Source organism: Brachyistius frenatus, unplaced genomic scaffold, assembly GCF_029030835.1.
Source record: "Brachyistius frenatus isolate BFR_SWC_R1_liver_20210118 unplaced genomic scaffold, ASM2903083v1 Contig_27, whole genome shotgun sequence".
Classification (NCBI taxonomy): Eukaryota; Metazoa; Chordata; class Actinopteri; family Embiotocidae; genus Brachyistius; species Brachyistius frenatus.
This window is the reverse complement of record NW_027210626.1, coordinates 2551085-2622211: the sequence shown is the minus strand read 5'-3', so window position 1 is coordinate 2622211 and position 71127 is coordinate 2551085. Positions and strand designations below refer to the sequence as shown.

Here is a 71127-nt window from a genome sequence, read left to right as displayed (position 1 = left end):
GTAAATTAGGGGGCCGTTCAGCAGACATAAGGTAATCTCTCCAAATAGGTGCTTTTCATAGTTATATAATACCTATTTGGTGTGTCTACATTGCAGGAACTATGAACAATTGTGCTTATTAGAAAGCCGTTTGAGGGACTACTTTAGCCCCTACTTCAGGGTAGGTACTCTAACAGCACAAGAAGAACATAGTGTGACGTAAGTGTAGTTTGATTGGTCAAACACAAGCAAATGAAGCCACTGCCATTAAATAACTTGTGCAAAACGGTAGCTGTGGAAACAATAGATCTTTATTAGCCTTAGGAAGTGGAAGAAAAGACGGACAAAAACATGTCACACAGAAGTGACTTTGTCACCCAAAATCTGACTTGCTTAGCGTCAGTGTTCCTATTGGCAGTGAAAAGGCAAACAGAAATAAAAATCTTGAAGGTACATAGTTCACAGGGAGCTCCCAGCGGTTAGTTCCTCCACCAACAACTGTTGGCTTCATATGGGTATAATGTAAATTGCAGACTAAAATGCTTACTTTTAGAAACATTATAATAATGTTAGGGTTTTTTGTTGGACATGGGCCCATTTAACTGTAAATAGAACCAGCTTCGTACTAATATAACAGAGATTTATTTTAAAGTCCGGTTTAACTAAATGTAATCATCAGAATCTAATGCCGAGTCTGTGTTGGGCTGCCAAAATAATTTTGTGACGATAGGAAAAAAAACAAGACAACCACACTAGACTGTGGAGGAAACCCACATTTTAAGAAGCAGAATATACAATATCCAAAAACTAGGAACCAGGCCAGGCATTTGTAGTATTAGACCTCTTTTTGCCCGGAGGCTAACAGACAGTGTTATTGTTCCTTTTAATATATAAAAAACATTCAACACACATATTTGTTGAACATTTTAAGTTTGTTATTCACTGAACAACATAAATACCTTGGTATTTTCCAAGTTCATCAGTCCAAAGGCTCTCAGTCCCATAGCTTCTCTCATCATGAATGAAAACCACTTCTGTGGCTTGAGCATCATCTGCATTTTGAATCAGCTCCTGTTGACAAATCAACAAAATGACCATTAACAGAGCCTAGCAGCACCCACCCAGTTCTGCACAGACATGAAGGAAGCCACCGACCCATCCTCACGGCAGACATACCACCCCCTTTATCGTTTTATTGGCAGCAAGAAAAAAAAGCACATATCTAACCTTTTAATCAAAACATTAATAAAAAAAAAAGAAAGAAAGGAAAACAACACTTTTTTTTTGTTACAATAATTCAAGAAAAAAGTCAACATGTTATTAACCATGCTGGCGATACCATAAAAACAGATAAGCAAGAGCTGAAGAATAATTCTATCAGGGATGTGTATGATTAAAATAAATATACATATATTACATAAGGTAATTGTCAAAACTAGTATTTGACAGCATTATACCAACCTTCAAAATTTGTCCACCATCTGGATATCGACGCAGAATATCTTTCAGATAATCAATGAAGGGCGGTGCTGTGGCCCCGAAGGACGTCCTACACCAAGAAACAGGATTAAAGAGTTAGAAACCAGAACTAAGATTCAAATCATCACAGTGCTTAACAATTCAGAAAAATTGCCAGTGGGTAAAGTAATGCAAGAAATGCAAAGACATAATGACAGAGGGAGAAGATAAATCTGTTGAAACATCAACATTTTCTGAGAATAAGAAAATATTAAATTACAAAAAAAAAACTATATATGCCTAAAATTACAATATCTTAGCTTAACATCCAATTAAAATTGAACCTCTGTAGCCTCTGACATTTCTGTAAACGTCAGCAAACACATCAAAACTCGTGAACTCTGAGCATACTGAAAACTGAAAAGTTTTTACATGAATACCACAAGAGGGCAGCGTTCATTTTCTTTTTCTTTTTTATTTAGAATTTATTTGCAGAGATGGGTACTTAGAGACCATTAAAAATTGTCTGTAAAGATGCTTGAAAATAGTTATGAAATGATCATTATTATTACATATTCATAATAATCAGTTGCACAGTAAGTTCATTAAGTCACATAACAGCTAAATATTGCTACGCCAACACAGCAATATATGAGATCAAGTCTTATTAGTTACAATAAAGGTTTTAATTCCATATTCATTATTATTCATTTGCATGTGCAACTGAGTTATTCAATGGCATAGATAGAGTATAAACCTGTCAAGTTATTTATCATGTGGTTTCGATCTGTTGTACTCACAAGACAGACTTAACTTATGTTAGGTAGTTACTTTATTAATCCCCGAAGGGACATTTTTTTTCGCTACAGCAGCATATAGGAAGCAATGGATAATAATAAAATAATAGAAAGCAATAAAATAGCAGTAAAATAGCAGTACAAATATTAAATATAAAATGCACAGTATATACATTACAGTATATATCTATATATATTATATACAAACAATCAAGAACACAGACAACTTGCACATCGCCGCCATGACAACATGATGACAATGCAGATTTTGGCTTTAGATTGTAGAGTCGGCAGAGAGTCAGTATGTGTCATAACTCACCGAGCTTTTTTCTTTGTCTTCTGACTCATCTCTCCTGGGTTGGTTGCTGTAAGAGAGTCAAAGGTGTAAAAGGCTTTTGCAGAGTAGTGCTGGAAAGTAACTAAGTACATTTCCTCAACTACTATTCTTAGGTACAGTTTTTAAATACTTTATAGTGTTTCCCATTTTATTTTACTTGATACCTCCACTCCACCACATTTGCGGAAATATTGTTCTTTCTACTCCACTACATTTATCTGACACATTTTAAAAGAAGCTTTAACACAATGGATGATAGAACAAACTTTTTAAATAAAACATACCCGGTAATCAGCATAATCCCTATACAGTGCTTACTAACAGATATTTTACATAGCCTGTAATATAACACATCAGTCAGAACCAAACCAACACTTTTACTTTTATACATTTTGCTGCTGAAATTCTGTACTTTTACTTCAGTAGGGTTTTTCATGCAGGACTTTTACTTGTAATGGAGTATTTTTTTTTTTTTTTACATTGCTGTATTAGTACTGTAGTGTGTTGGGATAGGTAATGGAGTTTTCCCAGAATGTCCTGAATTAATGTGTTAATGTTTCGTATTCGGCCCTCTTGTGTGCGTTTTTGGGTTGTGTGTAAATGTTCAGGGATTGTTCTGCAGCCAAACAGCAGGTCCAAGGGTTAGGATCTGCGTGGAAATAAAGTTCATCTCTCTGGCTGATCTTTTATCGTTAAGAATCTCTGACGCATTACAGTACTGTCACATAAATAAATAATTATTTTACTTCTTCCACCACAAAGCAGGGAATACACATAAATACAGGAATAAATAAGCACAAGAATAAACATTTGTAAAGACATACAAAGATGCAGAAGAAAATGTAAGAAACTAAATCAAAATAAAATGAGTCTAAGCCTTCAACTTTTCTCATCCTATAATCCATTTTCCCTAAAAACACGCTGTGACTTAAATTACTCCGACATTCTACATAAGATGTAAGTGCCACATTACCTCTGTCATGTTAGTGAAGAGTTGTGAAGTTTCCACTGAGACTGGCGTTGTTACACCAGCCTGCGGTTTATAAAGGCTGTGGATATCCAATCCCACTAACACACGTCGCTTCCTTTTACAGCTTATGTTTCGTTTTCCACCAAAATCAAGTTTCCGCAAAAATGAAACAAGAGAAATTAACAGATGCTGATTCATTGATTCAATTCTCGTGATATCCTCGATGAAACGAAACTTTCTGAGCATGAACAAGTGACCTCGGCTGATGCCAACATTCTTTTTTTTCTTTTTTTTTAATTTGTTTTTAATGTTTGCTTCTTCCCTGCTGTGACCACTTGCAGGACAGTTGTTCCGCCGCTCGCTAGATGATGCTGCAGCTGCGTTTTATTGGTAAACCGGGCAGATCCGTGGAGGGAGTCGCAGGCGATGAAACGCCACCAAATACCGTCCCTCGTTATTATTTCACTCTCTTGTTACGGCGTTTCACTGCACTTACAAGACTATTACCTAAATACATGCACATCTTAGGAGGAATGAACACGGTATGTACAGTCTCCGCAATACTCGCTTCCGCTAACAGCCTCCGCTTTGTTCAGGACGACGCGAGGCCTGCAGTACAGTTTGATAGGCTGCTAAGTGGGCTAGTGTAGTTCTGGTTTTCAGATTTGTATGTGTCTGGTTCGGCTCTCGAAGCACGTAATCAGAGGATATGTCTTACGAGCACGACTGATACGATACGGCGCCAGACACCAGGAAGCAAAGAGGAGATAACGCGTGACTTCGCCTTTATTTTAAAAGGGATAAAGCTGGTATGCAACAGTCGAAGAGATGTGCGTATATGTTTGGGTATTTTGCATGTCGACCCTAAAGGCTTAACAATACTTTGTGTTTGCTTCCGTCAGATCGTCTATCACACAATGAAAACTCCTCCCCTGCTGCTGCGGTTGTAGCGGGCACCATGCTGGATGACACCGGTGACGAGGTGCAGCAGTCTGGGCACTGCTCCGACTGTGGATGCAGTTTCAGCCTCCCACAGCCCGACTCTGACCCTGATTTCTCCAACACCCCTCCTAAAGAGCAGGGCACAGGCGGTCCCACTAAATGTCCCTCCTGTCAGGCAGCCGGCAGCAGCCCCCCGAACTGCCGACGGCAACACCGGCGCGTCCGCCTGGACCCTCACAGCTGCGGCCTGTGCAACAAAACCTTCATCTCCTCCGCCCACCTCACCCTTCATGTTGCCTCTCATAACAAGGAGAGGAAATTCAGATGTAGCACCTGCGGCAAGTTCTTCCATCAGTCCTCCCACCTGATGGCCCACAAGATCATCCACAGCGGAGACAGGCCATTTAAATGCCCGGATTGCGGTAAGACCTTCGGCCGCGCCTCGCACCTCAAGACTCACCGTCGGCTCCACACGGGCGAGAAGCCTTTCAAGTGCACCCACTGTGACAAGTCGTTCACCCAGAAGGCCGGGCTGCTGGCGCACGTTCGCCTGCACACCGGTGAGAGGCCGTACAAGTGTGAGCAGTGCGGTGAGGGGTTTCGCTCCTTGTCTCTCCTGCTCTCGCACAAGGCTCAAGAGGCAACCGGACGGGCCAAACCAGCAGCGGCACCACCGCCCAGCCAGCCTCAGAAGACGCAAAGCAGCAGCACGGAGGATCTGAATTGTGGGGTCTGCTGCCGCACCTTCGTACGCTCGTCATACATCCGGCTGCACATACGCCTCAACAAAGGGCAGCGACCTTATCACTGCAAAGTGTGCAACAAGACCTTTGTCAAGCTGGATACGTTCGTGAGCCACTGTGACAAACACTTGAGGCAGAAAAAGGATAAAAGCAAGGAGGTCCAAGACAAAGTGGTTAAACCTCCACTGTTTGTTCCAATCTCCAAGCCTGCGTCTCCTGAGCCCACTCAGTCTTTATCCTCCGAAGTCAACACGCGCTCCAAAGCAAAAGCAAAGAGTAAAACAGATCCGTAACCAGGAGGAGATAGTCTTAAACTAAGAAATGTGTCACAGCAGTCCTGCGACAGCACACAGTACCAGGACCGTCGAACATTCAAACATCACCTCACCTCTTATCAACAGATCAGATGTAAAGTTTGATGTTTACAAAAGAGAGTTGGTCAAAGAAAAGGAAAAAGAGCACATTTGTAGTCAAAGTACTCCCAACATATCGTAATTTAATTTGCATCAACAAGAGTTTACTAATTGTACAGTTATTTTATTCAGAATAATTAATTTAATTGTGAACAGTTCATTATCTGTGTAAGTGCTACAGTGTTGTGTTTTAATGCATGTTTTAGCACAAAAAGGCAAATGAATTAACATTTGTAATATTTCAGTGGGACATTGTTCATTCTCATCTCCAACCCTTGTTATTCATGGTTAATTTGTACTTTTCTTTAATCCACACAAGTCCGCTGGCATGTTTGTACAAATTACAAACAATGTAAATGAAATGCTTATTGTAGAGCAATATGCATATTGAGTGAAATAAACATAAAAACATAGCGTGGTCGCGCTAACCTTTTCTTTTGTTGCACTTCAAGACTGAAAATATCTGAAAAACAAATTGATGTTACAGTTCAACTTAGCATTGCCTTACACTGATCCCAATGAGTATTCCCCCACAGTTCATTCTAAGAGGTCAAGTTCTTCTTTGTGAAGCTCCAAGCTCCAAGGTTGTCCCAACCTAAGGAGATGAAATAATAATAAAAAAAAAAAAAGTGAATAAAACAATCCACCGCAGTCTTTTCACATCCCTCAGATAAAGAGAAGACGTTGCCTGGCAGCGGTCTGGATCCTCTGTGCTGCTGTTAATGTTCCAGTGCAGGGTCACGGTCATGTGGCGTCTCCAGACGGGGTCCCTGTGCAGGGCGATGGTTCCACTGATGGAGTCTCCAGCCTCGACACGGACCGGCATGTCCAGCATGAACGGAGTCTGCTTCCAGTGTGTTGGCCTGAAGACAAACATGTCTGATTAATATTCAAATATATTACAAATTAATAGTGTTAAAGCTGTTTTTGTTTTTCTTTAACTCAGCGTTAGGTCTGGTGTTCCGCTCCACTGTGGCACCTCCTGCCTCCAGGACCTCAAAATGAACAGTGAACCAGGTGGTGAATCCATGGAAAACACCAGATTTTTCCACGCAAAAATTAAACTGACCCTTCATTTCCTGAGAAACCAAAGAGCGTCCGATTAGTTCACAAGGTACTACTTGTTGGAAGTGCAGCAGCTTCTGATAAAAGGAAGCCACACGGTACCTCCAGGTCTGCCACTTTGCAGAGTGTACATGTCCAGGCAAATGACGTCACAGGAAGCAGCGAAGAGGTCATCCGGCTCAACCAGGTGACTGAACTTGGGCTTGGTGAAGAACTCCTGCTGTGCCAAAGGCCTGCAGGGATGGAACATGACTCAGCACCAAAGAGAAGCAAGTTTTCTCCTGCAAACAATTTCTAGTATGACTCAACAGGGGAAGGAGAACAAATAGAATTTATAACTTGAAATACGAGGGGGTTCTGTGAGTGTCTGTGAAAATAATTACAAAATGATGGTATGTGATGTACTCTGTAATGGAATAGAAAAACTGGTAAACAGTATAGATTGTCAACCTGTTCATGCATTTAATCATAATTATTACAGTTGGTCACATCTGTCTACCTAAATATGGATTATAAAACTACATGCTGAGGTAATAAAATAAAAGCAACATCTTGTGAAACTCTTGTCTTGAACAGTCTCATTCTTTTTAGAGGTCAGAGCTGACATGACTCACTGATAAATGCTGAGGCAACAATTTGCATCTAATATTCATGTATTAATATCCTTTAATCACCCTTCCTCTGGGTTGTTTTATGACTGCTGTTCCATTTTATTGGAAAATTATTCTGTGTTTAAGTATATGTAATCTTGCTTTTCAAGCAATTAATTATCTCTGTTTGTTTAACGACTAATTAAAAAAGCAAATTTCTCGTCTCTTTTAACCTGCGAGCCACGATATTTCATACACACATTAAGCATAAATGCTCAAATCCCTGGTTTACTAATATAAAATGAACTTTTATGACTGATACGTGCAGTTGAGTTTTGTGAAAAGAAATAGTTTTTCTATCAAATTCATTTTTATATTCTCGATGTGTTTATTTTATTGAAAGTGACCACATTATTTTTAATAACCACAATGTGTTCATTTCAAATGAAAGAAAACCTTATTGTGTTATGGTTGAAAAGCAGTAGCTGCGTTCGGAGGTCATTCTGCTGTGATAATCACTCCGATTCCTCCCGTTTTACAGAAGTCTGTATTAACAAAGAGAGTCATTGGGAACGAAAGGACGGGGCTTTCTCTCATCAAACAGAAAGTGACCGCCTTGTTTTAAACATTCAGGAACATGAGGTGTAGCGTGATGGATTTAAAAAATAATGTCAGAAGAAATGTTTTTGCCTCAGATTTCAGATTTGCACTGAACCTCTCTGCAGTCTGAAGAATGAAGTACCTTGTTTTTTGTGTGAAGTAGAGTTTTGATCTTTGTCTCAGTGTTTGGTTCCTTACACGCCTGATAGTTGCTCAACGTTATTGACTGCTGACTAAAGGCAGAAAGAAACAGTTTTAACAGTTTGTTGCTCACAGTGAATGTGACACATGGCCAGTTTGACTTGAACTTGAAGTTAAATGTTTGTTTCAATAACGTGGTAGCCACATCTGTATCTTTTTCTCTGATGATGTGTGTCATCCCAGCAAATGTGAAATGGCCTACAAAAGCAGCATCTTATTACACTAAATGTACCAACCTAATCTTTAGTTTCCTGAAAAAGGAGTGAGTATAAAAGAATATAAGCTGACTAATGGCTCTTACTGAAGAGGGGTGAAGTCTAGGCCATAGGGCCGTTCCCAGAAGGACATTTTTTCTGTGTAATAGCTGTCGGCCTGACATGGCACCAGGGCGAGGGCCGCGGAGGAGGGCCACATCACGCCGCCGTCTCTGAGCCAGCGGTCCCTGGCCTGCAGCACTGACTCCAACATGAACTCAAACTAGACCCGGAGGGAAGGGGACAAAAAAACCAACATAACATGCTCTATTAAAACTTGACTGGGGTTGAGAGTGTGAAGAGTTTGACCCAATAGAGTCATAATGCTGAAATAAAACCTTCACACAATAATTTAGATTTTAAGTACGAGGATTAAAAGTTACATCGTTACCAAGAGGCAGTTACCCATCCACTCAAGACACCAGGACGTCCACCTGCTGCGGCAGCTCCACCGCCTCAGCTCGCCCCCGCAGCACCGTGACCACCTCCTCACAGCCGTCCTGCTTCACCAGCTGCCTGGTGTACTCTGCCATGGAGCTCGCCTCCACCGCCTACAACACCACAGACACACTGCGTTTATACCGTTTCATCATGTAGCACCACTCCTCATCCAGCAGATGGGAGTGTAAGTACACTAATGTTCAATATACAGTATCTGAGGAGTTGTGGATATTAAACAGGGATTCTGTTCCACTGAGTAACTACATTTCTTTGGATTCCTACAAAGTTTATTTGGTTTGTTTTGACTACTTGTAGATAATTTTTTTGTTGTTGTTGTCAGAAACTGATTGAGTTATGTAAATGTTGATGATACTTGTCAGTTCCTCACCTGCTTACAGACTGAATTGTACCAAACCAGCACCCTGTGTGTTACAGAGTCATGTGTTTTAGTAACTTTTCCATCAGTCACGCTGTTAACATCACCAGTGAGGGTTGAGCCAGCTGAGCTCAGAACAGGCTGATGATGCCGTTCCCACAGCCGACGTCCATCACCACTTTGTTCTTTAGGGAAGAGCTGTTGCAGAGAATAACCTGCCGGTACGTCTCGGTGCGCCTCCTGTCTTGACAACATCTCCAGGTGAAGCCGGTAGTAGTAGGTAGGAGACACAATCAAATAAAATACAAGTCATATGATTTAGGGAGTTGAACAAATGACAGTAAAACACTACAACAGGTGGATACATGTAATCAGAGAATACTGGCAATTGTGATTCTTGTTTTATACCATAGATTTTTTTTTTTTTAAATATATATTTTTTATTAATGAGAGATAAATGCAGACAAAATATGCAACCATGACATAATAAATTATTCCAAAATAGTTTTATTCAGTCCAATGCACAAATCAGTTCTATAACTCTGACCTGTTTGTTTTGACTGACGAAGACAGTGATGAAGAGGCAGAACAATACAAATAAAATGGTAACTGTGAGAAATGACAAAACAGACAGACAAAAAAATAATTTCCTCACTAAACTATATTTAACTCTTGGTCTCCACAGTCTTTCCATAATATTTCAGTTTTATTTTTTTGGACCCACATTCAGAAGCTGTTGCCGAGGCAACAACTAACAGAGTCAACGGGGGACTTTTAGTAGTTTGGTGTAAAGAAACGATAAAAGGTTTGTTTTATTTTCCTCCTCCTTTTACTACCATTGTCAGTTTCCTTTGTGTTCTCTACCTCACTACAGTGAAATTTGAAGCTTATTTCAAAGCACTAGACACCTAAATACAGCACTGGGCTGCAAAAAAAACAACAACAACAACAAAAAAGTGGGTAAGTACTTGTATATCCCAGAAGATTAATTGTACCCTTGAATGTGGATTTGGATATGGACTCAGATTTCTGGAATGGCATGTGTTTTGTCACTGTTCAACTTTACTACCATCTACTGGATTTTAAGATGTATGGTGTTTAGCAGGCCAAATGTTCTCGTAGTTAATAGATATGAAAATTAACTTGTGGATCTGTCCTGTGATTCAGATCTGCTCCAAAATGAAATGGATTCTTTCTTGGCTCATGTTACACCCTTTCACCAAGTTTCATGAAAGTAGAGCAGAGTTTTTCAGTGATTCTGCTGACAAACAAGACACCCAACGAAAAGCACATAATCTCCTTGACTGAGGTAATGTGCACGTATAAGAACGAGTGCTGCTTTTTCTTTACAATCAAATTAATTTGTCATTAGATATTAAAATACTACTGTGTACCTAAATTATTAAACTATAATACACATTTGTGATATAGTCATCAGTTTAGTGCCCCCCCCCCCCACCACCCTCTCATCAAAAAGCAGAGGAAATGTTGAGGATTCTTACACTTATACAACTATTTCTTTCCGTTGTTTTTAATGTCCCCATGTCTCTTTAAATGAGTGCAGTTTTTTTTTGGACTCACTGGTTGTTTTTACTGAGAATAAAATAACCATAAATATTATTTTTTTTTATTAGAAAACAAAGGTAACAATGGACACGTAACATCACTCTATAACTTGAAAAGTAAAAAAAAACATCGGAGTGCAGTTTCAACAGTTCGCATCATAAATCCTTATAACACCCCTCGCAATTCGAGAATCCGAGTGTGCGTTTCCATGCTGTTGCACATGAAAAATTTGATAGAAATCTTTTCAGAAGCACGTCACACGTTCTTGGTTCGACGTCTCAGCCGTCTTTCGACTTTGACTTGAGAAAGGGTTTGTGGAGCACGTCAAAGAGTCGTCTCGCCTGTAAGCACAAAATGTCAACATGGTAATTCAGCAGATGTTACATCTATGCTCTGTACTGTATATTAACATTCTGCACATGCAGTTGTCCTCACTTTCTGTGGTCCGAGTCCTGGGCAGAGAACCAAGTCTTCCTTTGAGGCACTGATGATTCCCTCTACAGACTGTAAAAAAAAGTACAACTATAGCATATCTGTATATCGACTGGATCACTCCTTCTGAGAACATCACGAAATGAAACTAACAAAGCAGAGGCTGACTCAGATTGCACAATCAGCGTGGGTGCATTTACACCAGTTATTGTATAGAACCGATCTGAGGATGGATATTTGCTGCACAGAGCAGCTAATGGAGTGAAAACACTGTTGTTCTTCAGTGATACTCACCGAGAAGGTGGATAGCAAGGTGATGGCATCAGTTTTGTTGACAGACTTCACTGTGGTCAGGCAATCTGTAACCTGAAAGCAAAGAATCCAGAAATCCAATCAGCATTGCATTATTCAAACGCTGCAAGACTTTGGCAAATGCTGTGAGTGCATATCTAAATTTGAAAATAGAAAAGGATGAAGCCACACACCTTCGACAGATAGTTTTTTTCCACTTGCTCCTTCAGGAGGTCGGCTGGTTTCTTTTCATACGCCTTGTATGTTTCAAGGTAACGTCCTGCCTCCTCTGGACTGACATGTCAACATGAAGAAAATAGAGAACAAAAAGGAGGAAATATGTTAAAGTGTTCTTCCAAGGCTTAAATCTATCTCTGCATCTAAGCCAGAGAAAGAAAAGCAGAATAAAACAACTTATTTCAGGGTTGTTAGAATAAAATGGTTTAACTATCAACCACGTGTACTCATTGCAAACACAAAGATATATTATGCAACACATTCCAAAAACTGAAATGTCTGACTTCATCCTCTGATCAAACAATGTTTTACATTGTGAGACCAGGATCACGGACACATCGTCAAGGAGTTCAAACAGTTTCCCAGTAAACTCTCGTGTTGTGTGTTGTCTGTTGCAGGTTTTACCTCCAAGCCAAGATGAGAGTGCAGTCAGCCATGATGCAGATGCGTGCCAGCTCCTTTAATGCATGATGAGGATCTTTCTGTGACCAAAAAACCCCCCAAAAACCCTATATTAATTGTTCTGGTTTTATGAATGATTTTGTAGGTTTGTTGCAAATACTGATGTCCTGAAATGTTTAGTTTGAACCAGACTTTTCCACAGTTTCTAGTATTAGTCACCTCTGAAATCTACGTTTTCCTCCACACAGTGCCTAAAATAGTCTCCAGCTGCCAACTGCACACTTCAGTTACACAACAGTTAGTGAAACTGATTCAGCTGAGGCCACATGCGCTTCACAAATCACTAGATCTGCATGGATAGCTGACATTACAGCTCTCCTTCAATAGTTTAGTGTTCCGTGAAGGTCATGCTGACATTACCTACCTTAGAGCTCGTATGGTTAACTAGCTAGCACACGAATGTTTCTATTATTAACCAGGTGTGTTCAAGGTTTTTTTTTTTTTTTTTTTTTACATCTCTAAACAGTGAGCTGTTCAGATGAAACAATAGTAATTAATAAGACTCGCTGTAGCAGGAAGCTGTGGGCAGATGTTGGAACAGCCCCTATTGATTCCCGGTGTGAACACAATAAAGAAGTTTAAATGTAATTTTTGGGGTATTAAATATCAGAATAATTTAAACAAAATTCACAGTAAGTGTGGAAGTGGGAGATAAATTTGAAACACATCTACCTCATAATATTCTTAAAATGTAATTAAATACCTCAATATACCAACATTTATTTGTGGTTCTGAGAGTTGTCAGAAGTAGAGTGGGAGGCACAGCCTTCAGCATTCAGGCCTCTATTCTGGGCTACCAGCTCCCTGTTTCGTTACAGAGGCAGACCCCGCCCTAGTTTTAAAGAATATACTTAAAACTCTCCTTTTTTTTAAATTTTTTTAATGAAGCTTATAATAAGGGTTGGCTAAAATGACCCTGAACAATCCCTTTGCTATGCTCTCTTTTTGATATTTTAACACTGATAATGTGATGTGGTTGTGTATTCTTTTCTATTGACTGTAATGGTAATACATGTGTAACTGAATGGATACTCTGCCTTTATGCAGTTGTATAGCAGTACTACATTTTTTTTAACATGACACAGATATTTTAATGAGGTTGTCTTTTAGTAAATTCACTGCAATTGTAAAGCATATTGGGACCATGTTGCTTTGTGATGTTACATTGTAAATAAAATTGAATAGTTAAATTGAAGATTTTAAACATAGACATCAATTACAATATGAGCTTTGGCTCTGATAATGACTGGATACGGTATTCCCTGCTTGTTTGATACCTAGTAATCAGAACGGTACGGAGTCACGTAACTCAGCTGTGCAAATGTCGACTGAATTGATTTAAATTGGCGGTGTGAGTTTGTTACTTACCACATCGACTTGAACCAGCAGCACTCGCAGGATGAACGTCTGTCCGAGCTGTTTCAAACGGTCATGGATATAGTTTGGGTTGAGGTTGTAATACCTCAGACTTTAAGCCACGTCCAGAGCCAAAATTCAAACAAAACACAAAAGAGGATAAAAGTCAAGAAATAGTTCATAACCACTTGTCACATTTGAATATACAAGTCTGTGCTCTTCTAGAATAATTCACTCTGTATGAGAATGGGCTGTTAGGACAGGAAAAAAAAAATGCATGCAACAAAGTATACACTGTTTTTGCTCCTGTAAGTACACAAACACCTTTTTAGATGTGTCTCTCTCACACTCACACTCACACTCTCTCTCTCTCTCTCACACACACACACACACACACACACACACACACACACACACACACACACACACACACACACACACACACAGAGTTTGTGATACAGGAACACCCACCTGAGGAAGAGAGCACAAGTTGTCTGTCCCAAGACGTAGTCTGGCACAACATCTCCAAATTCCCACGGGACGCTCCTCACAAACTTTAGAATGGGATTTCCTCTCTGAAAAGGTCAAAACAAACATGTGATGTGTTGTTTACCATCCTGCACGCCTGAAAACTCTTTATTTCAAGCTAATCAAGAATAATAACTGGAATGTTTTGCATGAATATGGGATCATTTTTGCATTTTCCTGTAAAAACCCAACACCTGTTGTTGCTTGAGGCAACACATTTCGATGCATACCTGTCGTGGACTGACTACAATGCTGCTCCCAGAGCCCACTGGTTTAGGACCCTGGTGGAGACTTGGATCTGACCTTTGACAGCTCCCCTCTTTTAGGTCTGTGCCAGCCAGCTGAGTCTCCTCACTCTTTTCAACCATGTCAGATTGAACCTCGGTCCTTTTAGAAAAGTCCTGAACTGTCTCAGATCCTCCTGCTGCGGAGGACAGCGACTCTGGCTGTCTTTGGCTCACACCGGTACCCGCAGGACCTCCAGTCCTGAGTAGTTTGGAGGGACCGCCTCTCTGCGGAGCAGCGGCCACATCGTTTTTACTCTGGACAATATATTGTGCATAGGACAAGGGCTGCTGGTCCACTGACTCAGGGACAGGCTTTGCAGTTGAGGAAGATGTGTTTCGTCCTGTGGTTGAAGGCTGAAACTGCGGCTTTGGCTGGAACACAATCACATTAAATTCACAATTACGGACCGTGAATTACAGAATAAAAAACAAAAACAAAAAAAAAACACACTTGCAATGTTAGCCCGGTACCCTGAGCAAAAGTTTGCATCTCTAAATTGGTAAGCTAAAAAAAAAAAATATATTTTAAAATAAACGAGCTGCAGCCAGCTAGCACATAGCCGCACACAAAGCACAGACCGGTGTCCTTTCTTTGGTGAAAGCAGAATCGTCCAGGTTTATGTTGAACCTCTTCTTCATGTTTTTCGACTGACGGAGACCTTTTAAGGAAACACATGCCCCAGAATCACTGGCTTAGTTTAACTTCTAGTTACGGTATTTATTTATTGACAAATGCCAGACGAGGAAGAATGGCTGAGATACTTCCGGCTCAAATCTACCACAATAAAAGCTCAGACGCCCCGAAACTTAAATTCGGAATAAAACTGCCTGTTAATTATTAATGTTAGTTCATAAAATAAATAAATTCATAGAATTTCTCACACGCGAATCAACATTCAATTTGGAAGGTTTTCAAAGTTACTTTTAATGATAATGAATTGTAACTATTACGATCCTGATATTTCAACAAAAACAATGCTGAAAAAAAGTATGACGTGTGTCTTTTGTTCTGATCTACTGACGACATAAAAACCAAACAGCACATTTTGTGTAGCGATGGAAATTCATCAGAAATGTTTTCAATGAATAAAAATGGGAAAATCCTGTCCGGCTCCAAAACAAACGTACGATTGTTTCGCTGTCGAGCGGCGGTGTTACGCAATCCTCCGGAGTTTACTACCGTGAAAGCGTGAAAGCGTTGCCTAGGAGACAGTGACGCCGCCATTCAAACCGCGCAGCATGGCATGCCGGGATGTCTGTCCCCATCATGGCGGATGAGCTGGTTGGCTAACGACAACGGTTAGCATACTCAAGGTTTGCTGTGTTTCGCGCGATCCGGGACTGCGGGCGTCCGGCGTTTTCTAACGCGGGAACAACAGCCGGCAAAACACACGCGAGGGGGTAATTACGCGCTGAAGGATTCACACCGTCGCGATGAACGGAGCGGATTTTTTGCTCCGCTCGAAAGCAGCTAAATGTTTTAAGCTCTCGTTAAAATAGCTCCGCTCGCCGTCAGGAGGCCGCAGCGTGCACACGGCCACGTTCAAAGCCTTCATCGCTTTATACGTCGTCCGGCGTGTGTTTAGATGATATACAACATCAGATGCGCATTAAATACGAAGTCCTTGTTACGTTACCGTCACGTTGTCCCGGCCGGTGCCCGCCGCGGTGTTGTGACCGACCGTCGACGCTAGCTCGAGGCCCGACGCTGGTTAGCATCATGTAACGTGAACGTGTTCGCGAAGTCTCGTTGTTTCCAACTCTTCTTCTCCGATCGGACGCTTTTTACACAGATTACACCGGATTGTATTTTGTGGTTTATCTTTTAAAAAAAAAAAAAATACAAAAAAAATAAATGCTGATGTTATAATCGGAAACAGAAAAGTTAAACGTGGTTTTTTTATTATTATTTTTTTTTTTCACGTTTCTTTGAGATGTAGAATAACGTGTTGGAGGAGGAAGTCGTAGCTCCGGTGGTTCGCGTCAGCTTTCAGTGAAGAGGGGGAAACCTGAACTGGACGCGGTGGCTTTTCGTGAGTTTAATCTAACCACCGGGGCTTCGTGTTTACGGGTGGGGTTGATCGGTTCCGCTGGTGAAGGCTGGACGTGAATTTAGTCGGATGCGTTGTGGGCTTGTGGGTTTCTCTCCGGTGATGGTGGACGGCGGCGCCGCTCACGTTGTTGACTCGTAGAGGAAGAGCTCGTGTTGCCTTTGTTACAGCTACAGGACGAGGACTTTGGTTTTTTTTTTTTAGTTAAATGCAGCGTTTTGGTCAAATGTATAAAAAAAATAATAATAAAATAAATAAATATATGTATATATGTTTATATATTTATTTATTTTTCTGCCCAGCTGTGAACATGCTTTTCACAGTTTTTTTTTTTTTTTTTGGAGGGCTCCTCTGTGCTGTGGTAGCGGTGGGGACGGGGGGCAGTTCGTTCACCAAAAAACTATGCATGATCACGTAATTTTGGGGGGAAAAAAAACAAAAAACAAAACAAATGGATCCAATTTCCTACTGCATGTAGACAAATAAATAGACAAAACAAGAAAAGCATAAATATGCAACTACAAAAAAAAAAAAAAAAAAAAATGATAATACAGACAACGTAGTGCAAATATGGGTCCAGAGTGCAAAAGCTCAGATTTTATGGGGCAGAGGGGAGAGAGGTCAGCATCCTGACAGCCTCATGGATTATTGTTGCTTGAAACCATGTGACCAAGCTCTATAGTTACATATTCATGAAATTAATTTGCTATAATAATCTAGTTTCACTGTTGTCCAGTAGACTCTGCGGGGAATCTTACCTTTGGTTTAGAGTAGGTTGTGGTTATTTTGTCCCAGATGATTAGGCAGGAATACCCCTGCTCAAGTCTTTGTGGGAATCTGAGAACAAACTGGGCAGGAGAGTATTTCACACACTGGGGACTATTGCATTGTAACCATAACCAGACAGATATGGCTTGTTATTTTTCCTTTGGCAGCTTTAGATGCTTGCAATCCATTTAATCAACAAAGATAGGTAGTCCGTTAGAAGATATATGCCACTGTTCACTTGCACCTGCAGTTTTCTGATTTTAACCTTATTAAATTGTGTTGTGGAAACTAACAAAGTGTGTTTTCTAACTGTGATATGAAAGAAAAAGGGTAATAAGTCACTCAGTTATCCTCAGTAATATTGTCAGTATTTAGTCTTTGTGCTGAGACATACTGTAGATTTTTCATAGTATTGGAGTTTGTGCTCAGTGAAGCGGTCTGATTTTGCCAGTCAAACAGTTAAATTGTTAATTAAAATAATTAGTTTAGGTCGGACTACCAAATGTGATGCGAAAATTTTCTATCACAATAGTTGAAACATGTCCTTCTGATGTCAGTAGTTATCACTCTATCTGTTTCTAAATGAAGAGGGAGTAAAGGCTTGCTTTTCCCAGGGCACAAGGCTTGTTGTTGTTGCTTGGTATAACGGTTTTATTTAATTTTTTTTTGTCTTTGCCTCATTTCAGCACAAGATTAGCTCAAATCTGTAATCCTCTTGGGACGTTTCTAGTCTTTGTATCTTTGGTTGATCACAGGTGATTAAGAGAGGTGACTACAACAGCAGTCTGTGTAATTAAGATGCCATATAATCATAAAATCGATAATTATTTTTCTGTTGCTATTACATTCTTTGTTGCTTAAATTACATTATTTTTTTTTCTTTTATAGTGTTTAGTGATCCAGCACCTCAGTGACATTAAGAGTGCATTTTACTAAATCGGGACAAAATGGAATGTGAAGTGGATATTCCTTTAGGTAAGTGATTGAAATTTCTTAAAGACATCTGTTTTTGGTTAATTTTCTACCTAATTAGTTGTTGCTTGTTATACTAGTGTTTTCACCTAGATTACAGGTTAAACTGTCAGTCTGTTTCTTTATCATGCAAATCCATTGTTGTCCATTTAAAAGATAGAAAATGACAGATGGTTATTTTATTTTCTAGAAATGACTTTCCAGCTACTTTCTATTTCTAGAAAACTCCATGTTGCACAGAAGTCATTGTGCATGCGTTTAAATGTGGTTGAGTCTTTGTTACTTGGAGGAATACATTTCACCAGCCATGCTCATCATTATAATTAAAACAAATAATACAATAAATAGATAAGCATTATGTTGAATGCTGTATTGGTCAGGTGAGGAGCTAACCAATGTCTGTGGAATTTCCCATAACAGTCTGTGCAACTATGCTGGGTAAATAGTTAAGATATTCGATACAAGCCTTCAGATGAAGCAAAATTAGTGCAGAATTCATTCCTAACAACCTGCTCGAGGTTTTGTGAAGGATTTGCCAAAGACTTGTGTAATCAGAAATACTGGGCTCCCTGTGCAGGTGAGGATGAAGCACCAGAGAAAGATGACATCAATACCAAGGAAGGGACTGAGCCACCCCACAAGAAAAACAAGAAGCATAGAAAACACAAGAGCAAGAAGAAGAAGAGCAAGAAAAAGAAGGGCGAGAAGGAGAGCAGTTCGGAGTCTGGTGCTGACTCGGATGTAGATCCTCCACCTCCACTGAGACCTGTCAGGACCACCAGAGCCAGGTCAGGAAAACTATTCTGAAGTGTTGCAGCTGTACACCATCAAAATTATACATTTTCTAATAAATTAATTAACTTCACTAACAAAAAATGAAAACAAATGACATGTTTTGCTTTTTTTATTTTTTTAATCTCTTGCTGTTCAGATTTAATATCACGCTGCCTCCCCAGGTTTTGAATGTTGTTTATGACTCGAAAAAACATTCAGCAAAGGAAATTGATACATTTCTTTGCAATGTTGGTGGATTTTTGATGGAAAATGGTTACATATTAATATTTCCCACATTATCTTGGAAGATTGTCAATAGGCACAATGCAATGCTAACCCAATGCTTGACACCAATAAAATTGCACCGTGTGCCCAGTTTTGCATAAATCGACATGGTAACACACTTGTGTTTGTTTTTATTTCAATCTTACAAGAAAAGGTTTTTGTTAACCTAGATTTATTTGTGTATTTAGTGCCAGACTGGCAGCAGCTGCAGCCACTGAAGACCATTGTGGGCTGAAGGAGGAAGGCAAAAGAGATGCAATTACAGGTAGGAGACAGTCTCACACAACCATAACTGATATTTCCTTTTTAATAAAAAAAAACAACAACTCATGACTTCCTCTTTTAGATCGTGTAGAAATGGAAGGGGAGACAAAATCCAAAAAACACAAAAGACACACGGCCAAAAGAAAGAAAAAGAAGAGGAAGAAAGATGAAAAGCAGGAAAAGAAATCACCATCCCGCTCCCCATCTGAAAGCAGCTCAGCTTCAGGTTCTGAATCTGAAGGTGAAAGAGGAAAAGCGGCAGGTGATGATAAATACTCTGCCGCTGCAGCATCTGACCTCCAAGAGCTAGTATCCAGACTGGTTCCAAAAAGCAAACGAGGGGAAGAGAAGGCAGGATCCATCCTCTTGCAGAAACCTGAACTGCTTGGGGTAAAAAAAGAAGAGATAACGGATATGGACGTGTCACCGACTGGAGGGAAGGGTAGTAACACAAATGAATCAGAAAAGGACATGACATCAACTTCTGCGAGCCAGGATGAAATAACACAGACGGCAACAGTTAAGGTTAAGACAGATGGTAGTCATGGAGATGGTGCATTCAGCCATGCCCAGGAATTGCCTGACATCATCCCAAAACAGGAAGGTACGACCTCAAGAGATGACGCAGGCCTGAAAGATCAGACTAATTCAGTTCAGAGGGCAAAAGTAAAGGAGCATGATTCGTCCATGTCTCCTTCCCCTTCCAGGGGCCTGGACATTAAGAGGTCTGGGTCAGGTCTGAGCCGGTCACCATCACCTAGTGCCAGCAGGCAGCAGAGTGGCGGTCAAACAGCAGCATTTATGAAGGAGCGATCAAGAACCCATTCTAGGTCAACCTCAAAGGGAAAACGGTCTTTGAGTCCTCAAAAGAGTCGACAGCTGTCCCGTTCTCAGTCCCCTAAATCGAGGAGAAAGTCGCTCTCGCCATCCCGCAAGTCTCCCAAGAGAGTTAGCCGGCTGTCCCGATCTACCTCTCGTTCCCTCACCCCCAAGAAGAAGGTGTCAAAGTCTCCGAGGAAGTCCAAGTCTCCTAAACGAAGAAGGAGTTCCTTGTCTGTTTCCCCAAAGCGCCGGCGGAGTTCACCCTCTCCCAAAAGAAAGGTTTCCCGATCCCCTAAGCGTGGTGGGCGCAGGTCTCCCTCTCTGTCTCGATCTCCAAGGAGAAGTCGAAGGTCAGAGTCGCGTCCCCGTGGGGGCACACGAGGCGGTGCAGTTGGCAGACGTTCAAAGTCACGTTCCATAACGAGAACTCGCCGCTCCCGTTCTAGATCTAGACGCCCCGTTCGTCGGTCCAGATCCAGATCACCTGCAAGGCGAGCAGGAGGCAGGCGCTCCAGGAGTCGATCTTTGTCTCGACGCAGGAGGTCACCACTCCCCAGATCCCGGCGCTCACGTTCACGCTCAGTCCGCAGGAGCAGACGAACTCGGTCACGTTCCGTTGTAGTTCTCAAGCGCAACCGTCGCTCTAGATCAAAGAGTCCTCGTAAACGGACCAAATCCAGATCGCCAGTCAGAAAGCGCTCTCGGTCCCCCGCTAGGAGAAACCGTTCTCCTCCCAGGTCTAGCAAACGCTCCAAGTCCCGCTCACTGTCTCGAAGGCACCGGTCTAAGTCACACTCGCCACAGGCTGGCAAGAGGAGGTCCAAATCTCCCAAGAAGATGGTAAAAAGGTCAAAGTCTAAATCTGTCTCAGACTTGAACAGATCCAAGTCCAGATCTGAATCAAGTGATGGGCATTCTGAAAGCTCATCCCCAGCCAGATCCTTATCTGCCTCCCCTGTCAAAGAGGAGAAGTCTCCCTCCCCTAAGGCAGAGTTGACAGCTGTTGGAAAGGCAGCTGAAGAAAATGGAGGACTTACTGCAACAACAGGTAAGACCCTTTTCACTCTGTATGTTTTTAAGCAAACTATGACAACTCAAATTGATTATCCGCACAGTTACCAAGAATGTTCTAACTCGAGAGGTTACTCCTATTCATCATTCAATTCCAATGACTCAAATCATTGGATAAATTTGAGGGTTTTGTTCCCCTAAATTGTCCATGTCTTTACGCCATGTCATTTAACACGCACCTTGCAGGTACTTGGAAACCCATGCCCCCAGCAACTTTCATCAGCTCCCAATTTGGGAACTCTTCAGATAAGTTCCAGGATCAGCTTGCTCCAAACCATGACGAGGAGCAGAAGGAACCCGCCAGCTCAGCCATTACACAAGATGTTTCAAGGTCCAGGTCTGTTTCCCAAGAGCCTGGGACTGGCCCCGGTGGGTCAGATTGTTCGGAAGGGTCCGACGAAGAAGAGGAATCTCCAGTTAAAATGGTGTCTAAAAGCCAGAGAAGCTCCTCAGGTTCAGCATCTCCGGAAGTACAGAAGAAGCAGCTGTCCAAGTCGCGCTCGCCTACGGATCGCAGGAAACTGTCGCGTTCAACATCATTGCCTCGGCGTTCAACTTCCATTTCTACATCCAGAAGAAAGCAGTCAAGGTTTGTAATGTGGTAGTACATGTCCTACATCATGAATCGAGTGTATATATCAATATATGTGGGCCCTTAAAGAGTTTTGGATTAAATTACCTAAAGATCTGCAAGGAATTAGATGTTTAAGACCACGTAAAATGGGAACTGCAAAGGCATTTGTTCTCCAGACCCAGTATTGACATCATGCTACGTTACTAAACATAACTAACAAGTTAAACAAATGAAGCCATCTCTATTGTTTGAGCAATCCTGCCCTTCTGCTTGTTGTATAACTGTTCCATATCCCAGTGTATTAAGTTGCAGGAGTGTGAGCACTTATTCGTCAATTTTATCATTCGCCTTTCCTCAGGTCCAAGTCTCCAGTTAGGAAAAGAGAATCTGTCTCGCCATCACTAAAGAAGAAGCGACGGTCCAAATCCCGGAGTCCCGCCCGACGGCGGAGTTCACAGTCACGCTCTGCCGCAAGACGTAAGCGTTCGAGGTCCCGAACCAGAACCCGCCGATCCAAGTCCCGCTCTCCAACACGCAAGAGGCGATCTCGTTCACCAAATGCCCGAGGAAGGAGGCGGTCCAAGTCCACAGACAGGAACAAGCGATCGAAGAGCCGCTCCACAGGCCGGAGGAAAAGGTCCCGATCGGGAGACCGAAGCAGGCGATCTAGGACTCGTTCCTCCGATCGTAGACGAAGGTCAAGGTCAAGGGGTCGAGGGAGGCGCCCGGTATTTCGCAGTCGTTCCTTCGATAGACGGGACAGGTGGAAGAGGGAGCCTAGCCATTCTCCAGTTCTCATCCTCCGCAAACAGCGTCGCTCAGGGTCCCGGACACGACGCAGCACCAGCAAGACTCCTCCACGGCTCACCGAACTGGGTAAAACATTTACATTTGTAACTAATGACAATCACAAGTAAGGTAGTTTACACTTCATTGGTAGATTCATAAACATACATGCAGTAACTTTACATCATTTGCTTTTAGATACTGTATTTTACGCTGCTCTAATACTTGCCTTGTTTTCATTTCAATCTTCCCACCCTGTGCCGTTTGCCTTATCCTACCTCTGTCTTCCTTTTACCCTTCTTTTTCTCAGACAAGGATCAGCTGCTGGAGATAGCCAAGGCTAATGCTGCTGCCATGTGCGCCAAGGCGGGTGTTCCCATTCCTGAGAGTCTTCGGCCAAAAGCCATCCTCCAGCTCCCTCTGCCCACTCCATCTCCTACCCCCATGTCCTTACCTTTACCTTTACCTCTTCCAATGGGCATGGGGATGCCGAATATGGGCAACATGGGTCCAATGGGGTTACCCACTATTCCTGGAATGCCCAGCATGTCAAACATCACCATGAGTGCTGCTATGGCAAGTATGACAGCAGCTACTATGACAGCTGCTTTGACCAACATGGGTGCCCTGGCGGCCATGCCTCCCCTTGCCCCGCTTCCTACCATTACTAACAAGCCTCCCCCGTGCCTTGCCCCGCCAACACCAACTCTAAACCTGGACCACATTGAGGAAGCAAAGAGGAAAGTCACTCAGCAGGCTAACATACATACCATCAAGGAGCTTACTGAGGTAAATGTGATTGTGTAAAATGTGTACACGTTTATTTTTTTTCTCTTCGGGCTCTATGCTTCTGCACGTTCAGCTTAAATTTGATTAGGTGTACATGAGTTTGTGTGATATAGCCCTTAGAAAACACACCACATGAATTTCAAAGGTTCAAAAGTTAAGGCCTAGGAAAGCGTCATCAGAGAAGATTCAAAGCATTTGTGGATATCTCTAATTTGAAGACTTCAGACGGTCATTGACTGTAAATTTCTCTGTCTGACTTTGTGTGTATCTACTTTTTAACCTCCAAATTTGGGCACTTTCTGTTAAAAGGGATTTGTCTTCCACCCAGTTAATTCCACATCGATGTAAACCCCCTTTAAATACAGACAGGACACAGTCTAGAAAAGAAGTATCCAAATACTCATGTAGACTGTATTTGTAAATATAGTTCTTGTGTCATTATAAAGTAACTGATGGGTTTTTCCCCCTGTTTTTGTAGAAATGTAAGATGATTGCAAATAGCAAGGAGGAGATGGCCATTGCTAAACCCCACGTCTCGGACGATGAAAGCTAAAACCTTCATGCTGTCACGGTAAAATTTCCAATCTTTATTCTTCCATTTGTTCATCAGTCTGTGTTTTTGTCTTAATATTCCAGATTTCACTCCATTCTGTTGTGGCAAATTTTTTTTAAATTTTTTTTACATTTCTGATATTAAAAAAGCATTTGGCGTGCCATATTTGAGTGTTTAATTTTTTGCAGCGGCATTGCACTTTTGTATTTACATTTTTTAACCTTATTAGATTGATGTCCACTTATCCAGTGGATCAATGATTTAGTAGCCACATATTCATTTGGCCGTCTCCAATTGGAATCAACTTTAATCTGTCACTCAATTAAATGCAAATAGAATGATATTTTTCTTTCTTTATAGCCTTCCCCTTTGGCTTAGTACTCCCTTTTTTTTTTTAACCACCTTTTCCGTTACCCATTCCTCTTCCCTTCATCGTTCATCATTTATGATTAGTTAAGTCATTTATCAGGGACTTGTTAAAATACAATCAACCCATTCATTATTTGAGAGTTTTTGTTTTGTTTTGTTTTGAACCCAGACCAATTTCACATTTTCCTTTTGTTTATGGACCAGCAGTGACTTTTTAGACCACTGGTTACTTCACCTGCCCAAAACACTTTGTACTAAAGTTGTTTGTATGTCATGGTACTGCAGGGCTTACAGTGTATTGTAACAAGTACGGGTGTTCACACTAATACCGGTATATTTAAAAATAAATGCGTATTGTGATGATGGAAATATTCCGACCTGACGTAATGACATCATGCCGTGACGCACCATAACTGTGTGCAGCTTATCTAACAAGCATGCCTGAAAGTGTTTCGCTATTGTCTCCCCCAACAAGACCCCCGCCCTCCTGAAAGAAACAACATCTTATTTACCTTTTTTCTGTGCTCTACTATTTTATTTTATTTTTCAAATAAGCATGCTTAATCACAAATATGTCTGAGACCCATATGATTGTTGTGCGTGTTCTTGCCGCGATACAATTTAAAGTGAACAATTAGCCAAACTCGTAAACTGTAATTGTCTTATTTTATACGATTTAAACAGTTTTTCCTCGTTTTTGTTTGCTAAAAAGAGAAATTTTACCAGTTGGCTATAATGAAGCTTATTGTTCTGTGTATACATTATTTTACTTTTCATCTATTAATGAATACTACAGACAATGTTCATATTAACTTTGACCTTTTCTCTTTCTTTGTCTGCACACAGCTCGTCCCCTCAAAGGACTGAAGGAAATTGTAAAAAAAAAAAAAAAAAAAAAAAAAAATTCTTTAGAGGAGGATTCACCTTCCCACAGTTCCCTCTGTTAGCTTGATGGCCTGACCGAGTGGAAGAGCACCCTAGTTGTCACAGTTACAATGTAGGAGTACTGGCACCAGCCATCGGCCCACTCTGCTCCCCAGCTTGTTCCTGTTTGTGTAAAAGCGAGAGACTGTCAGACTGTCACCTGTGATACCACTGAGAGAACGGGACACACAGATGTGTGCAGTTTCATGGCTGTAGTGTGTGTGTGTGTGTGTGTGTGTGTGTGTGTGTGTGTGCGTGCGTGCGTGTGTGTGTGTGTGTGCGTGCGTGCGTGTGTGTGTGTCTGTGTGTGTGTGTGTGTGTGTGTAGTGACTTTCACCACCAACCCCTCAGTGTCGCTGCTTATTCCAGCAGTCACTGTTGTAAAGACTTAAGAGGAAACAAACCAAACTAACTAGTGGCGCAAGTGTTTTTGTAAAAGTTCTCTTAGTTTCTCTAAATTTGTTTTACCTTTATGCTTTCTTAAGAATTGTGTTAAGTGGAGACTGCTTCCTTGTTCTGCTGTATTCCCCTCGGTTATCTCTAGTCCCTGGTTTTATGAACAAATAATGCAGATGAAGTTCGAGATAGTAGATCCTCGCGTATTTGTTTTCACCAACGTGACTCTCCGGGGTAAGAGAGAGAGAACATGTTCGTGCCAGATCTGATTATTAGAAGGAACGGGTCAATTGAGTATATTAGCTGCAGAAGAAGAAGGTTTGAATTCTGGCGACGAGAATCTTTCACAGAACATAAACCGTTCAGTTTGGACCGCCCTGGGTGAGTTCTTTCCCTCTTTTTAATAATTAAAAAAAAAAAGAAATGACACCAAGCTAATCTTTGACTCTAACCACGTCTTTCATCTGGCCTCCGTTGGGTTATTCCCACTTTGGAACATGTTTTGCTCTAGATTCGAATTGGCAGTGCATCCTCTAAGAGTTTCAACAACATGCGTTATTGTGTGATTTCATTTAAGATGCACAGAAAGCATACCATCAATATTTTTTAATTGCAATAATCCCATTTTATAGCTAGACGATATTTAGTTGAGTGCAAATTGCCATTTGTCATTCTTTGTTTTGCTTTTTTGGTTTCCTGTCTTGTTTGGATCTTGCCAACCTCACAGGACCTTCTATGATACTTGAGACAAGGGGTAGAAATACCTGAATTCGATCACAACTGGGATCAGTTGAATAGATCTTTCACCACCAAGCTCAAGCTATTTATGATGTTTTTGTTGTTGTTTTCTTTAGAGTACATGCATATTCCTTTAAACATACTGTAAAAAAGCTGTAAGTGGAGGTAATTACTTGTTTAGAAGACATTTCTATTTCACTGTGGCAGAATACATGATGTAAGCAGTTTTTGAATTTACTTTAGGGAGATCTTTGGCTTTCTGTTTGGGTGTTTACATTTTCAAAACATACATTTCAGTGGTGCGTATTATTTTTTTTCAAGGCACACATGGAGAACATAATTCATGCTATTACATCGGGGGTGGCAAATGATTTGTACTATATAAGGTTAAAAGTTGAGTTTGTTCTGAGCAATGTCACAGTTTAATGTTTTGTGTATTAGACAATCAGGTTCTTATCTCAAGATGCTTGTTTTGAAGGAAGAACTACAGCCACATGAACTGTACACATCGCTCAGCCAGAATTCAGGTGGTAAATGGAGGGTTGTAATTTGCAAACGTAAGACTCCCAACAAGCCCGATTCAATTGGTCTACAAAAACGTGATATCTGCTTCTCCTGTGGATGCTGTCACCCCAGCCTGTATTGTGATTGTTGGGTAAACATGTTTCACTGAGTGCTTTGGTCCCGTTAGATGGCTGAAGAACAAACTTGGTGCTTTTGGGAAACTGACAGGGACGAGCTTTCTGTGGTTTTATAAAAAAAATCTTGAGCTTGCAGGAAGAAATTCTAAATCCATCGTGCTTTGTCACCCTCCCATGCCCAGGGCTGTTTGACCTGAAGATAATCTGTGGAGATTGTGTCAAATTTACACTCTACTTAGTCTGTACCACTCATGTTAAACCCCTTGGATCGATTCCCTGAGATAACCTTCAGCTATTTTAATGACAGGAAAAAAAAAAAGAATAAAATGCATTTTAGGAGTCTTTGTTTTTTTTTTCTTTCTTCTCTTTTGGTCATTTGAATATGACATCGCTTGCTTTGTACATAAATGTGTTGACGATTATTAAAAACCTCAACAATCTGTATATATTGTTGTCCTTGTGTGCTGTAGTCACTTAGTTGAGCTTTATTTATTGAGTCTCATTGAGACAAAGACAAAAGGAATTTGCTCCCAAAATATCACACATCCACATTAATTCCAAAATTCACATAGAAGTAGAAATATCCGATTACATTTCAAAGTCCCCGAGAGGAATAAATATCTTCAGCTTCATGTTGTGTTGCAGCTCATTCCAGTAAATGCATTGAACTGGAAACCAGCCTTCCCCACATCAAAGTTTATGTGAGGAGCTTCTGAAATCAGTCTCTTCTGTGATGTAGTGTGATGGTTACTAACTCTGAACTCAATGTTAAATATGTTGGCAGTTTACATCGCATTAGTTCTGTTCATTAGCATTCAGCTTATCAAGGTGGTTTAAGCGCGAGACTAGCCTGGACCTGGACCTGTCCCTCCAAGCCTCCTGCACTCCTCCAGTTTAATATGAAACACAATTTTATACAATATATATAGTAGGGAGTCTCTGCTACATCTCTATCAGTTTGGGGGTCCTTGGCCTGAAAAACATTGAAGACCCCTGTTCTATAGCAAAAAAGCCATTAAAACTACTTTAACTTCTGCTTTTTGCAAACCCGATCTCTGCTTTTATATGGAAAACAAAATGCACACGTTTTATTTTGAGATGAGTAATTATCTTTCATGAAATAAACTTTCCAAAGAAAGATTATGAAATAAACAATGCATGTTCGATATTCAATCAAATTGTCTTGTGGATTTCAAGATTAGTTCAACAGTTGGCAAAATTGCTGGTGGGATTACAAATATTAGCTTTGAGTGTAATTTATTGTAAAAAATAAATAAATAAAAAAGATTAAAAGTTGCTACATATCTCAAATGATCTGTATCAAAGTCATGGAGCTATTTTACAAAAGAGGCTCCAGTTGAGTATTATTTGCCCTTTTGGAAAAATACCAGTTTTCTAAAGGGCAGGGAGCCAGATAACATATTTAAAACTGTAAAATTTCATTATCAGTAGAAACAGGGCTCTTCATGCCTTTTCTTGGATCTTTATTTTCCAAACAGCAAAGGCAGGCATGTTTTTAAAATTATGGATTGTGGTGAAAAAAGTTATTACTTTTTGTTCCCACACATGCGTCACACTCTACCAAGTTAGAATATACAATATTACACCAGATGGCTGCCCCAAATGGCCACCATAACATTTATTTAAAAAATTGTACTTACTTGAATTTGACCAAATGGAAATGTCAAGTAGCCCGTGTGCCGTGTGCAGCAAAAATGTTGGGGGTGAAGTATCTGGTTAGCATTGTGTGAAAAGCTGAGTTTCCTTTGTTTACTATTAGAATTGGCACTGACAGGTATAAATGGGGTCATAGCATAAACGTCAAGTGGAGTGACATTGATCTGGCGTTGCTCAGCAGTGAGTGATCAGTTTCACATATAATGAAACGCCTTCACAACAGAGATGGAGCCCAACAGCCCAATCTGACTGCACAGTTTATTGATTTGTAAAACGGTGTGCTCGTATGTGTGATCAGTTTGTGTTTTGCCTATGTGAAAGAAAGATAAAGATAATGATAGTGTTTGAAATGGGCTTATGCTACCATGTCATATCCCTGGTATTTGGATAATTAAAGTGACCTTTCAGAAAATGATTTAGGATAGGAAATGCCTGTAATTATGAATCCCTCCTACAAGTGGTGCCCTTTCTCTTTGTTTCCTCTGTGCTATTATTGTTGAGGTCAGAGATTTAAATCGAGAAATCTAAAATCTGTAAAATCACAGGTTTTTGACCTTCTCCATCAGCAAGAAGGGCTTTTAAAGCTTTAAAGATTAGAGCAACAGTAGTAAAGTAGGTTAGGGTATTTGATACGTAAAAAAAAAATATATTTTTAGTATACAAGTCCTCGGTTTTCCTCAGATGTTGAGTTAAGACGAACGACCCAGGGCAGTCTTCATGAAGAAAGTTTGAAAGCCTTTAATCTATGGAACTGCTCAATGAATGAAGGTTAAAACTCCACACTAAAGTTTTTCACAGTCTTTCACATTACACTGGATTAAAGGCTTTGGACTGACAGTGCAATGTTTTCATTTTTTTCCCTTTAGTCCTCTCATCACTTCAATCTGTTATGAGTGATGTGGGTTCTTATTTTGTTGGTTTGATGGAAAGGTGAGTGAAAAATGTAAACCTACTCTGCTGTTCAAACTTAAATAGCTCGGATTTGCAGAATTTGTTTTATTTTGTTTCTCAGTTTTCCCTCATAATTGGTTTGTTGACATGCGGGGTCAGAGCAGTGATGTGATGCCACAAAATTATTAAAAGATTATTAAATGAATGCACACTTACACGCATGACTAGTGTTTTGTAGGCATTTCTCTTGTAGTATCGCAGCATTATAAAAGATTAAATGAAAGGAGTATATGAAAATGAACAGTGTGCGAAGGAGGCTAAATCAAGGCTTCTTAATTGAAGCTCTGCTCAGCATTAATAATCTTTTTGTTGGACCCTCCCTGTGACAATAGCAATATATTTGTGCCAAACCTGACAAAAATGTGAAAGTAAGATCACTGCCCAATCAGCAGTTATAACCGGCTGCTAATTTTAGCTGATAAAAATTAAACCCCTCTTCGATACTTTACGACCTGTGGTTTACACAAACCTGATGTCACTTCTTCATTTTTTTTTTCACATGATAAATCTTACAAGGGAAAGCTGAAATAAAATATAAATCCGGGATGAGGAAAAGTCATAAAACCTTCCCCTGCTCTCCAAAAAAAATAAAAAATAAAAATAAAATTCAAGACTCCTTCATCTGCAAAAATAAAAAGTATAGAACCCTTCTCCCCTTTTTAACCCACAATATTAGAATTTGCCCCTAAAACAACAACAACAAAAAAAGCATCAGCAACAAATATCTTACTTAGAAATGCAAAGCCAGTAGTTTAATTCCACCTCTGGTTTCCAATGTTTTGTTCTTAATTACTACGTGTTGGCTCTGGTTAGCAATCTCTGTTAACTGCAATCTCCAAAAGGGCAGCTCTGTTAAACTATTCCAGGGCAATTATACTCATTTCATTTGTGGACTGTAATTACATTAATCAGTCAGTGTCTGTATGTGTGCCTGTTTACACACACACAGCAGTCATGTCTGCATGTATATGTATGTGGGCTGCATTTTGAGTAGCTAGTGAGTCATTGGATTTTGCAGATCAATGGCTGCCGGTCGATGGATGGCTGAGTGCTTTGCAACGACCACCCAGTCCAAGCACTCTACCCAGTCTGTCAAGCAGCCAGGAAAGGAGGTCACATCCACACATTTCCTCACTCTCCCCACTGCTTTCCATTTTCAAAACACACTTTTCTCTCACAACATTGCCTCACAGACACATGCACCCGCGCACACATACACACCGGATAAGCCGATAAATTCAGCCCGTGGAGGAGTTCTGGATCAGGGTGGAAGTTGTTTCACTACAATGTGAGGCAGACTAACGAAGACAACAGAGACAGCCAAGACAAAAAAGAGAAAAGAGGATTTGAGAGAAATGAGAGGCTGTACGAGATAAGAGTTGACGAGAGAGGAGAGAAAAGAGAGGGGAAACTGAGAACAAAAGAGAAAATAAGATGCCTAATTTTAGTGGGAAGGATTTGGAGTTCTTTCTGCAGAAGCCAGTGAGCTGTGTGTGTGTGTGTGTGTGTGTGTGTGTGTGACTGTGAAGGTCCGTGGACTCATCAGAGGAGTAAAATAAAGGTTGTGACTTTGACTGTACTTGTCGGTTCATTGTACTATCAAATCAGTGTGTGTGTGTGTGTGTGTGTGCACATTTGAGTTCAATTGTGTGTGCCCGTGTCCTCAGCAGGACAGAATCATATCCATCGAACATTGTACAAAAACAGGAGAGTCTGCTGCAACAATAACATGTGAACATGCACGTCTACATGACAGACCACACACATGTTGCATGCATGCGTTAATATTTCATGAGGGCACTGCAGGAGCAACTATAGATCCGCATTTATGGATGAGTGAACTTAATCCATTAAAATATTAATGTGAACTGAAAAGTAAAGATGCCATCTAAAAACATTATTTTCATTTTCCATGTTTTTATGCCATATTTGGAGCAGATTAAATATGTATACATTTGAACGTTTGCTAAGAATATTAAAATGTTTGGAAAATCTTCAAAAGCATCTCGCAGCTCATGGTTAATATTCATGTAACAAGTTAACAGTTGCAGTGGTAGAACACTGAAATGTGATCATGTTATCGTGGATCAGGTTAGTTGCACATGTTGCCTATCTATAGCTGCTTATATACATTTATAGTTCGATTTAAATCAGATTTTCTCAGGCATTTGAAGTCATCTTGGTTAAAGGTGCCAGGAATAAATTATTAAACTTTTGCTCATCTGCTCTTCATTCAAAATAAGCCATCAGGAGCAAACTTAAATATATTGCATGTATTAAATTAGTTGACCTTTAGTTTTGAAAGAAACCTTGCAGATCCACCCATAAAAAGAGAAAACGGTAGCCAGGCTCAAGGTTGCCTGTCTTGTGTTGCAGGAAAGGTTTTTATTTGATTGTTCTGAAACCATGTTAAAATATCTCTGTGTTGCTTATGTAATTTCATAACGAAAAAACTTATTATTTTAAGTGTGGCTTGTAGTCATCAACTTCAAGGATGGTAGAGGGGATGCTGGCTGCTGACCTATGAAGTCTGCCAGAGAGATGGATGCTGCCTGACTCTAGCATGTGTGAATGATGAGAACACTTGGTATACAGGCTGTGTGTGTGTGTGTGTGTGTGTGTGTGTGTGTGTGTGTGTGTGTGTGTGTGTGTGTGTGTGTGTGTGTGTGTGTGTGTGTGTGTGTGTGTGTGTGTGTGTGTGTGTGTGTGTGTGTGTGTGTGTGTGTGTGTGTGTGTGTGTGTGTGTGTGGGTGGGTGTCTGGCTGGCTGGCTGCATGGATGTAAGACCCCAGTGATTAATTTCTATAAGGAGAGAGTGTGTGTTTGTATAAATCAGAGATCATAGTGTTTGTGTGTACTCAAGCTTTTTTTTTTTTTCTGTCTGTGCTCAATACACAAACAGAGAAGGTTGTGTGCATGTATGCGTGCACGTGTCCTCTATGTCTCTCTCTCTCTCTGTGCGTGTGACAGCCGCAGGAATGTGTGTGTTAGTTCCAGTCCATTGCTTGAGAGTGAGACCAGAGGTAGTGCCGTGGGTACATGTGTGTGTTGTTTGTCACAGGAATGGAGGGAGAGCCCACGATGACGTTCACAAAGATCAAGGTAGATCAAGGTTAATATCCCTGTGTGTCTGTGTGTGTGTGTGTGTGTGTGTGTGTGTGTGTGTGTGTGTGTGTGTGTGTGTGTGTGTGTGTGTGTGTGTGTGTGTGTGTGTGTGTGTGTGTGTGTGTGTGTGTGTGTGTGTGCGTGTTAGTGAGCTACAGGGAAGGAAAGTTTCACTTGTGTCTACACTGATTAAATTAGCATGTGTTCAAGCATCAAAGGTGAGACTCAGTGTAAAAGCCTCAGCACAAACACTTTCACGTTTAACTGCTGGTGGCGAACAAAATTTTGTTTTCTTCAAATACATTCTCTAAATTCTGAAACAACTAGAATTAACTCGATTTTCATCCTACATCTGCAGCTACACTCTGCTACAGTAACGTGTGTGTGTGTGTGTGTGTGTGTGTGTGTGTGTGTGTGTGTGTGTGTGTGTGTGTGTGTGTGTGTGTGTGTGTGTGTGTGTGTGCGTGCGCGTGTGTGTTTGTTGTGAAAGTCATATGTAGCAGAGGTTTCGGTCCAGTGCTCTAACCCGACTGTTAAGATGTGTGACTGCAAACTGTAGAGTCATGGATGTTCCAGTTCATCGCCCGTGTTAAGGCTCACAGTGAGAATATCAAGTGTGTCACTGACACAAAACAATGTAAGGTCATGATAAAACAAGGTAGAGCGGTGCAAATGTGTGTGCGTGCATGCTGTCTTGCACCGAAGCAAGATGTAGTTCATTTCTCTTGCTGACGTCTACAACAGCAGTGTGAAGGCAGAGAGGTGTCGGCGTTTGCGTGAGCATGCCTGGGCTTCAGCACAAAACGACCTTTACAGCAGCAAATACACAAAATATTCGAGGAGCTGTCATTTCATGTTGGCGTTTTACCTGCACGTGTTTCTCTCCAAGAATACTAAGTGTTACACATACATATGAACCAGGCTGGTAATCTATTCAAACTGGCTGTGCACTAATAAACCAGTGGACCATGTGTATGAGAGAAGACTGCTTGTGGACACCCCTCCTTCCATGATTCAAATAAACAGGTTTCACATCCTGCCCACCTGCAGCAGGCTAATCAAATATTGAAATTGCAACTGGCTGATCAAATATTCATACTTGCCAGGGGCTATAAAGTACTCACATTAGTTGAGTGTTCCCCCTAGTTTACAAAGAGATCACAAGTTCATTCCTGGATGAATTAGCATAATCTTCCATAATGAACTGAAGTCTTTTGGATTACTCAATTATTCCCCTCACAGGAATGGTGAAATGCATCTTCTTCTTTATTAGTACATGGATTGTCCTGTGGTTGTTTTTCCATTTCATTATGTTTTCAGGTAAAAACAAAAGATGGCCTCCGTCATCTGCCATCTTTAAGTATCATCAATGAAATGATTTGGATCATTTCTTGTACCTCGGCTTCATTAGGGATTAAACATGTGGGAGAATAAAAAGAGGACGGAGAAGATAAGAGTCAGTGGGAACGAACGAGACTAGAACCCATAATCTGAGTCCATAGTGATTTCATATACGGACTACTGCAATCGTCCTAATATTTGCACTTTATATAATACAAACATATCCTACCCTATTCCACCCTGTTGTGTCATATTATATAATTGTTTGCAATATAGCATCCTATCTTGTGCAATTCCGTCATATTGTATTGTGTTTTATTGTGTTGTACCGTATCGTATCGTATCGTATTGTATCGTACCGTACCGTACTGTATCGTATCGTACCGTACCGTACTGTATCGTATCGTATCGTATCGTACCGCATCGTATCGTATCGTATCGTATCGTATCGTATCGTATCGTATCGTATCGTATCGTATCGTATCGTATCGTATCGTATCGTACCGTACCGTACCGTACCGTACCGTACCGTATCGTATCGTATCGTATCGTATCGTATCGTACCGTACCGTACCGTACCGTATCGTATCGTATCGTATCGTATCGTATCGTATCGTATCGTATCGTATCGTATCGTATCGTACCGTACCGTACTGTATCGTACTGTACCGCATCGTATCGCATCGTGTCGCACCGCCGCACCGCATCGCATCGTATCGTATCGTATCGCATCGTATCGTATCGTATCGTATCGTATCGCATCGTATCGTATCGCATCGCATCGTGCATCGCATCGCATCGCATCGCATCGCACCGCATCGCATCGCACCGTGCCGCATCGCCGTCCGTGCCGTCAGATCGTATCGTACCGTACCGTGTCGCGTATCGTATCGTATCGTATCGTATCGTATCGTATCGTATCGTATCGTATCGTATCGTATCGCATCGCATCGCATCGTATCGTATCGTATCGTATCGTATCGTATCGTATCGTACCGTACCGTACCGTACCGTACCGTACCGTACCGTACCGTATCGTATCGTATCGTATCGTATCGTATCGTATCGTATCGTATCGTATCGTATCGTATCGTATCGTATCGTATCGTATCGTATCGTATCGTATCGTATCGTACCGTACCGTACCGTATCGTACTGTATCGTACTGTACCGCATCGTACCGTATCGTATCGTATCGTATCGTATCGTATCGTATCGTATCGTATCGTATCGTATCGTATCGTATCGTATCGTATCGTATCGTATCGTATCGTATCCGCATCGCACCGCGTACCGCATCGTATCGTATCGTATCGTATCGTATCGTATCGTATCGTATCGTATCGTGTCGTATCGTGTCGTATTGTGTCGCATCGCGTCGCAGCGCGTCGTAGCGCGTCGCATCGTGTCACATTGTGTCGTATTGTGTCGCATCGTGTCGTATCGCTGCGCTGTACCCATGCACATACTGTTTCTTTCTTCTATTTCTTCCATTCATTTTAATGTGAACTGCATGGCTTTTTAATTTGTATACAGGAAAACTGTATATTACTATAAGAAAACACGCACCCATCACTGTCTGACTGTGGTTGTCTTATTTATTGCAGGTGGCCTGAAAAGCTTCGTTGTACTTTGACATGTAGCACAAACTGCAAACATTTTACTCTTGTAAAACACTTTTACAAATAGGCATTTGGCAGCAAAGGTACTGAACATCTTTCTATATAGAGTAAAAATGTCAAAATTCTCTTCAATACTCCAGTACTTCTCCCAACGGGCTGCTCTTTAAACATTTTATTCATGCAAGGTGTTAAATGCTGACTCACTTTCACCAACAGCAACAAACACTCTCACTGCTGCTGTCCCAAGACTTTTACCTCTGACTGTACTTGTAGACATTTTTATACATGACAGCTTTTTTAAAGTTAACTCACTGCTTCCTGATGTAGCAAGATAGCCAAGAAATGTATGTTTCTGCCTGCCGTGGCATGCATTAATTATGGCTTCCATGCAAAATAGATTAGATCTGCAACTTCATTGAGTGGCCAAGGAGTTCATGCCTCACATGGCTCTGCACCTCATTTCTGTCCAACTAAATGGAGCCAATCCAATCTGAGAAATACAAATCAGGCAATTTATGACATTGTGCCACTTAATTTAGTTTCTTTGATAGGTGGATATTACATCCCTTATCTGACAAGTGCTGCTGAGATATGGCTGCCATTTTCTATCAGACAAACTAAGAGGAATATGCAGTTCTGTCATTTTTACTCCTGTGCATTATGTGTATGTACAGTTGTATTTATGTTAATGCAATATTAATTTATAGTTGCAAGTAAACTCAAGTATTAACTCATACAATATTCTTATAGAATATGCAGTTTAATACGACTTCTATATTTATTTTACATCCGTTTTTTTCATTGTTTTAAGCAACATTGTGTCGTGTTACAGAGGACATGATGCCCAATATGTCATTGTTTTGGTCATTCTTTTGTTTTTCTGCAGGACATGTCTGACTTTGTGAATACAAGGGGATGTCTGTTTGCTCGTCTCCTGTTGTCTCCTTGTGTTTGCATTTTTTGAATTGTCGTATGACAACAATGACCTGTAATTTTTTTTCATAGATTCACAGAGAGTTTTATTTCTGGTTTCTTTCATGGTCATTTGCCAGAATAGATGCATTAATATGCATCATGAATGAAGTACCTAGTGAAGACAGGGGTTTTAAATTGTAATAGAATTTGGTGGATTCAATACTGTCATTTTCATTGGGTGCAAACACAGTGTCCCTGCTGGAAATCCATCTCAGAATGTGTTCATATTTTATCATTTTCATGTATTACATGTTTTCTCTGTGGCCAAAGTATATCCAAATCCACCTCAGTTAGAACCTGGAGGCATGTATGAATATATCACTGCATCTGATAAGGGAGTACATTTTTTTGGCAGCAGCATTTTGAGTAGAGATGTTTAGTCCCAGGCTTTTAATTTGAGAGCCCTTATCTGTATCTGTGAAAAGAGTGCTTTACTTTAGAGGCTGTTATCGACCTTCTCTGCCCCTGAAGTGTTGTGCTTATTAGCCAACTGACAAACAATCTATGGGAAATGGACTCTGAAGGCTTCAGATTGGTGCAGCAGGAACCCTTTGCCTCTCTCTTGTTTTATTTTACTTTTAGTATCATCATGGCCTCTCCGGCATCTCCTCATCTTTCTCTCTCAAGTGAGCACACTTGTGACTCTATGCATTTATGAATGCTGGAGTATTTGCAAGCCGACATTGCTCAACTCTTTCTCTCTCTCTCTCTCTCTCTCTCTCTCTCTCTCTCTCTCTCTCTCTCTCTCTCTCTCTCTCTTAGTTCATTAGTTCAGTTCAGCTCAAAAAAGCTTTATTGGCATGAATGTAGATGATACATTATTATGAAAGCTATATTACATTATTGAATGTCACAGTTTCATTCATTCATTCTTTTCTGGCTGCCAGTTGTCCTCATGTTAACTCTCCTGTTATATCAGACCTGCAACTCCCACCTACCCTATTTTCTGCCAGTATGGTCACATGATCTTTCCGGCCTGCTTTCTCACCTGCTTTCACTTGCTTTATTATTCCTTCAGTATATATACCAGCAGTTCACCCTTCATTCTCTGACAGATTATCTTGAAGCATTTGCCACTGTGTTTTCATGACCTGTTTGTTTTGACCTGTTTCTGACGTTTGGGGTGTAATGTGTGCATATCAGGAAACTTGGCCTTGGGTTTTGTTGTTTAATCATTGTTGCACAATTGCACTTCTATTTTGCAACTCTTTATTGTTTTTTATTGTATTTTTTAAAAAAGTTTTAATCTTGCTCTGTAAAGCACTCTGGATGCTTTGTTGTATGAAAGGTGCAATACGAATAAAAGTGAGTTGAGACGATACTCAAAAACATGAAAAAAACCAAAACAAAACACAACAAAGATATGATAATCAACTTCACAAACACATAATGTCAAGATGACATTTATAAACACTACCACAGTCTCCCTCTTCAATTCAACTGTATTTATTTAGCACCTTATCACAACACAAGTCATCTCAGGGCCCCTAACATAGTAAAGTCCTTACAAAATAACTTTACAACATTACAGAAAGAAACCCAATAATTCAATAATTCCCACATTCCCTCAATTATTGACTTCCACGTCAGGGGTTGTGCAGTCACCACAAACATATCAGTTGCTGTGCCACCTTATGATATGCTTATCTTTTTTCCTTTTTCCTTTCTTCTTTTTCCCTTTTAGATTATGCCTGTTCTTACTGCTTTGATTGTACTGTATCATCTATAAACAAACAGAACTCCTTCCTGATCTGTTTTTGTACTGAGATTTTAGATTATACCAATCATCTCATTTTACTCTTGATAAGATCAACTGCTGCCCTTACAAGCGTCACATTTTTCCCTCCTCTCAGTATTTGAGATATGATATGAATATCATGAATATAATGAAGTAATGTAGTCTGAGGGACTCTCATCTTCTCTCTCCTGCTGGTGACTGAGAGGATTATCCATCATTGACTTAATTGACATTGACAGTTTCAGCCCCTCATAGGTCTGGCAGAGTATAACATGAACCAGCTGTTAACAGTTTATGAATCTTTAAATTAAAGTAATTTCATCGGCTTCGTCCTGTTTTCTTTTTTATAAATATAATTTTGATTATAATAATCCATGTGTGGAAGGAAGATGATATCTTTCCAGTTATTAGTCTGTTTAGGGGGTAGTTCTCAGAAATTGATGTGCAGCCTCACAAGTCATAGTTCACTTGAGTCTGTGACTTAATTTATGTGGGAAATAATGGAATAACCAGAGTAAAAACTCAATTAGACAGCCATGTTGATAGAAATCCATTTTGCTCCAGTTGATGCATGTGATGGAACAATTGTGCAGAAAATCTAAACAGGGCATTTTGCAAAACATGTTTAATTCATGTGATCTAAGTTTTACTGTAATGTTTCATTATTTACTCAGCAGGTGTGTTTGGTGACTAAAACTGATGGAATATTTCTCAAAATGTCTGATTCTGGGGTTTTGTATTTGGAAAAAAGTGTAACTAAATAAAATGTATTGTGTGTTAATTTGGTGGTTTTCAGCACTGATGATCTCACAAACTGGCACTACCACAGGGTACCCCTTAGTGCACCTTTATTTTTATGTTTTCTGAAAGTGTGACTAAAAATAGCTCTACATATGTGTGTCTACAGGAATGAGCATTTTACTTCCACAACTGCAGAATAATATAACATGCGAGATGCAATAAATGAGCCATTTAGTACATTAAATACACATATATATTGCATATTTTAAACTTGGTTTCTTTTTCTGCATGTGTGATGGACATGTGTGTGTGTGTGTGTGTGTGTGTGTGTGTGTGTGTGTGTGTGTGTGTGTGTGTGTGTGTGTGTGTGTGTGTGTGTGTGTGTGTGTGTGTGTGTGTGTGTGTGTGTGTGTGTGTGTGTGTTGGAGGGAAAAGACAGACAGACCTTTGACAGGAGTGTTGCTTGGCCCCACTGCAGATGATCATCTATTGGACAAAAAAGGCCCGCCAGCTTTGTTCTCACCTCACCAAGGTTGGTCTACACGTACACACACAAAAACGAATACATTAAACCGAGGTCAACTGCCAGCAACATCAATCACTTGGCTCCGTCTTCCCAGAGAGGCCTTGAACACAAACCTGGTGCTCAGCATCACCATTTAGACAAATGTTTCTGCTTTATTTGGAGAGATTTTTTTGCAAGCCTTAAACCCCTGATATGCATGTATAAATAACTTTTATTGTTTTGTTATATTGCCTTGCAATGTAGCTTTGTGAGGACAGGTACCAACCAGGTATTATTATTAATAAGATCTTGGCATCTATATACGATTTATGTCTTAATGTGTTGCCTTCTGTATGAATTATTATCTTGTGACGTATCAGACATTAAAAAACCCCTGAATAGGGTCCCCTAGGGTCAGTGAGTCTCACTGATGAAAAGTGTCTCTATCAACAAGAGTCAAAATTATGACAGTAATTTTGTTGGAACACTGCTTAAGTAAGCATCAGGAAGTGTGTAGCTGCTGCATAAATTCATACTGATTTGACAAATTGGAGTTGATGCACTGTTTGCTGCACGGGGAATTTAAACAGAAGCTCCTGCACAAACCCAACACAAGCCGACAGAGATGACAGAGACAGGCAGTTTAAATTGGAGGGATCTTCGACTTAAGCAACAGGATTGCACCGGCACTCCAAAAGGCTTATTCGCCGAGCGTTGCCCATACGTCTCCGACTGCACAGCTGCCGTATCACTTCAGAGACCAGTGCAGTGGCTATTTGTGGCTCACCTTCAGCAATAAATTTCCTGACACAGATAAAGAGCGAGACACATGTACACATAACACATCCCTCTCACATTACACTGCTTCAATCCAGTGTTCTTGTGGGATAAACTGGAGCTTTACCTCACACACACTTGTGATCCTCAACTGTTTTGAAATAGAGAAGCTCCGGCCCGAGAGCAGTGAGAGTTTCTTATTCTATTTGATGTGAGATGACAGCAGGAACCCCCTTTAGGCTGCGATACATGGACATCAATTTCAGGGACTGTGAGTTTACATGGGCAGTACAATTCAACATGCTGAGACACAAGAGAAATGATTGTCATTGGGTTATGAGGTATAAATATCAGATGGAAAAATACTATAGATTTCAGTTGTGGCAGAATTGCTGTAAATGTTTTAGAATGGCATTTAGGCAAAGAACATGTACCTTTAGGGCACAAACATTCAAACATTACACAACATAAAGATTGTGTTTCAGGGAAAAGCCTAATTTGGTTAATGTGTTGCATAAAAAAAAAAAAAAAAAAATCCTTTGGCAGTGCGATTTATTTGTTTTTCCTCCTGCCTCACAATTTCAGACCACTAAGCAACACCAATCAAACACTCCAGTCAGCCGGGCAATCAAGCAATCAATCAATCAATCAACCAATTAATTAATCAATCAATCAATCGATCGATCAATCAATCTGCCAATCAATCACTCGGTCAATCAATCAACTGATTACAGAGTCAGAATTCTGGAACCACAACTGATCTTAGTCTGGTTTTACACTTCTTATTCACAGCTGAACTGTTTAGTACCCAAAATGGAAATGATTATTGAGGATAAACTGAATTTTTCTGAGAAAAAGACCCAGAAAGAACTACACACAATGTATTCTTGTCTCTTCTGGTCCAATGAACCATCAGGTTACACATTGTTTTCTGGACATTTTTATTCATCCTAACCTCTGCACAAACCAGTTCACAGAGAGTGACCAATTATACATGTCTTCACAGCCTCTGGATGTATGTTCACTGTGGTGTTGGGAGGGACAGTCAATACATATTCCTCACCTGTGCAATATTCTTTTCCCTTAAACTGTGATTGCAAAAGATTCACAACAGTGTTAATCTGAGAGATTGATAAAAAAAAAAAAAAAAAACACCACTCTGTGTAGCACCTTACTGTTTTCTATCTCTGCTTTGCTCTCACCCCTTCTAATTGCTTCTCACATTGTTTTTCAGTTGGCACTAGTAGCTCCTTCTCTCCGTCTTTTCCCCTCTTTCTACCATCCTCCTTTGTCCTAACTGCCACAATTTTCTTCCTCCCAGTCTGCCTTTTCTCTCTCTCACTTGTTTCCCCTTGTTTCTCTTTCTCGTGCTTTGCCATCATGACTCCTTTTTCTCCTTTAATCCTCATTTCCATCTCATTCACCCCTCCATTACTTGGCCCATGTCTCCATCTGACATCTTACAACCTTTACTTCCCAATCTCTGTCCTCTCCGCCCACTCTGACGGTGTGAGAAAAAACAATAAGGACTGCCTCTGTGTGCAGGAGTGTGTGTGCTCTCAAAATGCCATAAGTGTGTCAGCCACTGCTACAAGCACCAGTACCTCGTACGTTCCTGCTACCTGACAGAGTGCAGCAGCACCACATAGCACGACTGCACTGCACAACACAGAAAATTAGTGCATTGATGAACCTTGAAAACACACACAAGACATAAAGTGCCTTTTTTCTCCAGTTTTCCTTTGGATAGTGAGTAATATATCAGTGATGTATACAATTAGTGTTTGTTATCCATAAAATATGTTGAACTTCAAACTGAAAATAGCGACAATCCAACACAGATGACAATTTAAAGCTGATAAAGCAGAGCCCTAAGACAGTCTAAATAAATGCTTGAAGAACCATAATTCAAGAGCCATGAGCGAATTAGTAATCCCTTTGTTTTAACTTTCATTACATACTTTTCTGTAACAATTACAGCTGATTTAATGTTATTGTAATGTAGGGCAGATTCGTCATTAACACAGTTGCCAGAGAATTCAAATAACCTGGTTCACAGAGTTTAAATACCTAATATGATACATTTAGTGCATCATTGGTTTTATGTGAGGCCATTTTCAGCCATTCGTTGATATGCAGTACTTGTGACTAAACTGATAATGTGTTTGTGGGAGTCTGTTTTCTGTTCACTGTTTGAAGTGTATAAAGCTGCTTTTTGCAGGATAGAGAAACTTTTCTGAAATGGACAAGTAGATCACCTTCGTGGGTTTGTCTTCCCAAAGTCGTGATGTTCTCCGTTCCCTCTCATCTCTACTTTATAATCCAGGTCCCCATGTCAGTCTACCCATTTCTTTCAGAAAACATGCCCATTAATCTTCACATGAAGACTTGCCGCTCTGTTCTCTAAAGCTGCTTTTTATACCTCCATGAAGATGGTAGACGGAGGCATAATGTTTCCGGATTATCTGCCTGTCGGTTCGTCCATCAGTCCCATTCTTGTAAATTAAATATCTGAAGAACGCCTCGCGGGAATTTATTCAAATTGGGTACAAATGTTCACTTAATACCAAGGATGAAAGGATTCAATTTTGGAGGTCAAAGGTCAAGGTCACTGTGACTTCATGTCCGTCCACTATTGCAAATGCCATTTCTGGAATGCCTTGAGGAAATTTCCTTAAATTAGGCACAAATATTCCCTTGGACTCATGGGTGAACTGAACCGATTAGATTTTGGTCAAAGTTCAAAGGTCAGTCTGATCTCACAAAACATGTTTGTGGCCATAACCCCAGAGTTCTTGTTCTAATTATGAGAACATTTCACACATATTTCTGGTAATCATGGTGAAGTAATTAAGTCACCTTCACTGTGACATCAAAATGTTCTGCAAAGACACGTTTCTGGTTATTATTCAATGCAAAAGTTTAGAATCAGAAGGGGAGATTGTGACCATATTTTTTGGTCAGATACTGAATTGGTGTCTATCCTGAAATTTTGGCGATTGTATAAATCATCTGTGCTGTTGGGTGTGAAGTTTTAGAATTTGCATCTTCTTTGCAGCACTATATTTGAAGCATTGTCTACTGTCAGTCAGTTTTATTGACCAAGCATGTGAAGACACATACGGATTCCTTCAGAGTCTTTACTACATGTATTTAATGCGTCTACTTTAGACAAATATGAATGTAAAGTGCAACTTGACTGGTAAGCAGAGGCATACAACCATGAGGCGTTAATTCTATTTTACAGTTTGTGTTAGTCTGGCCTGTCTCCTGCAGAATCTCTTTGCATTCAAGCCCACTTACAAACAAGCTCTGAAGTCTGTGTGTCTTTTTTCTTTTACTGGCCCTTGTTTAAATATCTGTTTGTGTGTCCTTTGTTTTTTTTGAACCACTTTGTGACAAAGCACTTTGTGACAAGCACTTTACAAGTAAATTTGACTTGATTTGACTGCCCAGCCATATAATATGATAGGGGAAAAAAAAAATACTTCTCAAGGCACAGCTACACCAGTGAACCATGGTCAAGGAGATGGGCATGAGGAGAGAAGCTCTCTGACAGCATTATGCAGGTTGACTGAAATTTAATTGGGTCATTCATGACTTAAATGGGATCTCATGTCAAGACGCTACATGAAATGTTGTCCACAGAGTGGTGAGGCACTTGTTTTTATTTAACTGTGTTATCTGAATAAGATGAAATAACTCCAATCAATCTTAATGTGTGAATTGTATACATGTTTGTGTATCTATTTATATTTTTGTGTACAAGCAGCAATATAAGGAAGCTTTTCTCTGTGACCTTCAGCTTTGATAACAGTAATAAACAACATGTATTGAAAATAAATCTAAATGTGGTTTAAAAGCAACAATTTTATGAGATAAGCGACAGGTTTGTGTCACCAAATAATGGGAAAATACATTTCTCAAGCTCAGCCAGTCATTTGTTTTTCATTATTTTTCAGACGCAGTAGCATAATTTGTAGCATTTTCTGCTTAATTTAATTCAGATGTTCTTGTGGGATTTCAGTACTAAAACATCCTCATATTCATGATTTTGCTCATCAGCGTCCTAGTAGAAAATGACCACATGGACCTAAAAATTGCTGAATATACAACATAAATGACTCATACTTTCGTTCGGTATATGACAAACAGTATGTTATATAATACTATATATTACGATGAGGCACCTCACAGAAAAGCAATTTCTTCACAATAACATTATTGAAATGATGTGTATATATGTGAATTCATGTTACGTGATGTCATCTCGTGTATGGTGATTGCACAGAGCAATAAAAGATTTAAGGATGGTGGTGTGTCAAAGAGGCAGAAAAAGTGTTTAAGACATCAATGAATATTTTAAAAGAGAGTGGAAGCTGTGGGAGGGATGCGCGAACTGAAAGTGAGTTGGTCTGCTGAGAGACGGAGAGATAATTTAATAGACGGGCAGAGCAAATGTGTTGAAGGAGAGACAGAAAAGCTGGAGGGATGGGAGATGAATGAATGGTGGACTAATCTGGACTAAGCAATGGAGAGAAGAAGCAACATTAATTTAATAAGATGGATGAATGGACAAATAGATCTATTGTGCAATGTTAAAAAAAATTCTCTAAACCTGGCTGGCCTTGTGACAAATAGAAAATGCGTGTGAAATTATAAAAGTAAATGTCTTATAAAGCATTTCGCAACATTTGTACAAAATTGAAGACTCAAACAAGGTTTAGACTGATGAGGTAAACAGATTTAAGGATACTTGGATGGAAAACTAATAGGCAATATTATTGGGGATTGCACACACAGATGAGCTCAGTCTCCAGTCACTGATTTCCATGAGGCAATAGTGAAAAGGAACAGGGGCCACGTCTGCAGTGCACACTGAAGCAAAACGTGAGCTACACAGACTGATATTTAAACCAACCAGGGGAGCTCCTGGAAGCATGAAGACGACCAGAGAGACTTAAGGGGAGACCTGGGGGTCTCTGGCAGGGCCAAGGCTGACTAGAGATGGATTCAGGACTTAAACTGACCTAGAAACCTTGCAGAGACCCCACAGCGAGGGTCACTCATTTTGCTAACATGCATGCTATTATGGGTGAGAATATAAAGGAGTTGTTGAGAGAATCAACTGATTCAATTTAAGCACAAATGCAGCCACTAAGAGGCAAAAATAACCCAAAATATGCTGTTAGCTGCTCTGGTGTATCTTATTATAAGCGCTGCAGTTTTTTCTCAGGTAACATAGAGATGTTAAATTATGCATAAAGAAAACATGGAAGTATCCAACAGGTACAGCAAATACAGCCCTGGTAATGCCACAAGCTATAATAACAGTGTGGACTCTTAATCTCAGCAATGATTTGTCCTCATGTTGAAGACAAATGTACTTCTTTAAAATGGTGATTGTATTGAATTTGTAACTTTACAACTTTTTTATGTAACAAACAAACAAATAAATAATAACATTTATATGAATATGAAATACATGAACATACATAATTCATTTTTAGGTGCAGTTTTATTCTCACTACACTACCTACCAGAATGACACTGTGCACCACCTCTATGCTGATGACTGTGCACTGTATCTTATAATCATTATAATCATTATTATTGTCTTACTTCATCTGAGTAATTAAAGATCGAGACTGAAATTGAGAATAAATTGGACAAAAAGCCAGTAAGAGATGAACTGACCACCACTTTTCTAAATCCAAATGACTAACTGTTAACAGCTCAGCTCTGGCTTCTAGTTGTAACGACATCATGGCTCAAACAGGATATGTCTTGAATATTAAAAAAACAAAACAACAACCATAAAACTGGTATTGCAAGAGCCTGGTGTTGGTGTGAATTCCCAGCAGAATTAAACATGGTGTAAAAATATTTCCTGCTTTGCTATATTCTGTACTACTCATTGAGTTTTGCCTGATTGTGGTATGTTTAGGTCGTAAAAAAGTAAACAGCTAGCTCTAAGTATGTTAACAAAAATTTTAAAATTTATTTCGATAGTAATAATTCAAAATTTTTAAATTAAATGTATTAACAAACTTTCATTCCAGGCTTCCTTTTGGCCTTGAGTACTGATTATCATTATTCCACACAGTAGGTCTGAGCTTTTACCTGCAACACTGCTGACAGTAGCTTGTTCTGTCATATCGTCCTTTACTGCTCACCCTGCCTACTAAAAAAAATTATAGTATGTATCATTATTGATTTGCATGGAAAGAAAAATGAATTTTCCTGTAAGACATTTGTAACGTGGGCCTTGAGGCAATTCAATGTAAAGTACAATTCCTGATTTTCTGAAGTCTTTTATCTCTTTTTCTACCAATTAATGCTGCGGAACTTCTTTGCTAAATTTCTGTATCAAGTTGTAGTTGAGAGAAAAAAAAGAAAAACGAGGAGAGAAATATGATGAGGGCAAATTATACTTCCATATAGATGTACTGCATGATACAATTAAACTGGTCTCACGCTCTGTGATGTGCATAAAATGACATTTTACAATATAGTACGCAAAAATATGAGCAGAACATGTGACAAACAAATTACAAATCACCTGATTATTGTTGAATTGTAATGAGTAGTTTCGGAATAACTCAGAATTGAGTAGAAAGGTAGACAATTTTCAAAAGAAAAGGCATGAAAAGATTGTGAAACAAGGCAGATTACAGGAGCAATGCTATAGAAAAGATGATGTTAAATAGAGGCTTCACATTCAGTGGTGTTAATGCTTGTGCTGTAGTGTGGGAAGTAAGGAAAAACAGGAGATAAACTCCTCCTTATGTAACTGAGAATGATAGTGCAGGACTATTATAGCAGGGATGCGGTGCATAAAACCCTCATCACACAACAAGTCCTCCTTTCTGGTTTGGTTAGGTTTAGGAACCTAAAGTGTTTTTTTTTATTGCACTTTAATATTGCCTCTAAATCCATTTCAAAATCAACTCAGAGGTCTGTTTTGATTGTTTTTATTGATATAATAGACCTTTTGTGTCATGTTTTATCCAAGCACGACCTTTGAGAAACTCTCCCAGATCATCATATTTCCAACGTAATTCATACCACAGATTTAAACATGCTTCCTGAGCTGTTTGTCTCAAATCCTGTAACAGCTTGTTTACCTTTTTCCACTGAGAAGCCATGATAACTCTCCATATATGGAGGTCTTGAAGTGTTCATAAAACACAAAAAATAAAAGTGATGATAACATGAATAAATGCAAATTAGTATAAAGGTGAGTTTTTCACGTAATTGAATTACATTTCATCACGAAATATTTTTCATCCTGCCATAAAACCCATCTTACAGCGGTTGTTTTAATTCATGATGCCATTTTTTTAATCACAATGACACACTGTCTAACTGTCAATCAAGGCAAACATAAGACATTTAAGCAACAGCACATTAAGTATGACCTGGACCACATGAATGTAAAATGGTAGATTCGTTGGTGGATGGTGCATTTAATTGTTGCGGCCATCATTTCCGATAAGTTTGCAACGGCCGTGAGACAACACTGTCGAAATTCCTGCATATGTAGTGTACGACATGTAAGTGTAGAAAAGGAAGTACGCAAACTGAGACACAGCCATGATATATGAGTTTAGTTAATGTTGTCATTATATGGAGGGCTCACAGCAGCTACGGGTTGCTGAGTTTGTTATTTTCATATTTTATTGTTCACACATACATAAACAGAGCTGAGACGGATCTTTAGACTTTTGTCCAATGATGTGTTTGTATTGTGATTTCCAATGCAGGCCATTTTTTGGTGGTCTTGGCTCAAAAGAATCAGCAATATGGCTTTTGCCCATGCACCCTATGGATTTGTACAGCTTATAAATCAGGGTCATCCTTCCAAATCACCTCTGAAAACCCATCTGACTGGCACTGACTTGTTTTATTTTGCCTTGTTGGATACTTAGACAACCGGTTTTAAAAGAGGGCAGAGGAAGCAGAGGGAGGAGTCAAGAGATGGGCTGTGAGTAGAGGGCAACGCAGAGGAATGAGCAAACAAGTGCATGGGCAGACAGAGAGGCAGACAGGCAGACAAAGAGATGGATGGGAGGATGGAAGATTGTTAAGGAGAGGAATAGAAAGTCCTGAATGCTGCTGCGGCAGGCTGTGCTGACGTGAGGAGTGTTCCCAAACACAGTTAGTAGCGACTGCAGACCAAAGGCATTACCATACACACACACACACACACACACACACACACACGCACGCACGCACACACGCACGCACGCACACACACACACACACACACACACACACACACACACACACACACACACACTGACACGCTGTACCGGGGGGAGAAAGCTGCTCACAGGCATAGCTGAATAGAATGGGGACAGACTCTCCTGTTCTGGTCCTGAAGAGGTCACTGTGTACTCCAGCACTAGTGTGTGTGTGTGTGTGTGTGTGTGTGTGTGTGAGTGATTGTCTATGTTTGATATATTTTAGGTGTGATAGAGCCTCCTACAGGTGTGCGTTGAGCCATGCGTTTTCATGCACTAATGTGCTTTGTGTTATGGTGTGCAGCTCTCTGTGTGTTTCCATGAACAGGTTGGTCCTCTCCTCTCCTCTCCTCTCCTCTCCTCTCCTCTCCTCTCCTCTCCTCTCCTCTCCTCTCCTCTCCTCTCCTCTCCTCTCCTCTCCTCTCCTCCAACCCTTCCCTCTCCTCTCTTCTCCTCTCCTCTACCCTCTTCTCCCCCAGTCTGCGCTTTTCCTCGCGGAGCTAGGTGCGTATCATTGGATCAGTAGCTGCTGCCTGCCACACTGTCCAATCGCATCTAGGAAGAGAGAATACAGAGAAAGAGAGAGAGAGAGACGAAGCGAGAGAGTGTCAGCGAGAGAGAGATGGGGGAGGAGAAAGAAAGGAAGAGAGGAAGAGAGGGAGATTGATCATTTGAACGTCCTGGGCCCTGTATTCCTCAGTGAAACTATTAAATTTCTACTCTATCCAAAACATCTTTTTTTCACCTTTCTTGGACTGAAGGCTTGAGGGCTGTTATTTTCTTCTTTTTTTCTCTTCTTTTTTGCGGGGTTTATTTCCACCCAGGAGACGTGCCACCAGCAGCAGCAGTAGCAGCAGAGGAATATCTCCCAATATCCCATCCCGGGCACGTCGGATAAGCTGCAGCAGCGAAAGCACGAGGCGAATATTGCGGTGGAAGGGAAGGGGAACATGGTCAGTGGATTTCACACCTCTAACCCAGGCTCGGTACGGAACATCCTGCATTTTGTCATTTAAGGATTTTTTTTTTTATTATTATTTTTTTTTTTACTGCAGCGCGGGGATGCAGGTTGAGGCTTTGCATTTGAGAGTGTGAGTGTGTGAGTGTGTTTTGCCGTAGTCAGCTTGAGCGCCGATAGAGATTTCGACAGGAAATTCGATCTTGTTTTTTCTCCACTTATTTTTGCTCCTCTGTGCCTCTTTCTTGTTCGTGTTAATAAGAGCGTGTTTTTATCTGTTCTTTCCATATGAAAATACACAAGGGAAGGGTGGCAGGCGGGTTTGCCTTGATAAATGGAGGGTTATTCATCAGCGTGTGTGTGATCACCACTGGAATGTTAACTAGCACCTTGGACAGCCGACACCAATACAATCTAACATGGGAGGAGCGATAGTACCGATCATTTTTTTATACTCTCATATCTCTGCTGCTCGGAGTAGATGTGTGTGTGTGTGTGTGTGTGTGTGTGTGTGTGTGTGTGTGTGTGTGTGTGTGTGTGTGTGTGTGTGTGTGTGTGTGTGATTATACAGGAATTGATGTTTCCCTCTCTCTGCGCGTTTGTGGGTGCGTGTGTGTTAATATTCTGCCCCCCCCCCCGGGCCCTCAGAGGGAGATAGCATTGACGGCTGGGGAGCAGCTGTGTGTGTGTGTGTGTGTGTGTGTGTGTGTGTGTGTGTGTGTGTGTGTGTGTGTGTGTGTGTGTGTGTGTTTGAGCAAGATTGTGTGTGAGCATGTAAGGTGATCAAGAAAAGTGTGTAAGGAAAGTGTGTATGCATGCATCTGTGGAAGAGAGCTAGAGAAAAGAGAGAGAGAGAGAGTGTATATGTGTGTGTATGTCACAGGCTTCCTACCTTATGCTACATGCAGGTCAGGAGCCCCACAGTGTATTCAGGGTTTAATTAAGCGTGTGCCTTGGCCCTCTGCCCCACAGGGGTCCTGTGATCTGTGAAACAGTGTGTAGTAAGGATGTGACACAGCAGCCCTGACAGTCTGACACCGAGTTAAGCTGAGCGGACAACATCTCGTTTGCCCTATCTATCACTCTCATATCTATTTTTAACGTGAACAGCAAGCAAGGTAGCAGAGCCTATCCTTCTGATGTCATGTGTTTTCTCCTGCGTGTGTGTGACATTTTTATTTATCTTTGCACTTTGAGTTTTCAAACGAAGGCTAATTAAATGCATCTCTTCCTTTCTTTCCATTTCTGTGCCTCTCTTTCTCTTTTCCAGGCGCCAGTTTGGGCTTGTTATGGGGGTGACCGGAAGGAGAGAGTGACAGAGGAACAGTGATGCTACTGTTTACATAACAAGAGACTCACACACACACACACACACACACACACACACACACACACACACACACACACACACACACACACACACACACACACACACACACACACACACACACACACACACACAGGCATAATGCACACAGACATGCACACATGCTCAAATCAGCAGTCCAGGAGATACACACTCACTTAAACACTTCCCACACATACATACACTGACAGACGGGTATTCAAGGGACTCTGACTGAGTCACCAAACACTCAGAGGCACAGGAACACTCACACACACACACACACACACACACACACACACACACACACACACACACACACACACACACACACACACACACACACACACACACACACACACACACACACACACACACACACACACACACACACACACACAGTCCAACACATACACACAAATAGACTGACACATACACAAGGGGAAAAGGTTGTTTGTAAGAGCCAGGACTGTGTGTTGTGCATGCTATGGGCCAAGCTGAGCAGCAGCTGTGTGTGAGTGTTGGATACCTCTGAAGGGTCAACACAGCAGCAACCCTACACCTCCCCCAGTCCCTCCCTCCTCCCCTCCTCCCCCTCATCTTCCAGCTACCCTGAAACGCACCACCATGTCTGAGCTGAGGACCAGCAGAATTTGCCCTCCTTCATCCTTGTCCTCCCCCCTCGGGCTTCTACCCCTCCTCTTCTCCCTCTGCCTCTCCGTCTCTCTCTATCCGGCCCCCTCATCGGCGCAACAGACTGTGCCCGTCATCTCCACGGCGCAGGGCCGCATCCGTGGCATCCTGACCCCGCTGCCCTCAGACCTCCTCGGGCCCGTCATCCAGTACCTGGGAGTACCGTACGCCAGGCCTCCGACGGGGGACCGGCGCTTCCAGCCGCCTGAGCCGCCCCTACCCTGGCCGGGAATACGAAATGTGACGCAGTTTGCTCCCGTGTGCCCGCAGTCTTTGGATGAGAGGAGCATGCTAGGAGATATGATGCCATCCTGGCTCACTGCTAACCTGGATATAGCAGCGACGTACCTCACTCACCAGAGCGAGGATTGTCTCTACCTCAATATCTATGTGCCCACCGAGGAAGGTGAGTGAACTTCATGGTGTGCACAGATTTTTGGGGGCAGGGATTGGATTAGGATTAAATGTTTAAAAGAACGATACCTGAGGGTGAGTCCAGGGACGTTTTGGCTGTGACAAAGGATTAGAACATGGCAGTGTCCTGTCAGGGCAAAGAATACCCTTGATAAATAAATAAACAAAGCTTTTTTAAATGTGCCCCTTGTTGCCTTTTCCCCTTCTGCACGCCGCTGGTTGAACCAACACTTAATATGCAGACACCTGCGTCAGTCACCAGGGGGTTTACGCCTTTACTAGTGGAGGAAAGTGGGAAGGACACGGACTCACTCATGCATACATATTGGCTCATACACATGCATGTCCCTCCCCCCACCCCACAAACAATCACACACACACAATCACACACATGATGGCATTGAACACACTCACAGCTCCAATTGATATTCACCTGCTGAAAAAACGGAGCGAGGCACTGACTCGTTCTGCTTTTGTATGTATAACTGAGTGATCAAAGGCTGAGATACATAAAAACGGACATGTGGACGTCCAGACACACACGTACAGCTGATGGGGACATTTATTCACAGAGAAGACTGAATGGAGGTGGGTGGGCAGAAGGATGGTGGGTGGATCTGTGCATACAGTCATGCACAACAACAAAAAAAAGAAAAACCTGGCATCAGGTGCTTAAGTGATGTCACCTTAATGGTTTGAGCACATTGTCAGGCCATATGTAGCTGCAAACATCTATCTGTGTCTGTCTGTCTGTCCGTCCATGTTGATCTATCTTTTTCTGTCCTTCCCAGACATCCATGAGGAGGGAGGTCAGCGGCCGGTGATGGTCTACGTCCATGGTGGCTCGTACACAGAAGGCACTGGTAACATGATGGATGGCAGTGTGCTTGCAAGCTACGGCAACGTCATTGTCATAACCCTCAACTACCGCCTCGGAGTACTAGGTAAAATGATTAATATTTGATATCTAATATATCTTCTGAACATGTGTGATTGGATTGTGCCAGTACAGTACTGGGTTCATTTTTCAAGCAAACCCTCTAAATCCTTAAGATTCAACAAAAATTCTGACTGTTAACTTATTAGTCTATTCAGGATATGGATAAACATATTTTGACACCGAGCAATCATTTAATATATATGTTAAATACATGTTTTGTAAATGTTTGGGGTTTCTTTTTGCAGTGTCATTTGGTCTTTAAGGAAGATCTATAGGTTTTAAACCCCATTTAAAACGGCTGTATTTCTGTTGATCTACCCTTTGAGCAAGAAGAATAGCAGTGCAATTACTGCCAAGGTGCTGTGGGCATCACTGCAGGTCAAACACCTACTGTATAGTACTTGACTTTATGAAGGGGGCTAGCCTCAGAGGTGATGAATGAATAATAACCGGAAACACACTGTACACATCTCACAGGCTTTTATATATGTTGGGAATATATCAGTTTTTTTATTTTAAAATATTGCATAGGAATAGATGGAACTTCTTAGTTAGAAGCAGAGGAAGAGAAGATCAGTCACTGTATTGATAAGAGCTGCACGGGTAAAATGGCAAACACAGATCACGCTTTCAAACTGTTGTCAGGTATTGATCGGTGTTTAGATATGACTAACTTCACCTGCCATTGTGCCACTTGCATCAAAGTAAAAACAAAGCAGCGCATTTACGGAAAACTACATTAATTGTGCTTTTATTTAACAGTAATTTCTTTATCTACGGGTTGTTGTATTGTTGTTTATATATTAATATGACCTATAATTCAGACGGTTGATGCTGTGTGTACTTTGTAAATACAATTTGTTGTAAGTTATATTTGACGTTCAGTTGTTTTTACAGCTCAGTTCAGCTCTCTTTTCTCTCATTATCTGGGGATTTCCTTTAAGACATCACAGTTCAGTTTAAAATGAATTCTTCTTTTTATGCCTCAATGCAACAGTTCATACATGTGATCAAATTTTGAGTAGATTTACCATCTGGATTGTTTAATCCTTCAACGAGCTATAAAATGTGAAAACCATTAGCAAGTATTTTTCTTTTACCCTGAGCGCCCCCTTCTTTTTTTTTTGGAGTGAAAACATGTTCAGTATGGGTGTCCCTAGTGGAAACAAACCCCCTGAAGCCACATTTTTTCACTACTAGCATCGACTCCAATCTGATCCTTTTTACCTCCATAACTCTCTGACTCATTGCTCTCTCAACAGCGAAAATCTGATTCCCTGTGGTTTTTCTAATTTTAGACAGCTAAGCAAAGCTCATGGGCTGAATAAATAGAATATCTTAGAATCCTGGCATTTAGGTTTTTTTTGTGGCTGTAACTATTAAAATGACAAAGCCTGAGCAGGCTGCCAGATGGCTAAAAACATATGTCATTATAAGGCATCTTTAACTGTAATGTACTGAGGGCATGAGTATTGACTCGTTTGTGTGAGCTCAGTATTGATTAGGTCAATTGCACAAAATACATGTCATTCCATTGACTGGGGAGAAACATGTCCTCAGTCTTACAAGGAGTTTAGTAATTCATATTAAGTTGTTCATTTAAATGTGCTGGGAGGTTAACAAAATGTGTGAATACAGTATGTTTTATAATTAGTTGTCTAATTTAGTTTATGCAGCAGTATTCAAACTGACACATGCCTAATTTTAATCTGCCCGATTATAATTATCATGACAACACAACAAAACTTGTTTATGAATGAGGTGTCAGACGAAATATAAGAAACTGACCAGTCAAAATGCACATAATGTAAAACAGTAAAGGAAGAGTTCAACAGCATCTGGCTGCTCATGATATAACATTTCTTTTGTTTTGTTATAAAGCTTTCTATGAAATTTTATGTAATTTTATTGATGATACATACAAAGCACTTTAAGATTGTATGAGAAATATTTGTCTTTCAGAAGGCCACATCTGTGTTCTCCTTCAATTAGGCAGAAAATGTTTCTTTTAAATGGAATCAAGTTGAATATATGCTTAAATGTCTAAAACGCAGTCTTTTGTTAAAAATTGATTTTATAAGATGGCATAAATCTGCATGTGGTTTATGGCCGAAACAAAAATCCTATTTTAATATTGACCTTGAGGTTAAAAATAGCAGCTACAGCTGAAATTATCACTGTGAGCCAAATACAACTCTACATGCTTATATGTTTCCTCACCTCCATCCTCTGTGTTTACACCACCTCCAAGCTTCACCATCATCATCCATCATCATCATCTCCAGTAACAGTGTCTTCCCCCTCCTCCTCATCACCATTGTCGTCATGAAGTCGGATGCATGAGGTGAGCCTATGTATGCAAAACAACACAATTATGCACATAATAATTTTTTGCAAATTTTACAGAGATCAGCTGAAAGTGGAGCATGTTTTCCTGAAAAATGTAAAGAGAATAAATAAATTGAAAGATTTTACTGCAGTATGAAAGCGCACCATACAGTATACATTACATAAAGTCATCCTGGAGCTTTTCCAAATGAATGTGATCCTCACAGCGTCCTTTTTGCTTCATAGAAATTTATGACAAAATGCACATAAGTGATGTAATGTATTATTTTAGTGGCGCCTTTCTTGCTCATTACACTCTTATGTGCTTTAGGTTCACAGAAATGAGCTTCTGCAGGAATGAGATATACTGAAGTGGAGTGAGCCATTAGGACCCTCTGTTTACTTATTACCGGCAGTAGTAAAGGGAATAAGGGAGAGCTCCGGTTGTAGCTGCATGTGTGCATAGCTTTGTGCCTGTAAGTTCATATTGACTGCCATGAATATGGATGTACTTTGTTGATCTGATCCAATCTGAAGGACTTGGGGAGGCACATCATTTTTCATGAATTTCCTCTTTAAATCTATGATAAACCCAACTCGTGCATAATTGATCTTAACAGTTGGGATGTTACGATCTTATGTCCAACCAATCCCCCGCCTTGTTTGCTCAAGGGTGTTTGTACATTTCTTTATTCTTTTGAATCGACTCGTTTTTTACATATGTTTTCTCAATTCTACAAACCGTATTAGCTTAGTTTTCCTTTAAGTCTTTAAACATCAGGCCTTCTCTCTTCGCCTGCCTGCAGGATTTCTCAGCACAGGAGACCAGGCAGCGAAAGGGAACTACGGCTTGCTCGATCAGATCCAAGCTCTGCGCTGGGTGAAGGAAAACATCGCAGCCTTCGGGGGAGATCCAAGCAGGGTTACTGTGTTTGGGTCCGGGGCTGGAGCATCCTGTGTGAGCCTCCTCACCTTGTCTCATTACTCGGAGGGTAAGGAGGAATCATGGATAACAACCCTGTTTATCTAGTGTGCTTTATTCAGTTTGCCTTAAATGCCATAGGTGAGGTTTTTTTTTCTCTTTAAAATATGTAAATAAATTGGGGCAGATACTGATGATGGCTGGTAGGTAGGTGGGTGCCAGAAAAACTCTGACATTTAGGGTTATGACACTTTTCATGGTCTCCACTGAACCGGTGCAGCTTTCATTTCTTAATGCCTGAAAAAGCCTTTGAATTCTCTGAATAACACGGCCTGCCCGCTAGGAGCTGAATTATTTTTAACTTTTAACCCTTACACACTTCAATCTGGTGCTCTTACGACTTGTCATAATTTTGAATAATGTATGTTTGTGAGTTTAGTGTTTTCTCTGAGTGGGCGTGCTGCTTCTGCATCTGTTTAGCACTGCAAATGTGTTGTGTAACTCTCCAATGTGCCATCATTTGTTTGTGTATTCATGCATGCATGTGTGGGTGCGTGGACATCCATAAATGTACCTCAGTACTTTATTACACTCACTTTTGTATGTATGTTTGTGTGTTCATGTGTATCAGACCTGTTCCACAGAGCTATCATCCAGAGCGGCAGCGCTTTAGCCAGTTGGGCTGTCAACTACCAGCCGAGCAAGTACGCGCGGCAGCTTGGTGAGCGGGTGGGCTGCGGCATCGACGACAGCACGCAACTGGTAGCCTGCCTCCAGGGCCGGAGTTACCGCGAACTTGTGGAGCAGAACATAACACCTGCCAAATATCATACAGCTTTTGCCCCGGTGATTGATGGTGATGTTATACCCGATGACCCCCAGATCCTGATGGAGCAGGGCGAGTTTCTGAACTACGACGTGATGCTGGGGGTTAATCAGGGTGAAGGTGTGAAGTTTGTGGAGGGCATTGTGGACTCTGAGGACGGCGTCACCGCTGAGGACTTTGACTTCGCTGTGTCGGACTTCGTGGATAGTTTGTACGGATACCCCGAAGGCCGAGACACATTGAGAGAGAGCATACGGTGAGTGGAGTGTGTAAATGTCTCAATATATTTAGGAAATGATTTGACATTTTGTGAAATTCCCTTCTTACCTTTCTTGCTGGGAGTTACATGAGAATATTGATATCAATTACACTGCAGTCAGGAGATTATAAGCTTATCTTGGCTGTGGCCCTAAATAACAAACTCTGCCTCCCGGCACCTCTTAACCATATAAATTAAAACATTACGTTTTGTTTGATCATTCTGTTTTGTGTGAATGACTGTTGATCAGGGATGGAAGTAGTATTGAAAAATAGTGCTCAGGTTTTGTTAAAGAAATTTCTTGTGTTCAAATTTACGGCTCCTTACCATAGTTTGATACTTTTACGGTACCGAATTGCTACCGAATTGCTTCGATACTGTCTAGTATAAAAAAAATGCCGTCATCTGGTACAACATTTACATCTGCACTAATACGGTTTTGTTTTGAAATGCATACCTTTTGCTAAGTTTATGCAAGAGTACATGTTATCAGCATTAGAGAACCAGCACAGCGCTAAACTACGTGGTTTCTACTTGCGCAGATGAAAAGTGATAAAATCACTTGGTTTCAATTTAAGAAAATCTTTCACTTGAACGTCACAATTTACATATTTCAAACTCATTTTCGACCACAGAACTGTCTTGAGTTGTGTGCGCTGCAGTAACTGGAGATTAGAAGCTTCTCTGCCCAGCCAGCATCTACCGCTGGCTCGTATGCCAGGCGTTTAGGGGACGTCTGTAAGTTGTTGTGTCTCCTGGTAGTCTACATGTTGAGGGGACATCTGTAAATTGTTGTGTCTCCTGGTAGTCTCCATGTCGAGGGGACATCTGTAAATTGTAGGTCCAGAAAATAACAGGTACACTCTCCTACTGCCAACTGCATGAAAACTAAAGATTATTACCGAATGTGTAATTAACGTTTATTTTTGTTAAAGTGGATTTTATGAAAATGGTATGAAAAAAAGTATTGTCCAGAAAATGGTATCAAAGTCAAGGAACGGGTACCTTGACTTGACTATAAAAGTAAAAAGTAAGCGAGTTAAAATGTTCGAAGTTAACATGTTACATTTTTAAAGGGTGATGGTGAGTTAAAGCGGGAGGGGGAGATCTTGATAGTTGTTCAAATAAGTAACAATAAATTCCTACTTTTATAGGCAGCCCTTTGCAGCCTCATGATCTGTTGTGAATACAACTACCTTATAGGCTGACAAGAATTTACCAGTAGATACAAGAAAACCATTACAGCAGTCGTACATACACTTTATGTAGCAATATTAGGATGCATAAATCAAATGAGCACCCACATCTAGAGAAATAACACATAAAGCATCAATATCATTAAAGAATATAAACTCAGATATGAATACAGCAGCTGCAGCCCACAAACGCACATATTAGCAGGCAGTAAAACTCTGTGGCGGTCGTTCTTCTTTTGACAGTCACATCCACCAGTCAGTTAAATGTGCCCACATCTCTGATCATTTTTTTTACTCGAGGTTGAACTCTTAGCCAGCTTCTCTGTATCTCCTCAAAGATTTGAGATATGGAGCTGAATGTGTGTTTTGTTGTCACAACAGATGTGCATGTTGAGGGTAGAAGTCAAGCCCACGTCAACACTGATACGTTAAAAATACTGGTCAAAGTTGATGTTGTTTGTTTTCTTACGGAAAATGGTCATGCGATAGAGATGTGATGAATCTGGGATGGATACGTCATAAGTAATGAATGTGATAGGAAACGTGTGTCTCCGCCATTGTCATTCGACTAAAACGCAATTTAAAGCTAAAACAGTGTCAGCAGCATTTTTAAAAGTCTGTTTTAAGGCTTCGAAAATGCCAGAGTTGTGTGGATGCAACATGCAAAAGTTATTAAAAGAAAAAGGTTTTATTGTGGATGTAGCCTAAGTGAAGACAGAAGTTTGGGATTGGGAATCCTCCCAAAGTATTTTAGCATTAAGCATTTAGCCAGATGAAGCATACACCTGTATGTCATGCAACAGTGGGTGTGTTTGATTTGGGTCACTTCATGTGATCGCGGGTGGTGCATTAAATCATCCGTCAAATAGGCTTTTTTTTAAATCATCCATGAGATCACGTTCTGAAAACAATTTTTACAGAAAGTGCTGAGAGCGTCTGAGTGTCGCCTCTCTGACAAGAAACTCAGGCTTCCGGCAGCTGCAGCCAAAACATGCAGCTTCACCCCTTTGCAGCATCCTTTTGTCTCACACGGTCATAATGAATTTTTCATATGATGTTTGGTTTTATCCCGTAACAGATAGGTAGGTAGGTATGTAGCAATATAGATACCAATGTAGCAAGGTAATTTATCTGAGTAGGTTATTTTATAAGTCAAATAATATAATTATTTGTTAAAAATACTGAAAAAAGTACAAGCACGTACAAAAAAAACGACTTTGTTCCTGTAATGAGACAGACTGTTTCTTGCCTTTGGGCAGTGATTAGTGGAGTCCAGGGAACCAGCGGAGACTTAGGAAATAGTTCGAACAAAATACAACAAATTAGAGATGCTGGTTAGCAGTTTTCTTTTTTAGGGTAGCTGTTTCCTCTTGCCTCCAGTCTTAATGCTAAACTAAGCTCAGCGTCCCCTGGCTGCAGCTTCAAATTAATCACACTGACACGCGAGTTTAATCATTTAATCAAACTATTGTCAAGTGAGCATTATTAGCAAAATGTTGATTGGGTGGTAGATTGACTCCCAATTTTAAATATATTCATTAAAGGTTCATGTACACGGACTGGGCAGACCGCGACAACGCAGAAACCCGCCGGAAGACACTCGTCGCGCTTTTTACAGACCACCAGTGGGTGGCGCCGGCGATCGCTACAGCTGATCTCCACGCTCAGTATGGGTCTCCCACCTACTTCTACTCCTTTTACCACCACTGCCAGAGCGACGCCACGCCGCCCTGGGCTGACTCCGCCCACGGTGATGAGGTGAGATGATGTCCCATTGTTATGTTGTCACATAGGGATGAGATGAGATATCAAGGAGAGGAGAAAAGATCTCACAAAAGAGGGTAATATTTAGGTAATTAACTCTAAAGAAAAATGATAAAAATATGTAAATGATTAATGTCTCAAATCATTTTTTAATGTTCTATCAATGAATCAAGAGCTGTTGGTTGAGATGCTGCTTCAAACTGATCTGTTAGAAGTTCTTAGTGCGAGGAATCCTTTAGAGCAAGAAATATTTAAAATGTCCATGCTAATCATTTTTCTGCAGCGATCTGATCTCTCCGTATAATCCCTGAAGAGGAGGATATTTGTTCGTATACATGTCACAGCAAGTGCAGTAATCCCGCTAAATATCAACAGTACTGAAATAGAAGAAACACCAGTAACAAAGGGAAAAATGTTAAATCAACAAATGCAGTAATTTACTTAATCGTTCAAATAGCTCAACAGCGCTACGCTCCCCCTAATGGAGCCCCCGGTTACTACTTCTACTCTTAGCCCCGCTGGTGGTAAACTGCTTTTCCAATGCATTGTATGGCTCAACTCCAAAGGTTGTGAAAATGACTTGGAGCTTCTTTTGGTATCTCCTTTGACCACTAATTGGTCACAGAGAGTTGTTACTAGTATCATCACTGAGTCATTGCATCATGATTGCGAAACATGGGACATCCTGCACAAACGTGCTGAAGTTAAATAGCCGAGCTGCTGTGAAGGGGAAAGGGACGCAATTTTCTTTAAGCCAAATGGACAATTCGATTAAAATTTCAATCCGCAAAATGCACCTCAGTTGAGAAGGTGCAGACGTTTCTCTGTTTGGTTGCTAAAATCTTTTTGATATCCTTCATTATTTCCTGTGTGTGTCAAGCCAGAGATCAAATTGCGGTGGTTATGTGTTCAAATAATATATCAAAGAATATGAAAAATATGATCCAATCAAATGCTTCTGTACTCATTGATCTGACTCCACACTGGTTGAGTGCACATTATTCTGTCCTTCACGTACATTTCCATGATGATTATAGTTTATTACAGTCGTCTTTTTCTTTGCTATTTATAGCAGAGGAACATTTTGAGCTGTAATTCTTTTGATTCCTGTGTTCTTTAATGTGTGCTTCATGTAGTGTAATCTGAATGTGTATTTTTAATCAAAGTGAAGAAGAAGTAGAGAGTTTAGACTCACTGCAGTTACACATGAAACCATTTCTGGGGTTTGACATGTTTCAGTTACGGTTACGGTGTTTGTCCAGGGAATGAATGTAATATGTTACTCCGACATTGAGCATCTGTGTGTTTAGGTGCCGTATGTGTTTGGCGTGCCCATGGTGGGACCCACTGATCTGTTCAACTGTAACTTCTCCAAGAACGACGTGATGCTGAGTGCAGTGGTTATGACATACTGGACCAACTTTGCCAAGACTGGGTGAGCTATTAAAATGTACACCGATGTGAAATGTTGTTGAGCTTGAAAATCCTACTGAGAAAAGCATTTTTCTTTTCGAGCATACAGGACAAAACAGAGCATATAGCTTCAGCCTTATTCTGTTCTTTTTATTTCAGTATTTTCACAAAGAAATCCGGTTCTAATTTCTGCTATTATCTAATCTCCACCCACACTTAAAAAATATCTTATGATATTGAATGAGAGCCAGGACATTTGATTACATTTTAAAATTTTAAAGAAAATGCGCAGCTGTCAGTGGAAGGTCAGTCCTTCCTCATCTTCTTTTCTCCGTCTCTGCAGAGACGAGGTTTTGGCAACATAAAGTGTTGTTGCTTTAACTGTGGACAGCTCACTCTTGATTTTACAGGAACAAATCTCCTTCAAGCTTGAAATCAGACAGTCGTGATTCAAGTCTATGGTGTTATCAAGATAAACAGCATCGTGCCTCTCCAGTTTGCAGTGCTTGATACGCTTTCCATATGCTTAATTTGTTGCTTTGATAGATAATAAAGATGAACACAGGCACGCAGTGTAATTATCTGTTAATGTTTATACGGCTTAATTAAAGGCACAGAACAACAGGGAAAATGTGAAAGTTTTGATGATTGTAGCATTAGTAAATCTATTTCCCACAAAATAAATGCATACACAATCATTTTAGGAAAAATGATTTGCTGCCAGTTTGTCAGAAATGTGCAGGAGACAAATCAGCTTAAATACTCAATTTTTCTGTCAAGATAAGTAACATTTTAATTGCACAGAAGAAAACATTTTTCCCAGAAATATTAGGTTTCATTTGGAAAGGAAGTTCCACTGAGAGAAACTGAGTTTTAATATAGCATTAGAGGAAAACTGAATTTTTAGAACAACAAAAATAATTAGCTCTCAGGCAAAGGATGCTACTGTAATGTCTTTTGCTTCAAAGGTCTCTGATGTCTGACGAGAAGACATTACTTTAGATACAATCATGAAAACAGCACTGCAGACTAATTTTGGCAGAGGGTGAAAGCAGATTCTCTTTCAATATCTTGACAAGGCTTTTCTTTTTCGGACCTTGGTTGAGAAAATTAAAGAACCACTGCTCTCAAAAAAGTCCTTTAGGATAGCCAAGGCAATGTCTTAAAAGAAGAATGAACAGATTAATTGGCCAATGTTTCAATAATCCCTCCTTCCCTTCGGGATGTAGGTAAAATGTCCCCAAATGGCCAGTTGAAACAGAAACACTACTGACAGTTCGGTCGCCAAAGGGGAACCCAACTGACCCTTGGGGTGTCAAATAGGACCCATTAAGTCGTTCCCATCGGAGGCCAGTCGGGCATAAACTGCCATTTTGGCAATAGTCCAGTCCAAGTGACTCAAATTATGAAGGTGAACCCAAATGACACCTCTTCAAATGTTGATATTTTCTCAGACAATGGTCTGAATGGGCCAAAAGTTGGATGGACGTTCCATCTCAGATCTGGATTTAATACTCAGACAACCGACTCCTTAGACCTTTTTGGGAGCAAACTTCTTTCAGGAGTATCCATTGGATATTCTGGAATGTATATCGATGTAATACCAATACATCAAGAACAAGTCTTTATTTTGGTTTTAACAGTTGGAAAACCTGGTCACCCCATCCTAACATCTTCCAAATGGCAGATTTTAGCCAATCCCTAAAATTACATTTGGAAATACTTTGAATGGGTAAACCAGTTTTTCCAAATGTCAGTCAGTGCCATTTAAGAACTTTTGTTCTGTTCCTTCCATTTAGGAACTTCCATTGACTCCCCTCCCCTCCCCTCTCCTCCCTTCCCCTCCTCTTCCCATCTATAGGCCAAAACTGATGCAGTGTGAGGGAGAGGTTTTTCACTATGTTAAATTTTAATTAAAAACAACTGCCAGTAGCTAAAAGAGATCCAATTTATTAAATTGGAAATGAAATGATCTGCCAGTAGCGTAGACAAATATTGTTGTTGCAGAAAGAATCCACACTAAAACTTTACAAACCTGAAAATCCACACTGATAAGAGTACTACCTTTTATCTCCCCACTCTGACATGATATACAAGATAAAAGTAATTCTTGAGGATGGAGCCTATATTGCTGCTCGAAGTGAGTAATTAACCAGTAATTAATTCAATTGAGGTTCACTCCACTGAGACCTCCTCAGATTTACAGAGACATCAGCAGTTTATACCTTGATCTTAACCTCCGCAGAGGCCTGCTATCTCACAACTTAAAGAATCAGGACAGTGCTCTCACATAGTTTGACTGTGGCATGAAAAAAAAACTGTCTTTAATGTGGATGCATTAAGGTGGTGCCACAGTATTGAGTTAGCGGTTTCGAGCCCGTTGTCTGTATTGTCATTACCACCGAAGCAGCAGAGCAAAATCACCAAAGAGGGATGTGAAGATTTCAGTGTACACTTCAATTGCCAACGGGGAACTTTCTCTGAAGAAAGATTTGGCTGTGAGGCTGAGAGTTCCTCAGATGGTGATGGAAGTCTGCGACAGCTCCATTTAACCGGGGAGATGTGATGCTCCCTGATGTATATTTTGTAAGCCTCTGTGTGGGCGTATAAATCCTCAGCTTGTGTGTGTGTTTGTGTGTCGGTAGGTCTCTACGCTAGCTGCCTTTTTGTGCTGTTCATAAGGTGTTGATTGACAAGCGAGCACATTGCGCAACTAGAAAGTCTATGAAGATGTGCTGCCGTTTCATTTACAACATTTTAGCTGCCGACACAAATAAGACGGTAAATCGACAAATAAATGCCTGTCTGTATGTGTCAGAGGAGTGATTTTTCAGTATATTTTCACTGTACGTCACACACACGTTCACCTCTAATGCAGATATCTGACAGTTTTATGTTTGCACAAACTGCAGGTGTTTGAACTGTGCATTACCGGGGATGTTTTCTTAGGGGCATATAAACTGGAGAAAAATCAATGATCAACAACTAAACCACCTTTGAGCTGTGATTACTTTGAAAATATATCTTGCTTTTCTTTGCACAAATACGTTTTGCCACTGGTTTGTGTTATGCTACTTTGATATTGATTAGAAAGATGCCCGGTGCAACTGTTGGCCAGAAATCAGCTTCCTCAGAGGACATTTGCCAGCTGAGAAGAAGCTCTGTTTGAACTCCATGACATTTGAGGCGATGGAAAGAATAAATTATTGGTATTTATACTTTCAGTGAAAATGTGAACAACATGAGATGGAACATGAGGCATTCAATTTATGTGCTGAAATCCAATATCTTTTCTATATTGATTTTCATGATCAAATGTACATGGCAGGGTTAAATCCGTGCATTCTTGGTTGCATTTCTTTGCCTTTCCTTAAAGTCCTATAGTGAACATGTAATAAAACTGTGGGAGGCAGTAGATAGTAGCAGCTAAGTTAACAGTCATATTGTGCTCTTCTTTTTGGTGATTTTCAGTGAATCTCTTAAGATTGTTGTTCAGTTAATTTAGTGTTATATTTCCTTGTATTATTTCTCTGTGTTTGTATGATTACAGTTCACTCAGATAACTCATATTTGAAATGTTTATTACAGCAGCAGAACATCGTTTGAGTTCAGGTTGTGTAAGACGTGTTTACATTAAGATATTGGGGAATTATGAAATATCTTAAAGGTGGAGGGGCTTGAAGGGCACACAGCAGTATTGACACAGGGCAGCAGTGTCGTTGACAGGCAAAGGGGTGAGATGGGACATTTTTGCAGCTTAAATAGACTATCAAATTGGGAGGGTGTGCATGTCAGATGATTTTGGAGTATGAGATATGTCACATGATGCAGAGCGGAGCAGCTCGAGTTGACTGCCTGAACTCGCTAGCATTTATTTTAAAATATTTATAATTAACCATTTCATTCTTTCCACCAGTGACCCAAACCAGCCGGTTCCTCAAGATACCAAGTTCATCCACACGAAGCCCAATCGTTTTGAAGAAGTGGCCTGGTCTAAATACACCCCAAAAGAGCAGCTGTATCTCCACATTGGCCTTAAGCCGCGTGTCAGAGACCACTACCGGGCCACCAAAATCTCCTTCTGGCTCCAGCTCGTCCCTCACTTGCATCACGTCAACGAGCTCCTCCAGTCTGTGTCGTCCTTCACGCATAGTCCGTCTCCGCAGGATGACACCCCTTATTCCTACACCAAGCGTCTGTCCAAAGGTTGGCCTCCCAGCAGTACACGTCACCCGGGCTCACAGGGAGGAACTCCACAGCCACCCGAGTCTGCAATAGGCCAAGATGCCGAGGAAAATGGGGTTCGTGTGCCGAATGAGGACTACTCCACTGAACTCTCAGTGACAATTGCAGTGGGAGCGTCGCTGTTGTTTCTGAATATTCTTGCATTCGCGGCTTTGCTGTATAAGAAAGACAAACGGCGCCTGGAGCATCGCAGGCCTCGTCCGCTTCCTCCACCGAGAAGAGACATCACACCTGCAGATGTTGCAGCTCACCTGCAGGGGGAGGGACTGATGTCTTTACAGGTGAGTCAAAGCGTCTTGCATGTGCGGGCACTGGGGGACATATTACAATTTCACAACTAAAACCTACAGTATGTAACCATATCATTTTAAGTTACATGGAAAGTAATCATGCTCATTGTTAATAATCATTCATATTTTTTTTGAGTTGAAGTAACATTAGGCCAGTTGATGTTGTGTGAAGACACGACTAAACTCGTCTTGTCAGTGGAGCAGCTGCTAGTAGAGCAGAACTTAGCCTGCCATCAGCAGACATTATCAGTGTGAGAATTTGTGTGTATTCCTGAGTGTTTTGATGCATGTGTATATATGAGCTCTGTAAAATTGCCTGAATTGCTTCCAATTGCCTCCAATTCATCCACTAACTGCTTGTCCTCTTTTGAGCTGTGCTTGTTGACCTGTGTTGCTTTGAAATCTCACACAGTGAGTCCTACATGTCAGGTGTACTTTAGAGCTGAAAAATCTTCTTAAATGGCAGTTGAACTACACAAATGTTGGTCAACTGCTTAAATTGTGTTATATTAATTTTAATCATTTTAGTTGTTTTAGTATTTTTTTTTCCGAGTTGTGAGGATTTATTGCTTTTTGTAAATTTAAGATGTTTGAAAGACCAATTTAAAGACCCCCTCCAATGAAAATCTTCTAGCTCTAAAATAGCAAGATGGCAACGGCTGAAATGTCAAACCGGAGGCTTCATAACGGCAATTCACAAACCAATGGGTGATGTCACGGTTGGTTGCTGTGTGGTTGGAAGACACCATGTGCAAAAAAGAGCAGTCAGCACCGTGGTTGAGCATTTCCACGTTGGAACTGCAGTGAGAGTCTTGACAACCTCAGAAACACGGATTCAGATGTCACAAACCTAAGTAACTATTCCCATCAGCTCTGAGGCGTGGGGCTTTCTGTATGATCAAGCTACCAGCTTGAGCTGCAGGCGAGTGGCGGAGGACTGGGTGGAGCTAGAAGCGGGGAAGATTGGCATTTTCACAGTTCTGCACTGAATGAAGGCAAACGTGTTGTCTTACATCTGAGCCAATTTAAGACATTAAGGGATTTCTTCTGGGAAAAACATCTAAACATGTATTTTGATAAACAAAAATAATTTTTAAGGCGTTTTAATGTGAGGAGAGGAACTTTTAACTATTTTATGACACTTGTGTAATGATGAATTGATTACTAAATATAATTACTGATAGATTCATTTATTCTATAATATTTAGTTGCCACCCTTGATATGGTAATATGATGATGAATTGATTTTCAGTCTCTTTCCTTCTCCCTCTCTCTCTATCTGCCCTCATTGTTTTTGCTTCCTTGCATCATCTCTTCACATATCCAACCATTCACGTTTTTAGGTGAAGCAGCTGGAGTGTGATGTTGCATCAGCAGACGAGAGGAACAACACTCACCACCATCACACTCTGAACACGCTAGATGCTCTGGATGGCTTGGACACCCAGGACATCTACAGCACACTGGACACTGTGCGACTCACCTGCCCACCTGACTACACCCTCACCTTGCGCCGCTCACCCGACGACGTCCCCCTCATGACCTCTCTGACCCCGGGATCACTGCCGGTGACCCCCGGGTCACACCCTGTTACTCCTGCGACGCCAATGACCCCAATGACACCTGGATCAGTTGTGGGGATGAGGATGGGGCATCCTCACCAGGGGTACACACACCATAGCCCATATAGTAATACACACTTACCACACACACACATCTCCACGCACACACACTCTACCACACGCGTATAACCACAGCAAGACACTCGCACATACAGGGACATAGTGACAACACACACTCATACTAACAACACACACACACACACACACACACACACACACACACACACACACACACACACACACACACACACACACACACACACACACACACACACACACACACACACACACACACACACACACACACACGAAACAAAAGACTTAAATACCTCTACTAATTACCCTGCAGGATTGTTACAGATGGAGTGACAGAAAGACATTTTTCAGTAACAGGATGAACGGACAGACAGCTGTGTGTTGCATGTCGAGGAGCTGAAGATGCAGTTCTGTGCATCATGCGCTCATAACCTGACGAGCAAAGACGTCCATCAGATGTCTCGAAACCCGCTTTGGATACTGAATCTGCTTTTTCTACACCGGAGGAGGACGATGCAGCAAAAGGGTCAGTTACTTTACATCTCTTTCTGTACCTGAGCTGCACTGTGCAGCTGTGCTGGGACGGAGGAGAGCACATGCAGATGCAGAGCCGAGCTAAGAAGTACCACACACAGACTGCTGATGTCAACTTGAACAACCTGTGAAATGTGAATGTAGCATTTTTTTTTTCCATTAAAAGATCAAAGGCCCTATCTGCCAAGGATCAAACTAAGCTGAGGAGAAAATAACAAATTTCAGTGAGAGATGGATGTAAAAACAGACAGAGAGGAAGAGGGGGATTAAAAAGACAACATTAGCTGAAGGAACAGTTAGTCAGATGGTGGGAAAAAGATTAAGATTTCATTGGAAGGGATTTAACAGCTATGAGAGTGACGAAGACGAAGGGAGATGGAGTGATACGAACAACACAGAGATAGAAAGTGTACCAAGAGACAGAAAATTAGGGCTCAGAAGAAGAAAGGGCCTCTGAAGTGTTTCCAGACGTACTGAAGAATCACTCTAACCAGCTATGTGTTAAACTCTTGTAAATAGAATGGAAAGATACAGATGATATATTATGATTTATAGCATTTACCTGCTCTTGCATTAAAACATGACTTATTTAACCACATTATTGCTTTCATTTCAGATATTACTATATTATTGTATAGATGTCCTGAAGCAAGGCTGGTTGTCTTTCCATCTCAACCACTGTAATATGTACACAGTACCTTTATTTAAAGGCTATATTTGCTATGCAGTCATTTCAAAAATTCTTAACTGTGTGCGCATTTAGATACTTGTTTAGTCGTTGAAGTATAGGACATTTTTCACACCATCCTGTCTATTTTTTGTCCATAGGATGATGAGCTAGTACTGTGTAGATAATGCATTGCTGGTTTGATGATTGAGCACCAGCCAACACCCACGAACCCTTTGAACCTAAACCCTTCCTGCTCTCCTTTCCCCTTTTTTCCCCTGAAAGTCCTCTTATAAAACCTAACCCTTAATTCCTGGGAAACCCAACCTCAATTAGTGTCTCTGCAGACAGACAGACAGACAGACAGACAGACAGGTAGTGATGATTCAAGGGGTCCTTAATCACAGCATGCCGCCAAGATTCAAGAACGCATTCTCTTATTGTTTAACAGTTAAACAACTAAAGGCCAAGTTGCATTTCATTTATGTCACTCCCTGTTCTCCAATACAAATAACTTGTTGCTTAAATTACCTCCACACTGTCACCCGTTGTCTGTAAAAAAATGAAGCTGTGTCACCTACATTTCAGAGCCCAGAGTTTGGTTTATTACTTGCTACCTTTGTGTCGATTGTTTGGAGCCTGATTTGATTATTGAGGTGGAGTCTTGGGTGGAGCTAAAGAGGAACGTGATAGTGCAAGAGACTTGACATAAAGGGAAAACATGCCTCCAAACATGCTGCCTTTTTAGCCTTAATATTCTCTTAAAGGAGAAATTTTGTTTCAAATTTCCTTCAAGGCGTACTTTAGAAAATGTGAAATTTATTATTATAACCCCCAACAAACATCTTGTGGAAGTAATGACTGACTTTACTGAGATTTTTCCACTGACTACACTGTGAGTGCTTGATGGCCACAGTGGTTCCTGCTTTTTGTCACTTTAATAAGAGATAAAGCATTTTCAAAATCAGCTACAAACAAGTTATATAGTTAATATGTGCTACTGTCATGGAAATCACAAAAAATGGCAAATTGTCAAACTCTGTCTCTGATTGCTACTGCGAAACTAAAAAAAGTTCCTATGTTCCCACTAACTAACCGACCCTAAATCCTAGTCCTTGATCCGAACCAGTGACTCAACCAAAGGCTCTGATATTGCAGCGTTCCAGTTTTATCCTCCCTTTCTTTACCCTAAGCTGTGTCCCATCCTCCCCCTTCCTTTCCTTGTCCCAGCCTCATTTGTGTGACTACATGCAGCTTTGTCACAGTGAGGCCTATTTAACCTCCTCTCATCCTAAGTAACTCTTTCATGAGAGATTTTAGTTAATTGTCAACAGAATACATGAAAAACGAAAGCTGAAAAAACTTGTGGATGGCAAAGCAAAGAACTTTTACAAAATGATATAAAAATAACATTCAATGGATGTTTGATTGACTGAATATTTTTTTCATATGGGTTTACTGACTCAGCGGATGGCTGGATTGTGTCAAGCATAAAACATTTCTGCTGCATTTTTGAAAAATAAAAATATCAGTATTTTACAATTTATGAGCATTTTAAATGTCTTGTATGTCTTCATTTTCGATATCTGGGGCAATGTTCAAAGAAATGTGGCGGGAAAATATGAAGCTTTCCATTATGACACCTTTATGGTTTTGAGTATATAAAGAATTTTGACAGTACATCATTTTCATCATGTTAAAACTCTGTGTAATAGTAATATTCATCACAGAAATGGAATTTTCTGATTCCTCTAAAGTTGACCAATAACCACCTTATATCTCATTTGTGTTGGTTTCCACCTTCTTCCAGTCTTTATGGACTAAGTGTCTTCTGATTCTAGTACATTTACAACACAGATATTAAAGTGATTTCTTGAAAGGGTTTAAGGGTATTT

The 71127-nt window shown here is 40.6% G+C and overlaps 6 protein-coding genes across 15 annotated transcripts in view; 3 read left to right on the top strand and 3 right to left on the bottom strand.

The window, feature by feature from the left end:
- Positions 1–3827, bottom strand: part of sacs2 (sacsin molecular chaperone 2) — an 18854-nt gene extending 15027 nt beyond the window's left edge. Inside the window, exons 1-4 of one of the 2 annotated variants that reach the window (XM_069698583.1) lie at positions 3545–3827; positions 2554–2599; positions 1441–1528; positions 939–1050 (exon numbers count right to left, since the gene is read on the bottom strand). In XM_069698583.1, the coding sequence (XP_069554684.1) occupies positions 939–1050; positions 1441–1528; positions 2554–2582 (229 nt within the window). In that variant the 5' untranslated portion in view covers positions 2583–2599; positions 3545–3827. Of the gene's footprint in view, positions 1–938; positions 1051–1440; positions 1529–2553; positions 3123–3544 lie in introns of those variants that run through there. The other variant, XM_069698582.1, reaches the window with a different exon arrangement.
- Positions 3828–3940: 113 nt separating this feature from the next.
- LOC138620926 (zinc finger protein 678) lies at positions 3941–6412 on the top strand. Of its 2 annotated transcripts, none has more exons than XM_069698584.1 (2): positions 3941–4083; positions 4444–6412. In XM_069698584.1, exon 2 carries the CDS (start codon positions 4500–4502, stop codon positions 5517–5519), a length of 1020 nt encoding a protein of 339 aa, XP_069554685.1. In that variant the 5' UTR covers positions 3941–4083; positions 4444–4499; the 3' UTR covers positions 5520–6412. The 2 variants fall into 2 exon arrangements, with proteins under 2 accessions (XP_069554685.1, XP_069554686.1); XM_069698585.1 differs by having other exon boundaries at positions 3941–4350.
- prmt2 (protein arginine methyltransferase 2) lies at positions 6087–10207 on the bottom strand. Its single transcript, XM_069698423.1, is given in 10 exon segments — positions 6087–6102; positions 6287–6502; positions 6582–6718; positions 6807–6821; positions 6823–6937; positions 8397–8572; positions 8741–8764; positions 8766–8900; positions 9274–9410; positions 10162–10207. Coding segments are annotated over 10 exon segments (1017 nt in total).
- A 573-nt stretch (positions 10208–10780) lies between these two features.
- On the bottom strand, positions 10781–15210 carry ercc1 (excision repair cross-complementation group 1). Its single transcript, XM_069698581.1, has 9 exons — positions 14905–15210; positions 14269–14697; positions 13982–14085; positions 13523–13622; positions 12098–12174; positions 11650–11749; positions 11459–11530; positions 11168–11236; positions 10781–11073 (listed from the first exon to the last, which is right to left on the bottom strand). Exons 1-9 carry the CDS (start codon positions 14962–14964, stop codon positions 11011–11013), a joined length of 1074 nt encoding a protein of 357 aa, XP_069554682.1. The 5' UTR covers positions 14965–15210; the 3' UTR covers positions 10781–11010.
- Positions 15211–15541: 331 nt separating this feature from the next.
- sona (SON DNA and RNA binding protein a) lies at positions 15542–27542 on the top strand. 7 transcript variants are annotated; one of them, XM_069698577.1, is made up of 11 exons: positions 15559–15726; positions 17831–17899; positions 18033–18119; positions 18694–18904; positions 19364–19440; positions 19522–21309; positions 21519–21921; positions 22265–22782; positions 23003–23481; positions 23960–24052; positions 25250–27542. In XM_069698577.1, the coding sequence occupies exons 3-10, from the start codon at positions 18092–18094 to the stop codon at positions 24032–24034; spliced, it is 3579 nt and encodes a 1192-aa protein (XP_069554678.1). In that variant the 5' UTR covers positions 15559–15726; positions 17831–17899; positions 18033–18091; the 3' UTR covers positions 24035–24052; positions 25250–27542. The 7 variants fall into 7 exon arrangements, with proteins under 7 accessions (XP_069554680.1, XP_069554679.1, XP_069554678.1 ...); XM_069698573.1 differs by having other exon boundaries at positions 17831–17912; XM_069698575.1 differs by having other exon boundaries at positions 15565–15624; positions 17831–17912.
- Positions 27543–49292: 21750 nt separating this feature from the next.
- LOC138620921 (neuroligin-4, X-linked-like) lies at positions 49293–70778 on the top strand. 2 transcript variants are annotated; one of them, XM_069698571.1, is made up of 9 exons: positions 49293–49766; positions 51009–52182; positions 52982–53134; positions 56265–56450; positions 57012–57462; positions 60206–60419; positions 61736–61860; positions 65755–66364; positions 67717–70778. In XM_069698571.1, exons 2-9 carry the CDS (start codon positions 51711–51713, stop codon positions 68122–68124), a joined length of 2619 nt encoding a protein of 872 aa, XP_069554672.1. In that variant the 5' UTR covers positions 49293–49766; positions 51009–51710; the 3' UTR covers positions 68125–70778. The 2 variants fall into 2 exon arrangements, with proteins under 2 accessions (XP_069554672.1, XP_069554673.1); XM_069698572.1 differs by lacking the exon at positions 49293–49766 and adding an exon at positions 50391–50856.
- Positions 70779–71127: the final 349 nt, after the last annotated feature.

Bases quoted from the DNA above. Each gene is read 5' to 3' on its own strand.
- LOC138620926 (XM_069698584.1), top strand. From the start codon at position 4,500: ATGCTGGATGACACCGGTGACGAGGTGCAGCAGTCTGGGCACTGCTCC.
- ercc1 (XM_069698581.1), bottom strand. From the start codon at position 14,964: ATGAAGAAGAGGTTCAACATAAACCTGGACGATTCTGCTTTCACCAAA. The intron at 14,698-14,904 runs GTCTGTGCTTTG...ATTGTGTTCCAG, and splicing joins TCACCAAAGAAAGGACACCG to CCAAAGCCGCAGTTTCAGCC. The intron at 11,074-11,167 runs GTGAGGACAACT...TTGTGCTTACAG, and splicing joins CAGGACTCGGACCACAGAAA to GCGAGACGACTCTTTGACGT.
- sona (XM_069698579.1), top strand. From the start codon at position 18,092: ATGGAATGTGAAGTGGATATTCCTTTAG. The intron at 18,120-18,693 runs GTAAGTGATTGA...CTCCCTGTGCAG, and splicing joins TGAAGTGGATATTCCTTTAG to GTGAGGATGAAGCACCAGAG. The intron at 19,441-19,521 runs GTAGGAGACAGT...TTCCTCTTTTAG, and splicing joins CAAAAGAGATGCAATTACAG to ATCGTGTAGAAATGGAAGGG.
- LOC138620921 (XM_069698571.1), top strand. From the start codon at position 51,711: ATGTCTGAGCTGAGGACCAGCAGAATTTGCCCTCCTTCATCCTTGTCC. The intron at 52,183-52,981 runs GTGAGTGAACTT...TGTCCTTCCCAG, and splicing joins CTATGTGCCCACCGAGGAAG to ACATCCATGAGGAGGGAGGT. The intron at 60,420-61,735 runs GTGAGATGATGT...CTGTGTGTTTAG, and splicing joins ACTCCGCCCACGGTGATGAG to GTGCCGTATGTGTTTGGCGT.